Here is a 60,757-nt window from a genome sequence, read left to right as displayed (position 1 = left end):
AATGTTCTGTCAGCTGATTATGGCAGGGCTGATCCTACCTGGTCCACAACTTCTGGATAGGAAAAGAATTCCCAGAGGCCTGAGTTACAAACACCCCTTCAGCTGGACCCTGACAGATTACAACAGCTTCTGCCTGTCTGGCAGAGGAAAAGAGCCCAGATTGTACAGACAAGTCTTGAGTTTCACTTTTTCTGCCCTTCCAAACACGTGGGAATAGTTGCATTGGCTTGGAAAAGGTATTCAATACCTTTGGCTCCTTAAAAGAAGCTGTAAGAGTAATAAGAGTAATCAAAAGTATTTCCCACAAGGGCCTTCAGTTAAACTTCCTTTTTAGCCTAATTTACTGTGATCAGAACAATCTTTTGCCCCAGGTAACTACTTTAGGACTGCTTTTATCCTACTAACACTGAAGTGTGTTACCTGCAAGCAATGTCTGCCAACACTATCCACTTAAAAACCCAAAAGTGCCACTAGGGAACGTGAAATTCTCTCCTTCCATTTAGCTTTCAATGTGCTCCCAGGTGATCTTTGGAAAAGAACTGTAAGCACTGCATTTTTGAAGGAAACATTGCTGTATCACTGATTCAGGAACCCTTCAGTGGGTTCTTCCTTTTTGAAACTAGAGAATAACTCTCTACCAAAGCAATCTGGAATTGAAGAGAGTAGAAGAGGCAGCAACTTCTGTCTGGCCTGAGAGAGCACAGGATGTTTTGCATCATCAGGAGTGTATTAATCCTATTACTTCTACTGTAAAGTTTCAGAGATGGATAAGGATAATAACCCCTCATATTCTGCTCTTAGATAAACCTAACACTGGGGGCCAGAGTGAACACCAAACTTGGGAGAAATGGCAACCACTGCTGACAGCTGTTCAAGTGGAATGCACAGAGATAACAAAACTGAGTGTGGGGCAAAGAAAGGACAAAGGCAAGCTCGTTTGGCTGGAATGCTGCCATGTATTTAAGGAAACCAGAACTGCCAACACTTGGCAGCTTTGCTCCTTCACAGAAGAGATCTTAGCTCAGAGTTACTATTGACAACTCACCACAAACTTCAGCTGAAGGTCCAGTGTGGTCCCTTGTCCCTGTACCTTTCTGCAGCACACAACCACTGTAAGCTCTGAGCAGACAACTACCTAGAGTGACTACACAATTCACTACGATTTGGGCACAAACTGAAGTTCACTAGCAGCCGTGTCACCGCTCCTTCCTGTTCTCCTGGGATCAGCTCCTGCCTGGAGGCAGAACCTTGGAAACAGACCTGAATGCAGAGTTACATGTGCAACCTGGAGCTACAGCTGCACCCAGGCAGGACTGCCTGGCTTTTAACTCAGAGGGCATTTTATCTGTGCTATTTTGTTACCTTAACATGCCCTCTCTCTGGATCATAGCTGGCCAGGTTTTAGGAATGATGCATTTTAGGAACGGGCTGTTTCACCCAAAATGCTGAACACTGTTGGCCCTGTCCCACCTCCTGGATGCTGTGCTGGCAGTAAGGCTTGGACAGTCTGGGAAGCAACCTCCATGCCTCAGTGTGAAAAGGAGGTGAGCATAAAAGCAGGTAACTCCACAGCCTTCCCACAGTGCTGGTTCTGTGACCACAGCCGTGCTGGGATCAGGGCTAAGTTCTGTTACCTAAGTCTAAACTGTCCCTTCCAAGTACAACAGGCAGCTCAAAACGGTCAAAATCCAGCTTGGGAGGAAGGAGTGGTTTACTGGAACAGGGTGTGGTGGAAGTCTGTAACATCCTGATGAACAAACCCATCTGCATTATTCAGTAGCACAGTGAGTGGGGTAGGACTCCGTGACCACGGCGGCAGCAACCCCGGATTTATCATCTTCTGCTAACTCAGCCTCCTCCACCTTGATCACTGCAGCAGCTGGAACCTCTTCTCCCACCTGGATCTCTCCAGGGAGATGCACAGGGCCCTCTGCCTGTGCCCCCACGTAGGTTGGGGTGCTGTACTTCATGAGAACAGTCTTGAACTGTGCCAGGGGCGCGTTGGTGCGCACTCCCATGGGGTCAAAGTGGGTTCGGCTCACACGGTATCCGGCCTCTGACAGATAGTTCAGGAACTTATTTAACCTGGGAAGAAAGGCAGCAAAACCAAAGCCCTGCATTTAGAACAGATGTGGTGCTGCCAGGGCTGACTCAGAACAAGCTGTGTGTCAGCGTCAGACCGGGCTGAGGGTGAAGCCACACTTACTTTGGCATGTTCATGCCCTTGATGCTGTGCCGGTGGATGTTGTAGTAGAACGGGGGGTGCTCGGCGCTGTGCTCGGCCCGCTGCCGCTTTGCCGTGCCCCGCAGCACCTCCTCGCTTTTCCTCTTGCCTGCTCCACAACACGGCCACAGAAACCACTCAGCACTCATAAAAACACCTCAGACAAAAGCCTCAGACAGCACACACAAAAACAAAGTCACGCAGCAACTTCAGCTGTGTGGCTGCTTTTCTAAGCTGGTGTTTGCAGAGGTAAAATTTGGCCTGAATTTAATCAACAGGCCATTTTCAGGAGTAACAAGTAAATTAAAGTGGCCTTCATAGACTATTAGGCATTCTGCTTTTACCAATAAATATGATTCTAGATAAAATAAAATCAGTACTGGGTGGGAAAAAACTCCACAGAGTGCAATACTGTTAAATATAAAAAAAGCTACACCAAAATGCTCCACTTACCATGTACTAAGTAAGATTCTGCAGAAGTATTTGGTGTTCTAATATATACGCCACACTCTTCTAGAATACAATTAGAAGGCAAAATTAATTCTACTGTTAAGTGGCAAAATGCTTTAATTACACAGAATCAAATAATTCAATTATTCAATAATGCATTCAACTCTATGGATACACTGCTGTTAAGTAACTTATCAGAGATCAGCATCTCTAAAAATCACCACAAAGCCAGTCCTCTCTGTGAACAGGCTGCCCCTTTTCTTACCTTGTTTGTTCTCATCACCAGGACTGTGGGTAGAAAAATGTTTGGGAGTTGTGCACTCTGCTTCAGAAACTAATGTCTTCAGAAGTGGCTGAGCTTCATCCAAGCCATACTGCACAGCTTCCAGGAGCATCCTCCTGAGGAATCCAGTGTTAAAGAGAGCTCCTGACCTATGAGACGTGAGAGAAATCAAAAGTTAAGGCTTCTTAATGGAAGCCACTCCATTCTCTTGCCCAGATTGATCAGCAACTATGTAACACTGCATTACATTTTTTTGCAACAACAACAACACTGGTCTTGTTTAAAACAATAATTAAAAAAGATTTATTCTTGTTTCTACAAATATGAATTAACAAGCAATGTAGTATTTATTACCATCAGCACACGTAATGATTTATTTAATAAATTCTCCACAAGTTTTGAGTAACAGGAGTTAGGCAAATAGAGGAACACAGAGGCAGGTTCTCTTGTGCAGGACATATTCCTTAAGTGCACTGAATGTGAAATTTAAAATGTATTACTATTTATTAACTGGTTTAAACAAAAGGAAAAACTGAACACCCTGCTCAATTCAAATCTACACTCTGTTTCCTGAGCTCCTGCTGATTGCTGTACCTCCTTTTGTAGTGCTAAAATAAAAAATGTTATGGTATGAACAGCTGTGCTTCAGAGCTCCTGGGCCAGAGTGACTCTCCAAATGTGTCCTTAGATGTGAACTTACCAGAGAGGACCAAGAAGCACTGCTGTCTTCCCAGGCATGCTGCCATGGCAGTCACAGGGCAGCTGCTGGTAAGGGTTTTCTGCAGCACAAAAACAGCATGTAAATTGTTAGGCAATAGCCAGCCATGCCTGTGTTACTGCACAGACACAGAGATGCAGTGGGAGCTCATTTCAGTGAGGTATTTGGAAAAGCAACAGCACAAGTGTGACACTATTTTCACTTCTGCCAAGCAGCTCATGGTGGGATTTAGTGATTGATGACATGATAGGTAATCAGTGTTAAAACAGGAGTGCAATTTTTGTCCCCTGTCTTCGCTAACCTGTATGTGGGGACAGCCCATTAACAACAGCAGGGGAAAACTAGACTGCTCAGTCCACTGCATTTTAAGGAACTGAAATGCAGCAGAAAAGCAATCTGACACCAAAAGCTATCCAGTTGCTGCCATCTGAAGGAATCCAATAGTATCAAAGGCTATCCCTATCCTAGGGCTTTTCCTGAAGTGCAGATCCATAGATCCGTGAACATACCAGGCATCCTAGCAGCTCCAGCAGCAAGAGCAGGCTGGGAGGTTGTCCTGTGTAGAAACAAATCCCAGAATGGTTTGGGTTGGAAGGAACCTTACAGCCCATCCAGTGCCACCCCCTGCCAGGGCAGGGACACCTTCCACTAGCCCAGGCTGCTGAAAACCCTGTCCAACCTGGCCTTGGACACCTCCAGGGATGGGACAGTCACAACCTGAGCAATTTGTGCCACAAATCCAGTCCATTTACAGGAAAATCCATCCAGACAACTGATCCAGCCCATGGCCATGAAGCACAGCCCCCTCTCCATCTCACACATACCACTCACTGTTACATACAAGGGAATTGCTACTAATGGGATGTAAATATAAACAAGGCACAGAACAGAAAACAACAAAAGAAAAGCCATTTACCTTCCACCATATTGCCCTCTTTCTGGAAAACCCTCTCTTCACACCACTGGCAGTGAATGAGGTATCGGACCTTCTTTGCTGAATCATCCGCAGGGGTTGGGCCCCGTAACACTCTGACCACCACCAGAACAAAGTGTTCCAGAGATACTGCCAGCAGCACTTCAATGCCCTTGTTACAGCGAGCTGCAGCCCTGGGGGAACAAACACACACAAAGCCCAAATTGTGCTGAATTCAGCAGGCAAACACTGCCATGGACACCTGAACCTGCTGCACGCTTCTTGAGCTCGTTCCCTTCCTAGAGAGAGGTACTGAAGAGTTGAGAAAGAACACTTCCTCCTGCTCTCAAGTGCCTCATTTTGTGGCCTTCCTGGCAGGCCAAGCAAATCTAATTTTACTTCTTTTTATCACAGCTAGAAATAGTGGTCTGCCACCTGCATCATCACATGAGCAGGGAGAGGAGGACAAGGGAAATCTAAACATGTTCGGCTCAGCATTTGTGCTCTGGCATTCTCAAAGCCTCTAATGATTTAACTTCCTCCTCATCTTTCCTGAGAAGTTGTCCCTTCCTCTTGCCTGTACCTTTTTTCTCCATTAGGTTTTAGGTCTTAATTTAACAGACTGAGTTTAGTTAGGGCATCTATATGCAAATAACTGATTTCACAAGTTAGTAATCACATCCATCTTTTTAACCTCAAGTATGAGGGTCTGCAGTGAACATCAGGTTCCACTGAAGGAAGTCTAACTGAAAGGCTTAGCTAGAAGCCATTCAAGCAGTTTATTTTGTATTTAGGAAATCCTGTGGAGCTCTAAAATGGCAACACTGATAGAGAAATATAAAAGTTTGCAAGTCTGGATATTTTTTTTTTCACATTACCATCCCACCCCCCCCACCCTACTGATGCATTTTTGCCTCGCCCGGTCACAAATTATTTTGAATAATTACCCAATAATTTTTTTCCCTAACTGGAAACGGTTTAGCAGTACCTGGTGACAGCAGCAATCACAGCCCTGGCTGCCAGCTCCTTGTAGTACTCTGTTCTGACAATATTGCAGCCATAGTGGCGCAGGGCCACGTGCTGAGCCTTGGCATAGAGGGAGCTGATGTCTGTGGATGTCAGTGACACAATCCCAAGGTTCCTCACGTTTCTAAAGGCAGAGTCCAGATAATTCACAGAAGTTCCAAAGGGGTCCAAATGGCTGAAAAGAAAGGATGTACCACTGAGTGTCTATAAATGCTGCAGAGTCTGGCTTTACACTGAGGAAAACACTGTTTTAAACCCTTCACCTATGATCACATTTGAAACAGAAAGAAGGAACAGGACTAAAACTTCCAGCAATGCTCAGATCTGAATGTCAGTCATTATAACACAAAAAAATCCCACTACTTATTTTGATATCTGTTTGAATGCATGCATCTATACCCAACCTGGAAGAATGAGCCTGCTTTAATTCAAAGTTAATATGCTGTTAAATAGATAAAAACAGGAGATGCAACAAACAGCATTTTAAACTAAAAACAAGTTTAAAAAAAAGACCAAAACTAATTTGGCATTTCCCTTCAGCAAACAGACAATGAAGTTATTAAAAAAAAAAAAACCCAGCCTGGGTTAAAATTTTCATGTATATTTGTAACCCATTCTGAATGTCATAAAAACTAATATTTTTCCAGCACTTTCAAAAACATTTAAGATTAAAGTTCTGTCCCCACACCATTTCTGGGACAAAATTACATTTCAAGTGACTGCTGGTTGATTCTTTTATCATGCCAATTTCTCCAAATAATCACATACTGGCAAGTGGGGTAGGGTGTGTCATTACCAAACCAGAAAATTGACAGAAACATTCAACACTTACATAAAATCAAATGATCTCAAATGCATGACAACATTGGCATCCATTTTTGTCACCTCAATGGTGTCACTATTTTCTTCTCCATTTCCCACAGTTTCACCATTGTCTTCTTCCCTACTGTTCAGTTTCACCTTCATTTTGTTTAAATGACAATTTTCCTTAATCATTGTCACAGAATTTTCATTACAATCATTAATTGTAACTTTCACAGAACTTCTGAGGTGCTTTGCCCACTGCAACCCCATGATTCCTGTGGAAAAACAGAATTTAGGGGCAATAAGACAACTGATTTTAAGACCACTGAACTTTAATATTATTTACAGCCTTTTTAAAAGCCTTAATACAGCTTTTGACAGCTGTCTTTTTGTATGGAAGCTCAGGACTCTCTGCCTGAGGAAGAGAATTATTGCATATCTCACATTATTTTTGGGTATGTGATGTCAGTTATGAATTTCTGCTGCTTCCTCCTATTGGATATTAACCAAAATATTAAAGAAATGGACTTTACCAGTGGCACCAAAAGCATCCAAACATTCAATGGGTTTGCGCTCCCCAGCAAGCACGGCCAGAGCACAGAATATCAACTGCCTGGAAGACAAAAATGGCCACAGTCTATAAGTTGAGAGAACAGTTTTATTTCCTTCTTCTTATTTATCTCCCTTTAACCTAACAGTGGGATATTGAAGCTAAACTCCACTTTTTACAGGGAAGAACTGTAAATAAAAACCTCAGCTATGCTGAAAAGTTGAATTCTACAGCACAGTATTATTAAAGTAAGATCTACTAATTACAGGAAAATACTTAACTCCAAAAATGACACTATTTCACATATAGTGATTTTGGGTATAAATATTATTTGTCAAGAAGTGTTTTCTGATGAGAAATTCCTTTCTCCTTCCCTCTGAACAGAAGTTTTGCAAGGATGCTTTTCAAAACACAGATTTTTCACTACAAGCTCCCCATCCCTCTGATGCATCCTCCCACTCCCTGCTCTCTCACCTGTTGAGTTTCATTTTAGGATTAAAATAGGAATCTGTTTTCTGGGGTGTGGAGTGGTTGGGAAGAACCTGCACATCTGTGGCTGACTCCTTCACCACGTTGTAAGATGACTTGGGAGCACGAACTGGAACAAGGAATTGAGGCAGAAAGAAAGAACTGGTGAGAATTGAAATTAATATTAACACAGTTGGTAAATTACACTAAAAAACTGCTCCCATAAAGCAAGAAGTCTGGGTTATGCTGCAATCCAACCAGCACATGAACCAATTTACAAGGATGAGGGGAGAAGCAGGAAACAATTGATCTTCTAATCTTAAAAGTGGCAAATAAAGATCATGCTCTACCACAATTTTCTTCTCATAAAACATCAGATTTGTTTCTCAGTTGGGCTCTTATGTATCCACTCCAGTTTAAGAAAGCCAGCCCCTGAGCCTGAGACTTAGCACATTTGTTTTGCATGTTTAAACATAATACATTGCTAATTAATTAAAACCCTGCTAACAAAGTCCTGAATGTGTCTTAATGAACTGCAAAAATCCTTGATCTGTTTTAAATTATTGAACAGCCACACAAAATGTGCATAAACTGTAAGGCACATGGACAGTTCCAGCACCAGAGCTCTGTGCAGACAGCCTGTGGCAAAACAAGCTTTCAGATCTGACAACTGTAAACACAGGCTGCCACTCCTCTGAGCAATTCATCCACAGTCTAAAATGTACGTAGGAACAGCCAGGAAAAATTTGTACCAACTGGATATGACCCTGCCTCTCTCAGGGCTTGCAAACACACTCATGGTGTATCTGCTCCACCTTCAGGGGCCCCAAGAGCTGCCCAGTGCGTACAGATCACAAAACCTCTGGATTTCTCCTCCCTCTGTGAGGAAAAACTCCCTCATGCATTTTGTTAAAAACGCTAAATGGGCCATTCTTTACTCAGCTCTGAAGGGAAGCACACAGAGATCAATGTATTTCACAGCACAAAATCTATAAAGATATGGACTGTGGTACTACTATCGCTTTTCAGACATCCCAACTGATGCCCAGGCATCAAACTACTGGCACTCCAATTATTTAAAATGTTTTTAACCTAGTTTATGCAAGTTTAGAAACCAAAGTCTCATTATGGACCAAGTCAGGTAGGATTGCAATTTACCAAAGAACTACTGACACCTCTATCATGTCTTTGTGAGACTGGAAAAAACTTGTTTTGGGAACCCAGGCTGGTTCAGTCTGGAAAAAAAGCTAAGAATTTCTCATTGCAGAAAGATTTACTCCAGACTTTTTTTTCCTGTAGATTCCATGTCCCTCACTCTTTTGGAGACACAGAAGCTGGTCCTTACAACATTAAGGGTGAGGGGAGTACTATTATCTCAATAAGAACACAGGAACTGGTGAATGCAAAACTAAATCACAACTCTGATGAAACAAAAGTTCTGAAATATCAAGGGCAGATTTTTCATTAGAAAGGCTAACTCTGTTTCTGAATTTTTCCTGTGTAACTGCAGGTGGTATATGACAGAAGAAGACTGAATGTTTCCTGTCAGAGCTCACTTGTGCTAAACCTGGACTCAGTCTCTCCTTTATTCACGTGCCGATTGATGTGACCGATCATGTCAGTTCTCCGGACTATTGTTGCTGAGCAGATGATGCAGTGGTAATGAGCTCCCATCTTGGACAATGTCTGTAAAATAGATCCTTTCTTATAGTTCCAGAATACATAAAACATGCTTGAAGTAGAACTGAACACAGGCATATGAGAAGTCATCTGTTACCTCTAGGGCACACAAAATATCTGGAATGTACAGCCAGAGCTGAGCTAGGCAGCTGCCCCCCACAGTGAGAGAGGTACAGCCCCATGCAGCTACCCAAGGGCTCCATCACACACCCTGGACCAACAAGCTTTTGGCATCACACAGGGGAGCAAGATGTATTTGGAGACTAAGGAGATCTCAAAAGTTCCCCTCAGTCACCCAATTTCCCCATTTGTACAGTAACAGGAATTTCTGGGATTCAGCAGTTTTACCTGGTCTCCAGCAAGGTTGGGTTTTACTGGCCGACAGGATAAGTGACAGATGCACATTCTGTACCCTGGAAAACAAATGCCATCCCAGAAGAGTAAATGAACAGCATGTCTGTGGCCTGCAACACATGCTCTCCCTTCAGACTTCACCAGACAGCAACAATAGAACATCACCAATTATCTGGGACATCCCCCCTCTGCACAGGGAAATTTATCAGCTAATTATACATTTTAAACTTTAGAATGCAAAGAATTTAGTTTATTAAAATAAGTCTCTGAGCATCTTATAAAGCTACACCAAATCTCCAGTTCAAAAGTACCAGTAAGTCTTTCACAAAAATCTTGTTACCTGGCTTAAAGACTTGTGTGAAGACTCAATCTCTAAACATATGTTGCACAGTTAAAGACCAAAATGAGATACCTGATACTCCAGCTGGAAAATTTATAGTTCAACTTTATCTTGCCCATCCTCTAAACAGTCACTTGATTTGCCACAAACCCATACACCTGGATTTTTAAAAAACACACACTGCTCACTTTATTTTCCTTCCTAAACTTCTTGCAGGGATTTTAATGCATGTCACAAGCAGATCACAGAGTTAATTCAAAAACAATTAAAGCTACTAAATACTGATACTACACAAAGACTCCAAGTGTTTATCAGAACCCATGGAATCTTTATGATGCACCAAAACTGATCACCCATGTGTGTCTGATTATTATTAATATATAACTAAAACTTTTATTGAAGTAGTTTTCATTACACAGATATTTTAAATTTTATGGTAATTTTCAAAATATGGCTCCAATTCAGAGCTGCTAAGAAAATGCTTAAGTCAAGAGGAATTTTGAAAGATGAAACACAGAACATATGCACAATTTCTTCTAGTATTTACCATTCAAACCCAATTGCCATTACCTTCAAATTCAACAGAAACCTTCCAGTGCAAATTCTGCAAGTGACGATGGAGTTTGTGGCTATAGCAAGCTTTGAATTTCTCCTCAGGACACAATGGACAAGGCTTCCTTTCATCTGAAAATACAATTAAAAACGATGAGAAACATGAAATGCAGTTACCAATAGTGTTACCTGAGAAGCAGGCCAAGAGAAAAAAGGCTGAAAGTAAAATCAACATGAGTTAAAGATGAAATCCTCAGGGAACATTCTACTTCATGCACAATCTTCAAATTTATGGGTTGCCTCTTTCTCCTCCATAGAATATAGACCAAAATCACTATAAACTTTTAAAATCTTTAACTTCTACAACCTTTGGGTTTTGGGTTCTAGTATATTTTCCTCCAGCAACATGAAGCTATAATGAAACTTCTGAAAAGTACTGAGAAACAACAGAACTTTACAGATGACATGCAAGACTTGAAATGTTGAAAAAAACCCACCAAACCAAAATCCCAAACAAGTCAGGAGGTTAAAACAAAATTTTGTTGTTCCAGCTCCTGGATCTTTTGGATAAAACAAGAAGATATCTATTTAAGCTGCAAAATAAGGCAATGTACCCTATATAAAAGAACTTTAGAAAATATAAAATAATTCTTGAAAATCCTGCATGTGAGACACAAAAAGCAAAGGCAAGGCTGTGCAATGAATGTGTTGAAGCCCTTGAAGTACTAACCTAAATAAAAACTAGCTGAATGACAAACAACCTCTCAGGCAGAATTTAGGAGAAGAACAAGAGAATAAACCATAAAGCCTTTTTTCACAAAACTCCTCATCTTTAAATATCATAAATATATGTAGTGTGAAAAAATCTGAAGGAAACTGTAAATACCTGTAACACGAAGTTCTGTGTTCTGGGACACTGCTGTGGACAACTCACCTTCTCTCAGGTCAGCCAGTTTCTCTAGATCAGCAAGGTGTCTCTGAATTGAAATATGTTTGTCTAAAAAAAAACACCCCAGAAATATTTAGAAATTAAGCATTCTTAGTTTAAAAATTGCTTTTAGTTTACTGGTACTTTTCTATGCAGCACATCAAATCCAGCACTGTTAAAGAATGACTGCAGGACAGACTAAAATACTTGTTTTTTGTCCTTTTACTTCCATGGCAGCACAAATGCCTGCAAAAATTATCTCCAGAATAGCTCTTTAATAGGATCCATATATTTTCATATATTTCTACTTCTTTTTAATACTGACACACAAACTTTCTAAGACTGAAAAATCCTAATTTGAAAAAAAAAAAAAAAAACCAGCTGAAAAGATCAAGTCACATTCCCTTTACACCTGGTTTTACTGCTCAGCATTGTTAGTGAATGCAAATCATGCATAAAAGCAGTACAAAAACATCACATGAAGTCATTGGCAAAACTAAATATCAACTATAAGTGGACCAAACTTAAGAACAATTATTCACTGTGGAGCCAGGATATATTAAATTCTACCATTTTTTTCTTTCATTTAGTAAACAATTTAACCTCTAGATCTACCACCTGATTTTTCAACTTATCAGTCAGCATTTGCCAATCCCAAGAAAATTAGGTTGAAATCTGCTTTATTGATTCCAGCACACACAACTTCCCAGTCCACTGTAACAGAGATTCTGTAACAACTTTAAGCTTTACAATGTTTTTACAGGATAAATTTTCAGGTTTTCTTATGCCAGACAAAGCAACTGATGCATGTGGTCAGAATAGAGAGGTGAGTTTTAAAATGAGATTTCACACACTCCCTTTACCTTTCCTCCCGAGTATTTCTACCTTTCCTCCAGCACATGGCACAAATATTAAGAGTTTATTAACAAACCTCGTGGGTAATCAGATGATAGATCCAAAATGTTGCTATCAGATTCCCTTGGGCGTTCTTCCTCTGCTCCTCTGTCTTCAGCTTCCAATTCTGACTCAGGAATTTTCACATCAACGTTTTTGCTTTTCATGTTTTCAGAGACCAAACCATCTTAAACACACAAAACAAAAACACAATAAAAGTGTCATTGATGTAACTGAACTATACAAACACTCTCATTTGTTTTCAATAATCTGGTGCTGACTAAAAGCATGAAAGGAAAAAAATTATGTAGGAGAATAGTATGAGATGAACTTTCACTCCAATTATCCTTGGAAACCACTGTGGAATAATGTAACCCTTGACAGCTGAAATGACTATTCACACATCAGTATCAGATGTTTAAGGTGAACAAAATAACATTTACACTGGCAGGTAGCAGTGAAGCAAGGCAAGCAGGCAAGGAGGAGCTGCAAATTCCCCAGACCATTTGCTATCAAAGAAGGTTGATAACAGTTTAGTTCATGAATCAAGCAGTATGAAAGAAGGGACTAAAGGAGGAATTTGCTATCAGCAGCGGCAGTGATGAGGTAAGTACTGGTGCCATCAGCATTTGCAACTGAATTACTTCCTGGGGCAGTACAGATGGACCTGGTGAAGAATTTCAAGCATTTCAAGAGCCTGAGAGATGGGGAGATAAACTGCCGAGAATAGTCAAACCCAGGGAAAATAACTGAAGGAAGAGGTAGAAATCCCCAGAAGGCATGGTCTGACCCCGTCCAAGAGATATAAGGAAGCACTAGAAAAGGATTCAGAAAGCCACATAAATCTATAAATATTGTCCTGCTCCCAGCTAGTGAAGTTTCTACCATGGGTAACAAGAAACAAAGCTCAGGCATTGCTTTGCAACTACTGAGATGCAACAGAGCAGGCCAAGGCTTTGCAGCCTGGATGGGACAGACAGGAGGTGCAGAGAGGGCACAAAAGGCAACCACGGGCTGTCTGTCCCTACAGAGAAACTGGGATGCACCTCATGGAGAAAACAAGGACCTACAAACTGGTTTGTGTTGGAAGTTACTTCCTGAGGATGCAGGAATGGATGGTTGTTCTCTGGATGTGGAGGGAACAACCTGGGATAGTGGGAGGTGTCCCTGCCCAGAGCAGGGGCTGCAACAGGATGGGCTTTAAGGTTCCTTCCAACCCAAACCATTCCATGATTCTCTGATTTCTCTGGTCTTCCCTATCCACCTAGTCCTGATCACAGCCTAAGACAGGCTGGAAGGATCTTACAGCAGTTCTTCAGATTCCTCTGAGCTACTTTTGTTTGTTTTCTTTTAAACATTGCTGTTGGGTAAAAATGCCTGTTATTATGAAAACTGGCAGAAAAAGAAAATGGCAGGAATACCTCAAGACAGGGGCTCAAAAACCTGAAAAAACAGAAGCACAGAGTAAAATTATTCTACCTATCTTAAAGATCTATCAGGAGGTGAATTGCTACAAAGAGACTGTTGTTGTGCTCCTCACAGACCTGTTTTAAGATAGCAACTCACCTAAGAAATATTTGCATAGAGCATAATGCTCTATTAAAAAGTTGCAGGTAATAGTTTCTACTATCTAAATGCTTTATTAAAATAAAGACAGAAAGGAAACGAGTAAGTAAAAGCATGTTTGGTAAGAAATCCCTAACAACTATTGATTAGTTGGGGAAAAGTGGAAACAGTTACAAAAATGTATAGTGAGAGCACAGCAGTGACAAAAAACCAGCAGATTTGGACTTTCTGCATCTTCAGAGCACGTGGAGAGGTTAAAATGATTGAAAAGGATAATACGAATATATGAAAAAATCAGCTAGTTAATATGTAAATGTACAAGGAGAGAGGTAAACTTTCACACTGAATGATGAAGAAAGGCAGGCTCAGGATTTTTTAAATGCCCACCAGGAATCACTGATCACACACAAACAGAATAAGGCTTCTTCAGAGAACCTAAGGTACACTGACACGAGTAAAAGAATTAGAAGAGTCAGTTCACTCCAACCGTAAGGCTGCAGCAGCAAAGGGCTGGCAGCAAGGGCTCACTTGGGGAACTGGAAGTCCAGCAAAACCAATTTACAGAATCCCAGAGAGGGTCAGGTCGGAAGGACCACGGTGGTCCAACCTCCCTGCTCCAGCAGGCCCCCCCTGGAGCACATAGCGCAAACACCTTTCGGTTTAAAAAGCCGCGAGGAAAGATGCGCGCCTGAGCCCGCGCGGCCCACGCCGCACTTCGGGCTCCCCAAGGGACCTCATGGAACAATAAATGATCCCCAAAGGCAAAGTATCGGTAGGTTTGGGGAAGAAAGAAGCGACAGGAGCGCGGGTTCAAGCGTAGCGAGGCCCGGCGGGAACACGTGTGGCCCGGCACTGCGCTGGGAAAACGGGAGAAGCGGGAGCCTGCGCCTCCCAGGGCTCCCCGGCGCGGGCGGATGGGGACGGCGAGCGGCCGCGGGGCGTAAATTCAAACCGGCTCGGGCTCTAAATTCAAACCAGCTCGGGGTGTAAATTCAAACCGGCCCGGGTTGTAAATTCAAACCCGCCCGGGCTCCGCATGGCGCCCGCCCGCGCTCAGCCCCGGCACGGAGGGCCCGGCTTCCCCCACCCGCCCGATCCCTGCCCGCTCTCACTGAGCGCCGCCGCCTCGCCGCCGCCTTCACGGTCATGGTTGTGGTTTTCCTCCTCTTCCTCCTCCTGCTGCTCCTGCCGCCGCCCCAGCTCGGCCTCCGCCGCCTCTAGGGCTGCCTCTGCCGCCTCCAGCGCTGCCATGTTCCCGGCGCGGCCTCCGCCGCGGAGCTCTCACGCCGAGGGCGGCCCGCTCCGCCTACACTTCCCAGCCGCGCCCGGGCCGGCCCGGCGCGCACCGCGGCGGAGGCGGAGCCGCGGCGGGCACGGCCCGAGCCGCCCGAACGGCCCCGACAGCTGCCGCGGGGCCCGCCGGGGAGCGGCCGAGCGGGGTGAGGCGGCGCCGCACGGCGTCCTGTGAGGAGGGAGGAAGAGAAGGGAAATAGACGGAAGGGAAGGGGAGCTGTGTTTGTTGGCAGCGCCCCGGGTGCCTTGCGGGCCCCCGGGCTGTCCCCTCGGAGGGAGGGAGCGAGGCAGGAGCTGTCGCCCCTCAGTCCCCCGTGAGAGGCTCCTTCAGAGCCCGGTGCTGCCCGCGCCTCAGGGCGGAGCGGGTCCCGGGGTGCCCTGCTCGGGTCTGGGATCTGGGATCGCCTCGCTGGGAGCTCCGGGTGAATCCACAGCTGCCCTGAACTTCCTGGTGGTGCGCGCTGTTTGTGTGGAGGGGCTGCTGCGGGATGTCACTGTAATTCCTCCATCCTCGGAGGGGCCGGAGGCGGCTGTCACACAGCCGGGACTGCCTTAGACAGTCACAGCTTCGGCTGGCTTGGAAAAGCCCAACGAGCCCAAGCTGTGCCCGATCCCCACCGGGCTCCCCAGCCCAGAGCTCTGAGTGCCACGTCCCGGCCTTGCTGGGACACCACCTGCAGGGATGGGGACTCCAACACCTCCCTGGGCAGCCCCTGCCAGTGTCCGATGGTCTTAAAACTTGTAATGCGGCTCAGTGTTGAAGTATGCTAGTTTTTGTTTGTTTGCTGGTACAAAATAGCTGTCTCCGGGAGGTGTAATTGCTGTCCTTTCTGCTCTGGCGTCCCCTCAGATTTGAATAATTAATTAACCCTGTTCAGGTCTACTGTGGATCTGTAATGAGGAAACAAAAGAAGACTATTATAAAGTGTTTTTCTCTGTGCAGTTAAAACTTATTTTTAGCTCATTTGGATCTAAAAACTTAAAACAAGCAATAAAGACAGCACGCTTTTTTCGCAGGATTTGAAGATGTCTAAAAAGAAGCTGAAGAAACTGTCTGGAAAGGAAGTCTCTTTGGATGGCCAGGATGACAAAGTAGGAGCAGAAATATTATTACTTTTATATCTTAATTCAACCTCCTACATTCAAGAGAACATTGTTTAGCAGCCTTGTGGTAGAAGGATGAATTCAGTTTAAAGACAGAGTCATAAAGAACAGCAGGAGGGTTGAGTTGGGCAGATAAATGTGTTTTTCTTCAGAAGCTGTGAGTAGTATGGGTATCAGAAAATAAGAAAATTTTTCATTTTAGTGTATCTTTCTGTTTGAGGAAAGTTGGGTTTAATGCTGGTGCTGAAACCAGTGCTGTTTTCTTGCACTGCTCTGTAACTTGGATAATATATCCTAATTTTCTGATTAACCACAAGTTGCACTTCACAGCATTTTGGTGAGTGACTCTCAAATATTTCCTTCTAGCCACTGAGACATAAATTAATGACCAAAATTCTCAGCATATTCTAGTACATACTTGTACTAGCTGACTCTAGTGAGTCAGCTTTCACTGAATCACTTGTAAAATGCAGGTGCTACAGGAGTTGTCACCTTTGGGTCATACTTGTGTGTAGTTTCCTATTGTTTTTTATTGTTTGTGTCCAACTCCTGACAAGTTATTTACTCTTAGAAGTACAGTACATAGTTGATAAATCAGTAGTTTATTAAATCCACACTTAAATTTGCTAGATTTTTTTCCTGTTGGATTTTGCAAGGAATATGTATAAAGTAAGAGAGCTTTTACTTGTCTTCTCAAAAATTTTTTGCAGCTGTTAATAAATGAGCATGATTATGGCCTTACAAACTGAATTATTCATGTTAGAAGCTTTCTGATCATAGAGAAAACGTTGTTCAAAGTCAAATGTTTGTAACTATTATTTCTTGCCCTGGTTTCCTTACTATTATTCAATTTGTCTTAAAAATAACTTGTCCTAAGATGCCTTAGTGTTTTGGGTTTTTTACTTCTGTAATACAAAGGGTAAACACTTGGCTGAAAACCTCATACTGCAGTTTATTGCCCTTTCTAATGCCTCACCAGTTTGCAGAATACACCTTTAAGAGCAAAAAGATGAGGAAATCTCTAACAGGAACAAGTGTCCTGGTGTGATCCCAGCATGGGTGGGAGGTGTCTTATACCCCAAACTGGTTGTGCTGGGAGGAGAGGAACAGTAAGAAAATTTGCTTATGAGGATTAAATTAAATGAAAACGTTTGAGAAAAGGAGGAGGTAGGTTGAAAAGAAATAATAAAAATGTCATGAAAACTCATGGCTGTCAGGGAATAGGCCTTGAGGAGAGAAATGAGCAGCTGGAAATGGGTTTGTTATCACCAGAAGTTGTCCCAGGAGCATCATGAGCTCTGCCTACCCCAGGGGAGCTCCTTCAGTGCTTTCCAGCTGCTGGGACAGCAGGGGGTGCATGTGGCCCCGGGGGGAGCCTTTGGAATTGTCTGTCATTCTGTTTGTTCTTTGTATTGCTGGTATTGGTCCTGCAGCTCCAGAACCAGCCACAGGCAGAAGTTCTTAGAACTGCCTTAGTTTAGGACTCCCCTGGTTTCTGCAAGCCTTTGATTTTTGCATAAAGTGCTCTCTAGTGTGGGAATAAACCAGCTAAGGCTTCTCTAGGTAGGAAAAATCACTGCAGAGTGACCTGATGGCCTCACTGAGTCAGCAGGCCCCAGTTATTGAAAGAGTGAATTATTTGTGAAAGGATGAACTGTCTGGAACTTCCTTATCCAAAATAATCCATGTGTTACCATTATCTGTTGTAACTTCCTGCACCCTGCTGTGGTTTGGGGAATCCTCAGTCCTATAACCCAGAGGTGTGTAAAAACTACATGTGGACATGGTTTTACCTGAGTGAGTGCCTGTGGGTTGATCATGGTAGGAGTGTTACTATCTCAGGTCTGTAGTTGCCACTGCTGTAGTGGACCCTGTTGAATCACTTTGTAAGCATTAAAGTGCTCCATGATTAAATCATGAAGTGCTGTTAAACCCTTTGCACCCTTATCTTTGCATGCACATCCTTGGCACCCTTTGACCTTAGTGTTTCTCTAAGCAGCCAAACCACCCAGTTTTGACATTGTCTTATGAAGGCTTTTTTTTCAACTGCAGTTTCATCTGTAAGGTCCTGATTTTTTTTTTTCAGAACTCTGAAGACACAAGATCTTACAAGCACACTGCAAAAGAAGAAACAGAACATCAGAGGTAAATTCTCAATCTGTCATTAAATAGAACTATTTTAAAATATAACAATGCTGAGGACTTAATGCTGAAGACTTTTTTCAGCCTGTTCACTAAATATGGTGTTTTAACCAGTCTTTCTTTGGATATTTTAAACCTAGTGTACAGTAAATATAATTACTGAGTATTTTCTCTGCTCTTATTAGGAAGTTTCCTAATAATTTTCCATAGAATTAATGATTTCTCTAGAAAGGTATTATATTCCCCTCTGTTGTTCCCTTTCCAAGTTCCTCAGCCAGTGCAGGATAAACAGTTTGAAAGCTGTGTGTGTTTTGGCACTGTGTGACCAAACTGACCTTTTAGGTAACACACCTCCTTTATCACTGAACTGCTGTTAAAACTTATCTGTGTGATAAGAAGAAACTCGACTGTGTAGGGTGTCTCTCAAACCAGCAGTGAATGCAGAAGAAGCTTTTTCTCCATTTTCTGGAAGCTAAAATGGCTGTACAGTGGAGAAAGGTAAATCCAAAAAATGCCGTATCGAACTATTGAAGGATAACTGTTGCTTCAAGTTCATATTTAGGAATATGGTGCTCATAAATTAGCTTAGCTCTGTCTCAATGAAATGCAGATGCCTTTTTTGTTGCTCTTTTCCATTAACTGAGCTAAATTACATTACTTTGTTGATCATGTTTCTGTAGGTCCAAACCAGAGAAAGATGGGCACGAGAAGAAGCGACACCGAAGTTCTCGTGCTTTTGATGATGCAGATGGAAGATCCCAGGAAAAATCTCCAAAGAGAAGCAAAACCCCAGATAGTTCTTCAATTCATACAGAAACGCAGAAGAAAATAGTGATCCAGTTTAAAGCCAAAGAAATCAAACATGGCAAAACCACCCGCATTCCTGATGTGGTGACTGCCAGCAAGGAAAGAAGTCGCTCTGATGGAAGAGAAGGAAAAAGGCTCTGGCACAGCTTTGAGCTTCAGAGGGACAAGGCACTGAAGAAAAAGAGAGAGAAAGCTGAACTCTGTAAGCTCAAGCTAAAAACAGAACAAGCTATGATAGAAAAGTTTAAGTCCTCTGTGTATGAGGTACCACATAAAAAGGCAGAGAGCTCAAAAAAACGAAGTGAGGATGTCAGAATTCCCAAAAAGCCACCTGACAGCTCTGCAGGGATTGGGCATGGTGACAGACCTGCCAGTAAGGAGCCAAGTGTATTATCTAGCTTCTGGGAAGAAGAGGAGGAGGAGGAGGAGGAGGAAGAAGAATACAAGGACTTTGCTGAGAAAAAGAGGCACACAAGTAAACACAGATCATCACACTCCCCATGTGAAACTCCACCACGACTGGACTCTCGAAAACGCAAGAAACACAGCCCTGGTTCTCCTAAAGCTCCTGAGCACCCAGGAACTAAAGAAGGAGACTTGGAAGCCACAGCATTGTGTTTTAAGCAGGTAATTAGAACCCGTTCTTTGTATTATGTAGATGTTTCAGGATGGCTTCTTAATGGCAGATTTATATGAGCAGACTGTCTTCTTACAGAATCCAGCCAGGTTTCATAGCTAACTAGGTGGATTTTTCTGATCCTAATGTAAACCTTGTTTCCATGTTCCTCAGCTAAATGTTAAACAGATCAGAAGAGTAAAGGTCTTGGGACTGTGTCTGCTCAGATGCTTCCATGGCTTTGCTTTGCTGCTGGGGGTGTGGAATACTTTAGTTTAGGTACAAATCAGCTGAATTTTGTTTTGAGCTCATAAGGTTATTTCATTTTTTGAATGAATAAACTGAAGCAATGAAAACTTGCTGCCAGACAGCATTGCTAGCAGAGTGATGCCTGGAGAGCTTGGGGTGGATGTGGGACTAAATTGGTATGTGTGCTGCAGAACTTCCCTTTTATCTGTGATGGGTTTGTTTCTAAGCTCAGGTTGTGGTGCAGAGCCAAACACAAGCTGGATCTTGATCCATGGGGGTTTTTTGCTGTTGTTCTGGTGAAGATGCCCAGCAAGTTTGGAGATTCCAGTTTGTGTTACAGTAGTGTGAACATTTTATGTGTATGCTAAGAGTTATTACATGCAAAGCTGGGGAGTCATTGAGGTTGGAAGGCACCTCTGGAAATCATCCAGTCCAGCCCCCTTGCTCAAGCAGGGTCAGCCAGAGCTCACTGCTCAGGACAAAGGATGGAGACCCCAAAACCTCTCTGGGCAGCCTGGTCAAGCACTTTCATTGTAAAAAAAGATGGGGGTTAATGTTCAGATGGAATTTGCTGTGTAGTCCAGTCATTTATTTAAAAGAAAGCCATGCATCTAAGCCATATTAAAATGATACTGTAGATGCTAATAATTGTAGTTTGTGTTCCCTATTCACTTGGGAGTACCCAGTGTTCTCTAAAAAGCCCTCTAAGACTGGTGTTGTTCTTCTGTTCCTGCTTGTTTCTAGAATGTTGAGGGCCCCTGCACATCTGACTCCTACCAGGGAGGTGAGGTCAGGAAGCCTGTGCCTGTCCCAAAGGTGAGTGAGGGACTTGTTTAACACTGCAGGGCTGTATTCCAAAACTCCTGACATGGGGATCCCTTTTACCTCAGTATTCCTTGATATTTTGTAATGTTGGCTGGGTGTGTGTTTGTGGTGTTTTTAATTCTCCCTACAGAGCTCTGAAGACTTTCCACCCCTTCAAGACAGTCAGAACACAGAAACAGACCAAGAGGTTGGTAATGCTTTCATTTAACACTTCTGTATTGTCTTAAAGACCAAGGGCACTGAGGTTGTGTAACTGGACAATTCCATGACCTTCCCAAGTATTTGACATTGTTGACTCATGGTCTACACTCAAATGTAGAGCATTTATTTAAAAAACTAAGCAAACTTGCTGAAGTGTTGCTAATCAGGAACTTTCTGAGATAAAGTGTGTCTTTCTGTTACCATGTGCAACAAAAGGGCCTTCAGAGTTGTTCACATGCTCCAGCTATCTCATGTTTCATCCTTTAACTTTTTAGTTGGAAGAGAGACATCTTTTTTAAGAAGTGCCTGTTAGGAAACTTGCAGTTTGTGTAGCAAAAAATGCAGCAAAGTTTTTGAATACCATGTAGAAAGGTCATAAATCTTTCTAGGCCATATTTTGAATGTAGAAGTTCTTGTGGATTTGTATTTCCTGTACTGACTTAAAATTTTTCAGACATCATTTTGAGCCAACTTTAACAGTTTTAATGCAAAAGTGTCTTTTTGGGGAATAATTATGAAGTGATTCCTTCCAGTGGATTACACACATGCTCATTTTCTCCCTGTAGATGCAGATAGTGGAAGACTTGCATGTTGCTCGTGTGGAGAAGAGGATGGCCCTGTCTGTAGTGCAGACCTGTGGAGAACTTACAAGCATGGAGATAGATCTTCCAGAACAGGATTTAAATACTTCTGCTGGTATGGCATGATTGGATCTGCTTTGCTCTCTAGTGGCAACAAGTAATTACAGTTATTGATGGTATGAGTAAGGAGCACACAGCTGTGTATTTCTGCTGTTTTCTCTTCTTCTTTTCCCCTAGGGGCTTTTAGTTCTGGTCTGAACATCCTAGTGGTGATTGACACAAATATAATGATTAGTCACCTTGAGTTTGTGAGATCCCTGAAATCTGAGGATATACCAGGTATGTAAATATGTTCTGATGAGTAAGACATTGTAAGAAAAACAGATGCTGTGAGAGCTTCAGGATACCTGAAGTAAACCAAGCCCTGGGCTCCTTTAAAAGGCAGCAGGTTTCATGCAGATGCAGAAGGCACACAGAGAGCCTGGTTCTGTGAACCCAAACAAGGTGCATCCTAGGGAAACCTCAGGTGTGGAAGCAGAACCTACTGTGCTCACGGCCCATGTACCTGCAGAAAATCATGGCAGATGCTCCCATGATTATGCTTGAATTCTTAGCAGTAAATAAGTCTTAGCCCTTTCTGAAAACACAATGTAAGCATTTAACCCCTTACTAGTGAGAACTCTATTTTCTCATCTCCTTTTAGGATTTCTTTTTCTAGAAATATAAAACTATCTAAAAAGTGTTAGGCTGTCAGTGCTTCGTTTCTGTCTTGGTAAAGGTGGCAGAACTGAGCAGTTTCTCAGGAATTCAGAATGCAGACCCTGGCTTTAATATTTGCCTCTAATATTCTGGGAAGCTGTGGGTTATTTAATGTTTGCAGGATTGGGATTGTCCATGTCAGTTCTTGGTAGGCACATCTGGAATCTGTCAGAATGCCTAGGGTGCTTTGATGCTTTCAGCTAATGAATACACTTATTCCAGCCACCTGGAAAATGCCTTTCCTTAGGGCCTAAGTGATTATCAGGAGTGTGTCAGGCTGTATTTCTTCTCTCAGGTTAGGAATGCTGCTGTCTTATGTACACTGAAATGCCTTTTTAGAATACCAACACTCCCAATGTCTGGTCCTGCACCAGACCCACTATGTTGAGAAGGCTGCTGATTCCCAGCCTAATTTATTATAAAGCACATAGTTATTAATGCCTTTTTCTAAAATTCTGTTCTCATAATATGAAGGAGAAAGAAAACAGTTGAAGTATTTGTCATGGGGAGACCAACAGAACAGTCATTAAACTTCTAATTTACCCCTGTATTTCATATAAAAGCTTTAAAGTTCAGCCCATACTTACCTACAAATAAAACCATGGTCCAATACCCACACTTTCTGTTCCTGGTTTAGGAGTGCTGGTTGGCAATGAACACCAGCCCATGCTGCTTTTTTTGCTGCTTGTTTTGGCGCAGTGGCTGCTGTGGTCACTGGGGTGTGTGTAGCCTGATGTTCCAGCTGCTGTTTCTCCTTGCTGCAACATCTCACAGCAAGTGTGTGCCAAGACAATTGGTGCAAATATGTGTTATTAATGCTGTCAAAGTATTCTGCTGATTAAAATTGTGTCTCCTTTATGTTTGCCCGCTACTGTCACTTTTCTATGTAATCAGTGTAGAGGGAAGTCAGCCTTTTTCAGCTTCTTTTCAAATGCTAGTTTCTTTCGAGCAAGGACTATGAAAACTACTGGCAGAAAGGTGTGAACTCGCATAAAGATGATGCTTGAATTGAAAGTTCTCTGTAGCCGTTTGTGTTGCTCCTGCAAATACCTGTTTATTGGTGATGGTTTTCTTCCTTCCAGGAGTTGACAGACTTGCATTAATCATTCCCTGGGTCGTCCTACAAGAGCTGGACAACTTGAAGAAGGGGAAAATGTTGCAGCATGTTCGGGACAAAGCTATCCCTGCAGTGCAGTTCATCTACAAGTGTCTCAAGAACCAGGATTCCAAACTGTGGGGGCAATCCATGCAGCTGGCTTCTCAAAAAATGTGTAATACATGTGCAATCCATTTGTGCTGGGTACTTCATCCTTGCACTTCACCTAGTGGCAGCCTTAGAATTCTGAGTTTAATGGAGACTTCTTCACTCTGCTGTTTGCTAATTAGCATGAGCTAATTTCTTACAGCAGCCTTCAGAGTGTATCCAAGGCTGTGGCATGTGAATGTCTCCACTACCTATTGTTTTACCAGTTGTTTCTCACTTTCACCTTACACTTGTGTCCTGGTGTGGGGAGTGTTAAATATACAGAGAGCACCATGAGTGCACTGAGGTGTTTGTGAGGCTGAGCTGTGCCCACATCCCTCAGCTGTGCCTGCCCTGCCTTTGCAGATGGGCTGAGTGACGAGAACAACGACGACCGTGTCCTGCAGTGCTGCCTGCAGTACCAGAAGCTCTTCCCACAAGCTCTTGTTGTCCTCTGCACGTGAGTTCCTGGCTGCATTTAGCTCTCCTCCCACACTGCTTTCAAAGCAGGGCTTAAAGAAAGAGCACTTTCTGATGTGAGCTCTTGGAAGGGCAATCACCCTATTAAAAGCTAGAGTAAAAGGATGTAATAAACCACTACAACTGGAAATGGAATCACCTTCATGAGCTTGAGTCCTGAAATAGAATTCAGCTTACCCAATATTCAATTTTAAAACTTGTTAAAGCATAGCTTTCTCAGATTTTATTCTAGTTTCTCATTAAAAAATATTTCTGAAGTTACAAAATAGAAAAAAATATGTGAATTAAGGATTGAGATGCAGTTAGAGACTTCATCCCTGTTCCCAGCCAGGTGAGCAGAAGCAAGGAAGGCATTAATCTTAGAAAGAGAAGCTGGGGATGGATTTGCTGCTGTTCCTGTTTGTAAGGATAACAGCTGACCTCTGGGTATTGATTCTGAATTTGATAGGAGCAGGTAAAGCCAGCTCAAAGCACTAATACTCCTTGGCTCTACTTGCTCTGGTCTTGGCCAGAACCAGTTCCTGAATGGTTCAGTGAGTGAGATTAAAAGTCTGGGCACCATTTGGGTTATTCAAGTTGACACAGGTGGCTGTTAAAAATGCCATTTCAGTCACAGTGTTCATGGGGTCATGGTGGTGATTTTAGGTTTCACTGATCAAAAAACAGGAGGTGACTTCAGAACGGTTTTCATCCAAAAATCTGTTTATCCTCCAGCAATATAAGTGGGAATTTTTGAGAAAGTACTGGGATGCAACTTTGTCCTGGGTTTTTAAAGTAGTTCTGCTGGAGCAGAACCTCAGAGTGGCATCTGGGATAAAGATTTGGCCAGCAGAATGTTTCGAAAGGGTCTCAACAAGGAGAATTAACTGCAGCCATCAAATAAGATAGTGCTGTCTTAGAATTATTGCCTGCTTTGCTTTCTGAGATCATAGTAAGTAAGCATCACTGCTGTAGCAATTATAGTACTGTTTTCTTAAACCAAGACCCTGAAACACTTCTCAGTCTGTTTCTCATTTTTACCTAATTTTCTGGTTTAAATTTTTGAACTGCTTCTAATTGCTTAAAAAAAGAGAACTTCATCTATATAATCAAGTTCACAAAAAAAGTTTTCCAAATACAGTGTGCTGCTTTTATTCCTTTGTTGACAGCAATTACTTATTTTCTAGGGATGATAAAAATCTGTGTAATAAAGCCATTGTGAGTGAGGTCAAGGCATTTTGCAAAGCTGATCTGGTCACTGCTCTGCAGAATGTGAATGTAAACAGGCCCCAGAACTCTGAGGAGCTGCAGCAGCCAAAGCAGGGTGAGTCTGGGGAATATGGTGGTTTGTAAAAATCAGTGGGGTAGAGGAAGAACAGTTGCTACTATACCTTCACTTTTCCTATGCTTTGAATCTTTATTAATGGTTTTTTTTGTTTGGGGAAGGTTTTTTCAAAGGTTTTCTGAAAGTTGGAGATGTTAATTAAACCATCTCAGAGTTCTAGGAAATTAAAATATGACATATTTTTATTTTATAGAAAAAACCACTGCATTAATTTCCTGTGTTTAGAGTAATTTAAAAGAACTTTTTGGGACTGAAGGAGGTTTTTTTTTCATTTTTCCAAAGATACAGGCACAGCTTACAGAGATCCTCTTGTGCTTGCTGATAACCCTGCTGGCTGTATATGATCTAAGTTATTTAAGGAAAAAAGAAATGTGGAGTAAGATCACTAATGAATAATACTCTGGGGACATTAACCTTCTTGGTTAGTAGCTCTTAATTAAAAGACACACAGTACAAGTGGGTACAACTAGAAATAATTGAAACTTAATTAGGTGAAGCACACCTGCTTTACAAACCAAAGTGCAGTGTGTCTTTATTTATGGGGACAAGTTCTTCATGTGCCATCAACATGAATTAGATATAAACCCAGTTTCAATAACTGCCTTTTGTGTCATTGATTTGACAGATACAGAATTTGGGAAGACAAGAGCTGATGCTGGTTTTACTGCACAATTCCCAAATGTGCTTCCAGACCTTGAAAAGAACTTAGGAGAAGCTTTGTCTTGTATTTTGGAGACTGAAATGAAACTTGCATTTGGAAACCTATGGATGGAGGTGGTTTCTTACATCATTTTACTTGATATTTTGATTATTGAAAGGTTTGAATGTCCTTGATATTTTATTGTTGTTAATACCTGTGCCAAACCAAAGCCAAGTCATCCAGGTCCCTGATCATTGTCAGGGAACAGCTCAGTGCTCACTTCTAATATTTCATTTTATAGCAAGATTATCCTGTTTGATCATTAGTGTGCAACACGTGCAGTATTTTAATAGAATTTTAATGACACAGTAACAGGGCTGCTGCTTTCTCAGTGTGAAGTTTCAGAGTTCTTTTTATTAGTGGCATTAAAATTCTATTTCAGTTTTGCTACTCAAGTAAAACCCTGCACTGTAAATACATCTTGCAAGAAATCATTCCATCATGTTCTATATAGTATCAGGGTATTTGTTGCAGGCATTTCTTCCCCACCAGAACAGATGTGGATAAAACTGTTCCCACCTAAACTGATTCCAGTGCAGATGCAGAATGACAAGGGTACTAATGAGGACCTCTAAACGTGCTTGCAGAAGTATGGTTTGCAGAAGATACATACCCATGTACAAGACACTTTCAAATCATCCATGCTTTACTTTAGATTCCATTTTGTAGCTGGAATGGGGTTGTTAAAAGTTTAAATTTATTGCATATAAGCCTCTGTGGCTTTAAAAATCCCCCAAAATCATGGGGTGACTGTTGTTTCCCAAGCTGCCCTGATTAGCTGCTTTCAATCACTTCTCTATTCACTTAATTAATTTCTTTAAACATATCTTCAAGCACTGGTTTCACTCGATAGTAATGAATTCTCAAGTTTTTTGCAACACACGTATTTTACTTCATGTGTAAGTAGTCAGAGTGTTTATTTTTACTTTGTAACAGTACTGGAAAATCAAAGGCAAATTTACTGTTGTTCTTTTTATTCTTGTTACTGTTGGCTTTTGTGCACAAGTAACTCATTGGATCAGTTTTGACAAAAATCAAAAGTCCTAAGATTTTTTGAGGAATGAGAAACCACAAATCATCTGACTGATTGATTGTGCATTTCTTCTGAATGAGCATCACTGTTTAACCCATGGTGCTGCTGAATCAAATGTTTATTAATAGATAAACTTTTTTAAATCTGGTCTTATTTCTGAGGAATCACTGCATTTCTCCTTCAGCAGTCACGAATCATCACATTCTTGAAGAACAGAGCAGTTGTGAGATTTATAGGAACATGTCTAAATGAAAACCAGCCTTTGAATTTATGACATACTCTCTTCCAGATCCTGTATCTGAAGCCACCATGGACCTTAGCAAACCTGCTGAAATGTTATAAAAAACACTGGATGGCTGTTTTTGGTTATGTAGTGCCAAGGAGTTTACTTTCAAGCATTGAATGTCTTTCTAAACACCTTTATGCAGGTAACAGTCCCTGAGAAAGTTAATTGTAAACTTGTAAAAAGCCTCCATGTTCTGGTTTGAGTTATGGAACTGGCTGTGTGTATTAATGGTCACCTGGGTCTGAATTATTTTTAAAAAGCAAATAATCCTTTTCCCTCCTTTGCCTCCATGTTATATGTGACCAAATGATCTGCATTTACCAAAAAAATTATGGAGGAGCAAAGGATATTTAATGTGGTATGTGAGGACAGGGAGGTTTGTTTTAAAAAGAAGCAAACTAAAATAAAACCTCCACAAACCTTCCATTTGTTTAAAGATGTCTTTGAACATTTGATTTTGACAGACCTGGTGAACTCCCCCAGAGGGTGCTGGGCAAGGCTGCCAGAGCCCCAGGAGGGTTTGGACAATGCTCTCAAGGATGCACAGGGTGGGATTGTTGGGGTGTCTGTGCAGGGTCAGGGTTGGACTCTGATCCCTGTGGGGTCCTTCCCACTCAGGATATCCTGGGATTTCTTGGTTCTGCCTCTTTGGGATATTGCTGTTCTGCAGAATTATTTTGGATATGCCAGTTGATCCTTGTGTAAGATCCCAGGATAAATTTGGAAGACTTGGTTAAAGAGTGAGCAATCTCGTGCATGTTTCTCTGAGATTGTTGTACCTGATGCTTCTGAACCATTTCCCTAGGCTTTTCAAGTGCTTCTGTTAATCTAGGTATTTCAGTATTAAATTTGCCTGCCAAGACTGTTAAATCCTAACTTGTTTTTTTCCTCCCTCTTACATGAATGTCTAAACATCAGATAAACCATTTGACTCCTCAACAGTGCGTGTCCTACTCCAGGAATCCAAAAACTTGCTCCATGCTTTCAGCTGCAGGTCAGACTACAACGGTGTCCTGCCCCAGGCTTATGCTGAAGTGGCAAAACTCTGTGAGACCCTCGGGGGGGTAAGGGCAGTTTTGGTGTTTGTCCACCTCACCCCATCCTCAAATTGTTCGTGTTCCAAACGTGGCTTAGATTTCCTAATTATTCCCATCATTTCCACTGATTACTCCAGGAAATGTTGCTGGGGTGTTTTTGAAATGAAGAGACCCTGACTTTAACTTTTGTTTTCATGCAGTGAATATCTGCTAATACATTTTTTCTCTAATATAAATGTGTTAGTATCAGAAGGGTGACTGAAACCCATTATTTTGTCTTAGTTTTCTATTACATTTGTATCTGATGGGCCTTAGAGGTTAAACTTGCTGTTTCTGACATGGGTCCCATACTGCTGTTCTTAAGTGTGTTACTTCAGCTTTCATTGTCTGTGTAGCTGAAGAAGGGATTCCCTTTTTGGGAATGTTTGTGGTGGTTCTGCTGGCCCCTTTTGCGTTCTCAGAAGTTGGTCTTCATTTCCAGCTCAGCTCTGAGGAGGAAATTCCAACTATCTTGGTTTATGGCTACTGTCACTTCTGAATGTAATGATGTAAAAACTGGAGTCATGAGCATGGATGAAATATTTGGATTTATAGGAAAGAAGATAGGTCAGAACAGCTGTCAAGAGTTCTTGGTGTCTTTGGAGAAGGATGAAAGGGAAAGAAAGGTCAGGAGTCACCTGTGCTGGGACCTCTGTGCAATGCAGTCAGCCCTGAAGCTGATGTTCTGTGTCATGAGAATCAGGCTCTGTCGGAAAACTTTGTCAGGAAGGAAATTCCTCCCTGCCAGGGTGGGCAGGCCCTGGCACAGGGTGCCCAGAGAAGCTGTGGCTGCCCCTGGATCCCTGGCAGTGTCCAAGGCCAAGTTGGACAGGGCTTGGAGCAAGCTGGGCTGGTGGAAGGTGTCCCTGCCCATGGCAGAGGTGGCACTGGATGGACTTTAAGGTCCCTTCCAGCCCAAACTATCAAGAGAGGCTTTGGAAGCAGAGACTGTAACCAAGGTGACTCAAAGAGTTCAGCCTTGATTTTTTGAGCATTGCTAAAAAAAGATGTGTAGAAGTGTGTAGATTCTGGTTTTCTGAAGTTAGGAACCAAGTACATTGATTATTTGTTTGCTGAACTGTTTTATAAGGTGAGGGCAGACAGTGAGCAGGATTTATCAGAAGACATCATGGTTCTTTCAGAAAATGCTGCGTGTGAAAAAATGGAAGCCACGATGCCCAATCTGCAAAGCACTGAGGAAAAAGAGCCACAACCCAGCTTTCATGTGGCTCAGGAAAACAGGCACCAGGAAATCTGGTCAGTCCTGGAAGGTGTTTGGAACACCATGAACTTGTACAGGTACAGCTTGCTAAAAGGACTCAGAGCTAACACATTACCTTAGATAACTTTCAAAAAAGCACACTTTAGAAACCATGCTTTTTTTACCCTGTAATTAATCAATTTAGTTTAATTGATAATGCCCCCCCAAAAAAAAAAATCACACAGAAGTTGGGAGCATGCAAATTGTTATGTGAGTCAGAGCTTTTTTATTAACTGCTTTTCTATCTCTTCTTTATTTCTTTTGAATTTCAGTATTGAGCTGTTCCAGAAGCTGGACCCCAGTGCAGCGACCATGGCTGGCAAGGCCTCGTTTGAGGAGGCTTTTCTGGGCCTGCAGAAGCTGCTGGTGGCAGTGAAGGACATCCGTGAGAGCATTGGCAGGTGAGCGCTGCAGCTGGCCACAAATGTGTCACAGGCACCTGAAGTCACAAAAGTCTGAAGTATTTCAGCACCAAACCACTCTTTATTCTGTGTGCTTGGTGACATGATTTGCAGTAAAAATCCTGCTGCCGAGGTCAAGGCTGCCTTAAACCATTGGTAGCAAAAGATCAACATGGAAGTGTTGCAGATGTGGAGATCTCTGGCAGGGAATTGCCTTTGATGCCTGGGATTTGTTTTCCAGTGTTTGACCAGCAAGTTGCCTCTGCTCAGGTGTAACTGGAGCTATTAATGATTAATCATTATGATTAATACATCAGTTTTGATGGCAGGAACTTTGAATAATTCAGGGCATTTGTGTTTCAAATGTGAGGCCTGCTCAGATGGGGACAAAGTTCCAGTAGAGTGAAGGTTGTAAAGTTTTGGGGTTTTGCTGTTCCCAGTTCTTCATGATAGCCATAACAACAATCAGCTGCATTTTTTCTTTAGGCAGGATAATATTCCCTCTGTCTTCACAGAATCACAGAATCCCAGAGTGGTTTGAGTTGGGAGGGACCTCAAAGCCCATCCAGTGCCACCCCTGCCATGGGCAGGGACACATTCCACTGTCCCAGGTTGCTCCAAGCCCCATCCAGCCTGGCCTTGGGCACTGCCAGGGATCCAGGGGCAGCCACAGCTTCTCTGGGCACCCTGTGCCAGGGCCTGGCTCCCATCACAGGGAGGAATTCTTCCCCAGTATCCCATCTAACCCTGCCCTCTGGCAGGGGGAGCCCCATCCCTCCACTGTTTTTTAACAGCACAAAAAATTGAAAGTTTCAGGAAGAATAAGGAGTCTCCTGTGTTGTCTTGGCTTACTCCTTTTTACATGGCACTGAAATATAGATCCATTCAAAGAATTACAGTCTCTCTTTCAAATATAAATTATCAAAATATTATAAAAATTAGAAGCAGAAAAATATGGGTAGGAATGTGAACTTGAGCAGCTGAGTGCTGATGGATTAAATTTATTGCTGGTGGGTTTTTTCCCCTCTAAGGAAATTGTTTCAATCAAGTAGGTTACTGCTAAACTTTGCTCTCTTCATTCTGATACTAAAGTTTTTGCAAGACATCCTGTGGTACCAGTTTATAAATGTGGTGGATGAGATTAAATGGGAATATGGACTATTCAGAATGGTTATTTTTGTGTTGCTGAGGTATTTAATTTAAAACTGTTGGTTTTCTTTGTGGGAGAGCTCTGTAAAAATAAAACCTCCTAGTAATAAATAAAAATAGACAGGCTGATTGTTGGAATGGAGTAGTTTTGCTGGACACTTTGGAAATGCCTGCTCTGATGTGCAGGTTTGCAGTAGGTGGCATTGTGGAGCAAGTAACGGGGAGAATTTGTTCCAAGCATTTTCTGCATTGGCCTTGAGTGGAGGGATTTAGGGAGTTTGAGAGCTCTGAGGAGCTTTTCCAAAGAGCCAGGAGCCAGGTTAATGTCTCATTGCAGTTTTATGAATATTACAGAGTATTAAAGCAAAAATTCAGAAGCTTTCATAGAACCAGAATGGGTGGGGTTGGAAGGGACCTTAAAGCTCATCTGTTTCCACTCCCTGCCATGGGCAGAGACACCTCACTTTCATTTTGCTCTAAAACTGACCTTCCAACATATTTATATTTCTTGATTTTTGAAAAAAATGCCTCTCAGTGACTTAATCTAATGGCATGATTGCAGAAAAGGAGGCACTGGAGAAAAAACAGTGAGAATGTTCTGTCTTGAATATTTGGAGGTAGCACAGCTTTTAGTGATCGAATACAGCTGATTCTGTGGTACATTCTGATCCCTGCTGTCCAGAACAAAGAAGAGAAAAAGTGTCTTGTGGAAGTTTGAAGCTTTACCAGTAAATGATGTTGAAAGTTCAACTGCATTAAAAGTTTAGATTTTCAGATTGTTAAAAACAATTACAAAAACACGATAATGCTTTTTGAGATAAATGTAATGATACCCTTAATCATAAAAAAACCACCAAACTACCCAGTGGCACTACCCCAGCTATTCAGGCTTGATGGCCAGAACATGTTAATGACAAGTACAGATACAGAAAAGGAAAAAAAAAATCTGTTTCATTGAAGATGTGTGACAGCTTTTGGCATATTACCCTGTTCTGGTAATTTCTGTAACACCGTGCAGGTTTTTTTATTTTGTCTTGATTTCTTCCACTAATAGCACTGGTAGCAGAGTGTGTTTGTATTGCACAATTCTGCATGCCAGCAATGACAGCCTTCAGGTCTGAAATTAAGAATAATCAGTACAGTGAGCATGTTCTAACTATATACATTTGCTGTTGGTAATGGGCAAATGGTATGAAACCTCTGAAATTTAACTATCCAGTAAAATTGTGAAACCATTACCTGATTTTAAATAATTTTGGATTGAGGTTTTGTGAGTGTTCTCAGTGATGGTTTATATTTGTATTTTGTTGGGTATTATTTGGAACCAGTTAATTGGGACACCTTATTTAAAGTCTCTTAAATTAACCCTTTAAAATGAAATAATGGTTTAGATTAGCTGATGTTTGCCCTCAGCTGAATAGAACTTGTGATTCCAAGTTTCTATATGCAGCCCTAGGGAACTGGACATTATCTTCATGTTTCCTGCCAGGTTTCTTTTAGATAAGAAATCCTTGTTCATAGGAAAGAAAGAAAATTCAGTCTTGGGTGAATTGATGCACTTATTTCAAGTTGGATTTTTTTCCTTTCATGTCTTGGCTAAAAAAGAATTTTTTTGTTCATATGCCAACTTGAAAATCAGTCACATCTTATAGCATATGCACTTAGATACCGGCCTCCTAAATATTTATACTAATATGCTGTCACCTGTAAAATATTTGTCTGTTACTGACTGCATAAGGAGCCTGAGTTCTGCTTTTCTAATATATTATCTAAATTGAATTTCTCTCACACTCCCAGTGGTTTGGAAAAATGTGGTTTAGTCCAGGACTCTAGAAATGTTTGTAAATTAAAAGTGTAATTTCTTAAGATTTCAGTAGTGCAGGAGAGTGTTACTATATCGGCACTGATCAATGAACTGAAATAATTTAAAACAATTCTGCAGTGTTAGTAGTTTTAGTACAGAATTCCTCAGATGCAGAGAAACGGTGTCCTCTATTTTTTCAGCTGGTCAGTGGAGGAATTGAGGTCTCTCCTCTTTGGTGTCTCAATAGAGAATTGTCTTCATTCCCTTAGGCTCTGGTGTCAGTTAATAATTTCTGCCATAAAGTCCCAATAAAGTCTCTAGAGGAAGAGCTCTGCCTTCAATCTTCTCTGCACACAGTCTGTTTTTGGTAGTAAAATGCACATTAGCTCCCTGTTCAAAAAATATCAGACATTCCAATCACTACTTGTTTGATCTTCATGATTTTATGCATTTAGGTGAAACCTGAAACAGAACTTAACTGCAGCCTTCTCTGCTGCCAGCCCCAAACTGAAATGCTGTGTTGTGCCAATTTTAATGACAGCTGTAAGAAACAAAGCTCGAACAGAGCTGGAGGTGGGCAGTGCTCCCCAGGGGACAGGGCAGAGGTGGTGCTGTGCAGCTGCTCACACCCTGGTGCCTTTAGAGCAGTCTGGAAAGCAGAAAGGTTGCAAACATGGGGCTCTAAAGCTACAGTGCTTGGAGCCTGTAGAGCCAGGGATGCCAGCAGGGGCTGACAGCTGAGACAGTTTGATCTATTTCTTATCCATTTCTATTTATTACTGTATCTTACACCTTGTGCTTGGCATCAGATGATTGACAGGACAGGAGATAAACATTGGGAGTGGTTTGGGAAACACTTGAGATGAAATCATCAAGTCTGACTGTATCCTTTCTCCCTCCTGCCCCCAAGACAGCATTTAACCTCCAATTGGTGGCAGATATCCATAGTCTTTTCTTGGGTCTTTCTTTGACATTCCCTTCTTTACCTCACATGCTCAATATTTCCAGAAAACTGTGTAGAACCCCTCTGGAGTTCTTAGGCTGAAGCTGAAGTACAGAATGGGGGGTGTTGTGGTGTGGCTCTGCAAGGCTGTGCTGATGCAAAGGCCAAGTGATTCCATGGATTTCCACCCTCTGCTTCTGAAGCAGTGTGGAGAGAGGAGCAGCAGCAGTGGTTGGTGTTGTAGTGCTGAGGTTCACATGGCTGCTTAGAACAGTTGGATGTAAAAGCCCTTTGCTTCATGGATTACTGATTTACAGGCAGTTCTCCAGACATAGTTCTACAGTTGAGGCAGATGTTTTATCACTGAGACACTTCCATTGAAATGAGGGCAACTTGATTTAATGAATTAATGGAGGCAGAGTCAATGCTCCTACAGACAGATCCAAATTTCCCAGTGTTTCCCATTCCCTTAAAATGTCCATCTTCCATAGCACAGGGGGGTGGCTACAGGTGATGAAAGGAACATGAAGTGACTGAAAGCAGTAGGGAGCAGTGGTGCTGAGAAATCATTGCTCTGCAGACAGGAATGTGTCCGTTTTGTACAGAAGAATATATTCCCAGACTGGAACTGGTGTTTAACCCCTGTTTAGCTGCAGACAGCACCAGGCTGTTTTGTGAGTGCTGACCTGTTGGGAATCTGTGGGGGAGTTATGGTGCAGCTCAGCAGCTTCCCGGGGTTCTGTGTGGAGTGAGGGCTCCCCCCTCAAAACAACAAATCTCTTACATTGGGAGCTGCTATAAAACTTGGAGCCAAATGTCAGACTTCTCATTCCACAGTGCAAACCCAGAAACCATTGGCTTCATCCAGGCAAAGGCATAAAATGAGGTACAGGGTTTAACATGAGGTTACTTGGATGATTAATTACACAATTTGTTTTTTTTCCCCAAAGAGCTGGAAGCACAATGAGTTTGTCCACACACCTGAGGTCTTGCAGGGATACACTTGAGAGTGTTCCCTCCATCCTTCCTCTGGAGAGCTCCCATGGCCAGGTTTTCCAATGGCAGCTCAGTCCTTGGCACAGCAGGAAGAACAGGGATGGACAAATTTTGCCCCAGGATTTTGTGATGGCCTTGGGGTGAGATGATTCATAACACCTTAGCTTTTATGTTGTGTCCACTTGTGCATCCAGGCTGATGGCAGCAGCCAGGCAGGTTCTGCTTGGACTGGAGGGAATGATTCCATGAGGAGTCTGCCTGGACTGAAGGGAATGAGTCCATGAGGAGTCTGCCTGGACTGAAGGGAATTATTCCATGAGGAATAATTCATATAATTCAGCCTCTCCCAGGTTCAGGATGCTCTGCTCCTGCTGCTGCAGGTGCTGGGTGTGATAGGCAGGGCTGGATAGCCTGGAGCTGCTGGGGTGGGCAGTGGGAGCTGCTGGGTGTGGGAGTGCGAGAATCCCACTTTGTTGGGTGGGAGTGGGAGCTGTTGGGTGGGGATAGGAGCTGCTGGGGCAGTGGGAGCTGCTGTGCAGTTGCAGCTGCCAGGATTCCCAGCGTTTCCATGGAGGGTTGCTGGCAGCTTCTCCCTGCCGGCGTTTTCCGCTGTCAAAGCCGATTGTCGCTGAGGTGCCCGGGGAAGGCTCTGAGGTGTTTTTAGGCAGAGCAGCCACTTGGTTCCCTTTCTGACTCCTATTAAGGCAAACATTTTGGGTACTGCTTCTTAGGAAGCGGAGGGAAGAATGCATGACTAATTTTTGGTGATAATTCCTATGAAAAATGATGAGAAAAAGCAGTGGACGCTCTGCTTTTAGAGGGGACTCAACAATAAATCCTGTGCTGTGTCATGATCTTCTAGCCTGCTTCAAACACAGGCTCCTTTAACTGGTGTTTTTAAACTTACTCTGTTACTTTCCTGTGCTTTTTCAATTCCTAATTAATTCATTTATAAATGAAGCTTACAGCTTGCAAGAGGAGGGAGAGAATTTGGGCACTTTCCCATGGGAAAGTAAATAGCGCTTTCCCCAAAAGATTTTCTTTTTCCAAGTCCAGTCATTATCTTAATCATGATTTAACTATGTAAGACTTAAAAATTCAGAATTTTCTCAGTATTTCTTAATATATATAAGGTGTTACTTGTGTTTCAATTTTGTGTTGATTTTAAGGTACATTTTTCAGCATTTAGGAGGGTTCTGCTTTTCCTGGTGAATGCAAATGAAGTTACACTGAGGTGGAACTGAATTGCATCTGCCTGAATAGATGAGGATAATTAATTTTGTTAAAAACCAAGTTCTTTACTGGATTGGCTTTGGAGCCTTGTGGAAAAGGATGTCCATCAAGAAGCTTCATTAAAGCCACCTCTCTTCAGCTGTTACATCCCACTGGCCCTTGGCTGTATTGAGTGGAATTGGTGCTTATTAGAAGTAACAAAAATGGAAAGTGAGTTGCAGCATTTGGGCTGCACGTGGGAATCTGGAGGGAATGAGTTAAAGCTGGGGTGGGAATGTTGTGTGTGAGCCCAGGGGCCTCACTGGTGGGCACCAAGGGGCTTTCAGTTAATGCTGGGTTTCCTCCCTCATTCAGAAATGGCTCACAAAAACATGGAGGGAATTGTTAATTAGAAAAAGCCTCCAGAAAAGTCCTCACAGAAATAATAAGCTCTTTAATTCTATTAGAGTAGTGGAAGGGAGAATTCTTCAAAGTTCATAATTTCCTTTTTGTTCAAGTAATTTTTTTTTCCCTTGAAGATTTCTGACTTATTTTTTTAACTCTTTCATAGACTCCTTTTCTGCTTGCTTTAAATCATCTTCAAACTTTTCTTTTTCAGAATTTTAACCCCAACCAGCAGTTTCCAAGATATTTGGACCCTCTATAACTTCCTCAGAAGACATGAGGTATGACGTTTTCTTTGGGATTTGATCACTTCACTTTCAGCTTTTATTTCAAGAAGCTCTGAGGTCATGTCTCATCACTGTATTTCCATTAAGAATTTTGATTCTTTGCTCTTATTTATTAGTTGTTGAACATAAAGATAGATTTTGGTTGGATTTCAACAGGTATTTGAGTTGTTCCTATGATTTGCTGAGTGCTCACTTGGTGTGAATGACTTGCTGTTGAGAATAAAAAGCCTTGTAATGAATGTTTTTAGTAGAATATTTCTGTTTAATATGTTACATATTTCAGGCTTGCAGTGCTCTGCTGTGCAGGGAAATATATTTGGGGTTTGGGCCTTCAGATATATTTTTGGAATTGATGCAAGTCAGAGCTTATTTTATTTGAGATACACACATATATCCAAAAATATGTATATGTAAATAAAACTATAGGGTAACTTGAGAGGGGAGGAAAAATTCTTGAAGGTCTTTTAGATTTTTGCTGAAGTGGTTAGAAAATGGAGCTGGAATTAGTAACATTAGATTTAATTGCAAGATACAGGATGACATTTTTAATGTACTGTCTCAACTTGAGAACCTGTTATGGAATACATGAGTTCTATCTGCTACTCCTACTGTATAATTGTAGAAAACATGTGATACTTGATAAATTACTGTATTAATTCTTTCTTTGTTTTAGATCAATAACAGTCTGAAGTTCACTGCTGAGGAGCTGTATGAATGTGTTTCACAGGAGCTCTACAGGTGAGCCAGTTACTCACCCCACTGGGGGAGCAGAGGCAGCTTTTTCACCTGTACTACCAAGGTACCATCAGAGGAATCATCTGGGTCAATAAAAATCCCCCTTTGTAGGAGTAGTGTAGGGAAAATAAATGTTTTTTTTTTTTTTTAATTCCCTTTTTAATTTTAATGCCCAATTAGCACAGAGCAGGAGAGGACAGAAATTAAATTTGACCTGAGGCATCAGTGCCTGCTTGGAGATTTTCAGCTGTTGAAGGGAGGTGTTGAGCCCTCTCTCCTCTGCCAGTGGTTTCTGGCTCATTTCTTTATGAATTTGTGGCACTGAAGGTTTGTGAATCCAGGCTCTGGGAGGTTTCTAAAATGCCATCATGGATTTTTGATAATTCTGAGCTGGGTAATAAAGGGCAGGTAACTGGATTTTGCTGTTGTGTGGGTATGAATGAGCTGTCACTGGCCAGGATCAGCTGAGTGAAAGGCTGGAGGGTGAATTACTCTAAAAAGCTTCCATTTGCCTGGATTAATTCTGGGTCCATGAATCTTCTGTTAAGTTTCATGTGCAGTTTGCAAGCAAGGAGACAAAGTTATTCAGGGAGGGAGACATTCAATATTTATATCAGTAATAAAAAACAGTTTAAAAGCTTCACTCCCCCAGGTTGATGACCTGTACTGATACAGGCATAAAGAAAAGAGTGTGTGGAAATTCTGCACTCCCACAAGGTGATGGCTCTAGACCTCTATAGATACAGGCGTAAAGAAAACAGTGTGTGGAAATCTGTGCTCAGCAGAGTAGAGCAGGTGCTTTGGAGACTTCCCTGGCAGCCCTCAGGCTGTGCTTGGGGAACTAACTCAGTGACTGGGGTTTTCTTCCTTTTTTGAGGAGCAGCTTTGAAATGGTCTTTTGAGAAAGGTTTGCAAAAGATTCTAAGTTAGGCATGTTTATATGTGATCAGGTTGACATTACTCTTTTGAAAGGGTCTAAGTTGTAAGGGGGTGTATCCAGATCCTTATTTTGAGTGTGAGTACAGGCTATGTCAGTGTGTGAAGGAAGGATGGTTGAACTGAACCTTCCAGAATCCCAGATCTCTGCAGAAGGTTGATGTCAGTGACCTCTCCTGACAACTTTACCTGCCCTGGAAGGGACCAGGGGCTCTGCCTGTGGCAGCTGTGCATCAGCTGTTGCAAGGAGCTCATGTGAAATCCTCTGATGTAGCAGCTGTAGTGCAAAAGTCACTGCTGCTGCTTGAGTTTGATGGAAACGTCCTTGAAAATGTAAGGAGTATTTGTAAAGATTGCTGTTGTGCCGTGTCCTGCTAACCTTTCTCTCCTGTCTCCCAGGGAGAGGCTGGAAGTGGGCTGCTGCCAGCTGGCCCAGCTGGAGCAGACGCTGGAGCAGTGCCAGGCGTCCGTGCACAGGGAGGCCGAGAGCCGGGGCTGGCTCTGACCCGGGCTCAGCTCCGCCTCCTCGGGGGAGGAGAGGAAAAGGGAGGCGCTGGAGGAGCCTGGACCGTGCCGCCTTTTCTTCTCGAAGGTGCTGGTTCGGCTTGGAGTTGAAGGGAAAACACAGTTTCACGTGGATATTAAATGTTGGGATTTCTGCTGAGAATTCTATTCAGTACTAGAATGTTCTGTCTTGAGTGAGGATGCTGCTGGATAGGCATGGATAGCCAGGAGCAGCAGGGCTGCCTTGGTTGCAGCAGCTGTGCTGTGCTGCTTTGAGCACCCAGCGTTCCTGAGGAGCTGAGCTGTTAATGGTTGGATAGGAAACCCCTCTGTTTGTTTTGCTGGTAGTTTACAAGTCACAAGTAAGAAAAAGGAATCTGTTGTGTGACCCGAGGGTAGGAAGTAGCTGAGTGCAAGGCCAGGAATGGAGGACTGACCCACACCTGTGTGTGTCCTGTGCAGTGAAGGCTTCAGAGAGGATGTAGAATGGGCAAAGGAGCAGATTGATGCCTGTTTTTCCTTAAGGACAGCACAGACCCCCCACCCACACACAAGTGTTTGTCCCATACCCCTTTTGAGAGGAAAAGGGCTTTTCTCCTTTGTTTGAGCAGGCATTTTATATTCATACAGTGGAAAGCTGCTAGCAGTGCTCTTGGGGAAACTCCTCCTCCAGCTCCTGCCACATCCTTCTGGAAGGTGGGCCTGGGTCCTCCCTGGATATCCCTCTGTGGCTGCACTGCTGGCTGCTTTCCAGAACTGCTTTAAGTCCATGAAACTTCCCAAAAGCCATTTTCTAAGGCCTTTAATGCTACCTCTTCTTGTATGTATTTGTACAGAGATGAGCTGACTAGCAAAGTTCTGAAGTGTCTATTTTGATACTAACTTTTGGATGTATTTGTAAATTCTTGATTGTAAAAATGTAATTTATTGTTACATAAACATTGTGAGTTTATTCAGAGTGGCTCTGCCCAGTCCCTGTGGATTCAAGTGCAGCACAGTCCTGCCAGGGAGTGGGGTGGAATTCCTGTTGGAGCACAGTGACTGTGCAGGGCTGTTCCCACAGGGGTTCTCCAGCCCTGGGAGTGGGGTGGGGATGTTGGCTCAAAGGTGCTGATGGGGGCAGCTGCAGCACATGCTGGCTGGGAAGGGCTGTTGTGGAAGATGAGTCTTCTGTTCCCCTCTCTCTTTGTAGCTCTCCCTGCCTACACCCATCAGAAATGTCACTTTTTGTATCCCTCTGGACACCGCCTCCTTGAAGAAAAGGACACACAGCCAGGTCAGGGCACGCCTGTGGTGCAAGGGTTTCCCAAAAGGTACCTTTAATGTGTTTGCAGCAGCAGCAAGCAGTCAGTGCTAGTTTTGGCACCCAGAGTTAGATGTGCAGCACTACACATTAGACACCAAGTCATCCCACCCCCATGTTTGATCCATAGGAACAGAGAAAGTGAACTAAAACAGGACTATGAGCACATACAAAATCAAGTTATTTGTGTTCTATCACACTTCCAGCTGGTAATATTAGAAAAATAAACTTAAGACAGATACTACAACACATTTTCTTTGCCAGCTGGCAAGAGTTTAAAACCCATGAGAACCCCCCTCCCCAAATTATTGTAGTTGTACAAAGATCAGCTCACCCAGAGTAACAAAACTGCTGTACAGAAAGCATGCTCTGCATTCTCCTCAAAACACTTGGAGCCAGAATCCTTTTCCCAGCCTAGAAAGTCTAGATGTGTCATGTCCAGAAACCCTATGCAGCTCTAAGGAAGGTGGTGGAGATTAACTCACACTATTGCAGCAGAGGCAGCAGCTCACCTGTGGGGGCAATCCACTGTCCCACCTGGGCTCTAGAAACTCCAAGGCTCTCTCTGTTTCAATAACCATTTATCTGCCATTTGCAGTTCAACAGACAAAATACTCTGCTGAGTATATAAAAACTGTTATAAAAAGGCAATTGTAAAAGATAAGGTACTAGCAGAGGCATGTCAGCTTTTTTTAATAAAAAAAATAGCCATTATATCTATTTAAATAAGGCTTCTTGTTACAGATTGTTCCAGTTACTGAAGGAAACCAAGGCCTGATGAAAGAAAAAAACGTTATCCCCTACAAATTTTACCCTTCTTGCCCCAAGAACACACCTCCAAGAACTCATCCAATGTGCAAAGTGACAAATACTGGGGGAAGCTCCTGAAATGATATGCCCAGTCTAGTTTCTCCTGCATTATCATCAAAATCTTAAAACAAAACCAAAACCTTTAAAGTCCTAAAATACACAAAAAACCCCTTCATCTCAATATTTTTTCCAAAACAAATATATACAGCATGTTAATATGCAATATGCAAAAGCTCTGTGTTGCTGTTGGCAACATCTATGCCCTCCCCACCCCTATTCACAGGTGTACCTCTAACTGAAACACAATTACATCACTAAGCCTGTTAGTTTGAAAAGGGAATTTAATTCACTTAAAACTTGTAAATTTTGGTGTAGGGGCTCCACTCATTTGACTCTGGATTGTAGACCTCAAGTGTGTTCAAGAACTCATTGCCATCAAAGCCCCCCACTGCATAAATGGTGTTGGCCACGGTGGTGATGCCAGCGTTGCTCCTGGGCGTGGTCATGCTGCCCATCATCTTCCACTCGTTCCTGGCAGGGTCGTACATCTCCACACAGCTCACCGCGTGCGTGCCGTCAAATCCTCCAGCCACAAAGAGCTTCCCTGTGTGAGGAAAGGGAGCCACGCTCACTGCTCAGCACCAGCTGGCCCTGTGCTCCCACCAGCAGGCTCAACACAGCCCAAGGGAGCCAGGTGCTGTCATAGACCTTGGCCTGGTCAAGGTCTGCACTTATAGGAGCGATCTGCTTTGGGTCTCCTGCCCATGACAGCTAAAGGGAATTTGAAGACCAAAGTCCAAATTCAAAGAGGTGCAGCTCTTGAAGTTGCACAGTGACACTTTCAGAAGAAAGAGGTGCAGTGAATGGCCCACAACCAAGAGGTTTTTCTTTTTAATTAAAACTGGGCATTTAACCAGGTTCCTACTGTATTGTTCCCTGCCCAGAAAGAAGCACAGCTTTGTATTCTACTCGCATGAGAGCAGACATGAAAGGCCCCGAGGCAGCAGCCCCAGCCCTACCATCTCTGACAGCCGCGCCGGCGCCGCGCCGTGCCACGTTCATGGGCGCCATCAGGGTCCAGGTGTTGTTCTCGGGGTTGTAGCGCTCCACGCTGTTGAGGCAGTTCCACGACTCAGCCCCGCCGATGATGTACAGGTACCCCCCCAGCTCACACACGGCCGACTGGTGCCTCCCTGCAAGCAAAGCCAGCACAGTCAGCCACCAGCACCTCAAAGGGGCAGTTTTGGTTTTTCTAGTTTTTGGTTTGGTGCAGTTCTGCAGTTGCCCTTTTCTCCCCATCCCTGCCCAGCTCCCCAACGAACTTACGGATGTTAAGGGGAGCACAGCTCGTCCAAGCCTTTGTTACGGGATCAAACACATCACAGTTCTTCAGTCCTTTCTGGCCATAGGGATCAGAACCACCCACAATGTACAGCTTTCCATTCAGGGCACACACTCCTGTTGATACAGGACAGAATGGCAAGTGAGTAAGAAGTGGCTGAGTCTCCACCCCCTAGCTGGGCGCCGCAGAGGCCTCACCTGCGTTGCAGCGGTTGGTCCGCAGCTCGGGGACAGGGGTCCAGTCATCAATCTCGGGCTCGTACATCTCTCCACAGCTCAAGTCATCCGAGTGGCCGTTTGACCCACCCACGACGTACAGCTGCCCCTGAGAGGAACAAACCAACACCCGTCACCTCTGAGCACACCAGTCAGCTCATGAGCACTTGGATAACCATGAACTACAGAGAAACAACTTTAGAGCCACCCTGTTCAGTGTGCCCTGTTCAGCTCAGCCCCGTGTGGGCTGGCTCCCCACCCCACACACCATCAGCACCGCCATCTGGAACCGGGCCCTCGGCGTCCTCATGGGTGCGATGAACGTCCAGGTGTCCTTCTCGGGGTCGTAGCACTCCACGGTGCGCAGGCACTCCTCCCTGTTGTAGCCCCCTGCAAGCAAGAGGTTACTGGCCCCGCATCCAGAGGCACCAGCCCAGCCCTGCCTGGCTCCCCTGCCCCGGCTCACCCGCAGCGATGAGCTTGCCGTTGAGCTCGGCCGTGCCCAGCCCCGAGCGCGCGTACTGCATGGGGGACATGGGCTTCTCGATGAGGTCGCTGGGCTGCAGCTCGAAGCTCAGGCTCTTCAGCAGCCGCGGGGTGCTCGAGGGGGAGCTCTGGGGGCTGTTGCGGCCGTGCAGGAAGATGACACACAGCACCCCGTCCAGCACAGCCAGGCACAGGTATGTGTTACCTGCGGGGACAGCACACCCTCAGCACGGTGCCACGGGAAGGGGCACTGAGCTGGGTGCCACATGGGCTCTGCAGCTTGTGCCACTCCCCTCGGCAGCACAGAAACTTCATTTTTTCAGATTACTGGTTTCAAAAGTGTTAGTTATTGACAACTATGCTTTAGATACTGAAAGAGCACTTGAACGACATACAACAGCAACTTAAACATGTGCTGGGAGTCTCCTTGCACACACAGAGCAAACAGCTCTGTTAATTAACTATGGACTGCCTGTCTCCTTAGGATTTTCTGGGAAAATGATGACACACTATGGATTTAGTTCATAAGGAACTGAAATGTATGTCATCCCAGTTTGGCCCAGGTACATCAGAAGCACCCTACAAATTACTTGACTTGTATCATCAGTAAGAAGAAACACCTCAGCATTCCTCAGAGATGTGAAGGAAATCCCCAGGGAGCAGAAGGTGGCAGGTACCCAAGAAGAGACACATCTGTTAGACAACCCCTGCCCCTGTTACTCACTCGAAGTCTTCTCTGAAGCAATGATTTTCCACTCGTGTTTAGGACTCTGAACAGTAGCATTTGGAGAAAGACTTCCAGAGGAGCTGCTACTGATCTGCTTGTGATCATTCTCACGTGGTGGCCTCTTCTGCAAAATCAAAAGGCAGCTACAGAAACCTAGCCAGAGACTACAGCTCCTTCTACCTCTGCTTCTCTGAGACACTGTGTAGCTACTCCAGAGCACACTTGTCTACACCTCCGCAGAGCAGCATTTATAGCACACCTGTATTTTCAGCAGAACATCTTGCCTGCCCAGCAACAGTGGCCAAAAGCCACCCTACACTTTTCTCCTGGAACTCACTTTATCCTGTAACTGCAGCTTTATACTGCTGGTGCTGGACTGCAAATCCCTAAAGTAAGTGTGCATTTCTAGCAGGATTTACAAATATAAGGGAATAGTTACATGCAGCTGGAGAGAACTGAGCTACCACACAGGAGCCTCACTCCCAAGCTCTGCTTCTGGAACTTGAGGTAATTATATAATGCTGTTTGGAAGTGAATAAACTATTCTCTTCATTCCCTGAAGACAAACTAATTTCACCTCAGTTCCCCTCTGTGCTCAGATTAGCTGTTTCTTGGATTTTACTCCCTTGATACTTCCACTAACAAGAAATTTCTGCTTTCTTTTTATCTCCAATTAAATTTCTACTGTAGCTTACATTATTTTACTCTACTAAGAAAAAACTCAAAATTCCCACTTTCAGCACAGTTGGTTGGGTTGTTGAGGCTTTTCCTGAAGCACAGAAAGTTACTGTGCTGTCTATACTGTTCAGTAGCAGAGTTTATGACCACAGTCCCAAGTCTGCGATGCCTGCACAGTTCCCTGGAGCCTGATCTCCATGGAAACTGTCACAAGACTTCAGAAACACATCACCTAACTCAGATAACCTCACACAGAGGAGCTGGATTGCTAAGCTCAGCTCACCGTGACAAGCAGTGTACTTGTAGAGAGCTTTATTTTATTTCCGAACCTTCATCCAATTAACCACTTAAGCTCTTATCTTTAAATTGCCACAACAGCAATAGAAAATACAAAGTTTTGTAATTTAAAAATGTAAAATTTTTCCAGGACTAGCATCTAGGGGATTTTTAGTGTTAGTTCCCTCAACAGTTAAGGATGTCTGAAGTTGGTGATTTTTCTGATTAGGAAGGATTTGCAGAAAAACATTGAGAAGTCCTGGTCTTAGTTCTAAAAATGAACTGTTCTAACATTCACCTCTCTGCTTCTAAGCATTACAAATTGTATCCAGAGGTAGAGAACCCTGTGAAGGCTTTCTAAAAACAATTAACAAACTGGAAAATTAGCTGGCTTTTCCATTTCCTCTCATTTTACTTCTAAAATCCACATTCTGGGATGGACAGTGTTTTCCACATTAGCTAAGAAATTAATGAAAGAAACTTTTTGTTTGAACATGTATCACTGTTATAAAATATTACAATGCATTTGCTTCAAATTCTTAAATTTAAACCAAGTTCACTTGTATAAAGCAACTGATAATTTAGAACAGTTAGTCCTTTTTGATTGTTTCTATCTTAGCCTGCGTTTTTACTAAGCCATGTGGTTTTCTGGAGCTCACAAGGATTACACCTGGTAAGAAATAAAAAATAAAACTATAACAAAAGACCTCTCCAAAAGCACAGGAGTGATTTGCACTCAGTCAAAGCATCAGAGAGATTTGGCAGCTACACCACCAGTGCAGCTGAACAAAAGAAGCGGACGCTGGCAGCTGAAGGATTAGAACTTGGATCTGGAATCTTTTTCTGGGCCCAAATTTACCAGACACATTCCCCACTGCAAGCCAAGCAGTCCGTGTTTCTCTACAGTCTCTGGGAACTCTACAAGGTCTCAGCTGACTTCCTACAGCTGAGTGCTTGTCTGCCTCTTCTTTCTTCTAACAGCCAGGATTGATTTTGAAGTCAGAATTAGAGCACTCTGTTGTGCAAAGGCCGAGAGTCAGCCCAGCCTGCCAGAGAGACAGAAGCTGAGAGCACATCACGGCCTGCAGCAGCTCCCAGCCAGACACCTTCTCCTGCTGCATTTCTCCACTACAGCACCTGCTGCCTTCTCTGCCAGCAGAACACAGGACTTCAGGTGTGCTGTAAACTGCTCCAGTCTACCTGGGGTTACCTGAGACTGTCTGCAATTGGTACCTGCACAAACTGAATGTGGTCATCATCACTGCCATACACCTCAGCCTGTCCATCTAGCAGATTTCCATCAAGCAGCTTGTGATCAGCTGAGTAGTACAGCGTTTGCACCTGCAAAAACAACAACAGAACACCCATGTGGCTGCCGTCTCTGTGCTCCTCAGCTACAGGCACATTACCCCAGGCACCACACTGCTCGTCAGCTCATCTCAAGCTCGCACAGTAGCAAAACTAAAAGGAAGCAGATGTCATGGTGGCAATCTTCAAATAGGGAGTGATGGTTCCTTACTTTCTCAGCTTGAGAGAAATCTTCATTTTCCATGGGCTTCTGCTGTTTTCCCAGCACAGAAACATTAGACAAGCAAAAGGCACATTAATTTGCAGAGTTACACAAATTCACAGTCTCATGCAAGCATTTCCTTATCCCTGCACACAAGTTTTCTGCTATGAAAAATACACATATTTATCTCCATCAAAAAAGGCCAAGAGAAACCAACAGACTCTAAAAGAAAGGTATGGGAATGAGGGAAGACAACACAAATTTAAGTTCTGGAAGAAACTGTTGTCCACCACTGAAACCAGATGCAGCTGTTTCAACGAAACGCATCTTAATTTCAACATGATGTTTTAAATTAGTTTCTCCAAGAGGAAATATACACTTGAGATTATACGACAGCATCAACATGTACTTTTGCCTAGACAAGTGTTTCTGGGGATCTTTTGTCCTTGTAATAGCAGATTTTGAAAATTTTGAAGAATTTCACAAGATTTGGTAAAGTCCGTTTGCTGGAGCCAATTAAAAATTTTATCTCCCCGCTAATTTTGCCATTAAACACTGCCCAGGCTACATCTACCATTAGTATTCATGAGAAAAGCCATTTAACAACACACAAGTTTGAAAATAATGCATCCTGTAAAGGAGTAAGTAAACACCATTAAATCATCATGATCGTTCTCTGCCCACAGCGGATTTTCTTAGGAGCACTGGGGCAGGACTGCTGCTTCTGTACGTGTCAATACACTTGAGGCTCTTCTTGGTTCTTCAGCCTTGGTATCCTAGTTTTGTTAATAAACCTATGGGGAGATAAACCAATGGGGAGGAACAACCATTAGAAGCTTTTACCTACTGTGCATTTACAAGCAAAACCTGCAAAGGAAAACATCACCAATCTATGGCAAGTCTCAGTACCACCTCCCCAAACTAAAGCAGATACAGGCCACTCTCAGGCTACTATACAGCAACGGGGAGCAAAAAGGAAAGTGAAGACCAGACTGAACAGTGTATTCAGCTCACCTGAACACCCCCCCAGTTTCTCAGCTTAGGGGTACCTACAGCAAAATTTAAATTCTTTAGGGTCAGTTAAAAAAGTGAAGGGGGAAAAAAAAAAGAAAAAAAAGGGATCATCCTTCATATTGGCTTTTTTGGGTTTTTTTTTAATGATTAATCCCAAGATCCCATTTTCTTAAAGACTAACCTCTTCCATGAGATCTTCCAGGTTGCCTCCGTTTTCCCAGATGCTGCGCTGTACCCAGTTGATTACCTTTGTGTACAATTTGCCGTTGCTGGGTAGGCCAACATTGTCTTCCAGCATTATTTCAAGCTTGAGGGAGAAGAGAAAATATTATTTAGTCTCTAGGAATTTACTCTCTCTGTTCTCTCTTTACTACAGAGCCAGAAAACACCACAAGGAGCTTTCAGCCTATGAAACTAAGAAGCACATTTAAATACAATCACCTTTTACACCTGGAAAGGGTGACAGTGCATGTTCTCTACAGTTAAGGTTCACAGCACTAAGAATAGGACACAGATCCAAAATTGTCACATTACTGGCAGCAGTCAGTACACCAAGTTTTCCTGCCCTCCAAAGAGAAGGAAATCCTAGTTGCTCCTCAGGTTGCTTTTGGGAGATCCTGTACCAGAAGGAATTCTACAAACTTAGGCTAACCTTTAACCGTGGCAGCTTGAGAAACTCCTCCTGTTCTGAAATCTCTACAAGGTGTTCCTGAATGTAGCCATCGATCTTGTGCAACAGCCGGGAGTCTCCCATGCAGCTGGCGAAGTTCCGGTACGAGATGCAGCTCTGCACGTCCATCTTGGACAGCAAATAGTCACCACAAACCTGGCAATGCAAGCAGACAGTTTTTATACATTTAAATTATCTATCCCAACACACAGCAGCTGTTTTCTAACTGCAGAGCAGTGACTCTGCTGTCATCCCCATGTCAGTGCTGTACAGGGAGGGAATGTTGCCTTCCACAGTAGTATGCACATCTTAAATTAACAACTCAAACACATTTGGAAGCTACTGACATCTGCATTGACCCCATGCTTTTCTACTGAACACCTATTCAAAACTGCTTCTCAGTCAGGCGAGCTAATGATCCCAATTCCCTTTTTAAGGGTACCCTTATCTGCAGCTAATGGTATTTCCAAAGTCAAGCACTACCAAATTATGTTCAGGAGTGTGTGAATTGCTCTTTTTCTGATAGATTTACAGGTTTGTTCATGCTCCCAACACAACCAAGCACAGCACTGCTGCCACAGAAGGTAAGGAATCAGCCAAGATTTAAAGCTGTTTTTCTTACATAGGTGCACAAATACAAAACATAACTTCAGGGAACACCCTGGCACCTAGACAGTGCAAGTGGAAGCAACACATCCAGCTGGCACCAAATCAGTACAGTGCAAAGGAACATCTACAGCAGCTTTGTGCTGAGCACTTCTTCCACAGAAGCATCAGGTTTAGGCTCACTAACACCAAAAGGTGCAATGCTGTCAGCCTGGGAAGGCAGAACGGACTTCCAGAAGAGCTGAGAACCATACCTGCTTAACCCTCTCCATCTTCAACTTCTTTGCTGCAGAGTATACATCTTTCACCAGCTCTTTATCAGCTTTTAACCTATTAAATAGAGAAATTTTCCTCTTATTATTCTGATTTTTCAAATCAAAGTCTATCCTCTCTCTAGTTACCATGAGAACTACTTACTGAGCAGTATAGGCATAATTCAACAGAACTTCAACAGCTTCTGGGTTGAGATCATCAAATTTCACATGGGAAACTCCATGGCAGTCGCTGTCAGTGTTGAAGATTTCGAACAGGTAGGGACTGCAGCATGCCAGCACGGCTCGGTGCGCCAGCATCTCATGTCCACACACCTTATGTCAAACACAAACAAGAAGCCCATGTGCTGGTGAGGATTTTTTGTAATTACCTTTGCATTTTCACAACATGAAGGCCTACTCAGGTGAGTCCCACAGTTCAAATCAATTTTTCAAATCAACAGTCTCCAGCTGTAAGTTAGCATCACTTCTCTCCAAGTGTATCCCATTTGGATTTTTTTTAGTATGCATTTTTCAGAAAAATGGGTTTCTAAAATCTCCCATCTCCCAGTCTGTGAAGCAACAGCTCCACGTGGTGTAAGCCCACATCCCCCCAGGCTCCCCGGGGTGGCAGGGCACAGGTACCTGGAGGCGGACGTCGCAGAACTGACCGCTCTTCCGTAAGGCGTTGAGTTTGGCAACAGACGACTCGATGAAGTTCTCATCCTCAAACATCAAATACCCGTTGGGAATCATTTTGGTGTTGGCCTGGCTGCACATGCAATGGGCAAAGGTTACACACACAGCATCTGGCTTCAGTGCAGCAGTACTAGCAACACTGTTTGCAAACAAACACGCAGGGGGCATTAATGGATTAATGATTTTCAGAGATTGAGGCCACATCCCTTCTGCAGGTACTGGGTTCAAACCACAGGCTGAATCTGTGCCAGCTCTGTGGGAGCAAGCTGGGAACCACTGGATTACATGGATTCCCTTCCCTAAAGATCTTTTTTCGTATATCCATCCCCAGCTATCATTATTCATCACCACTTTCTGCTCCCTACCACTCTGGTCCAGCTGCATTTTTGTACACACAACACCCAGCTACACTGCAAAATAAGAACTGAGAATTTAAAGTAGCTTGTGAAGTAGAATAGATAGATAAACATTTTCTGTTAAATTTTATGAGTAATGACTCAGTATTTTAGAGCAGCTGGAAGTCATGAAAACATTATGACCAACAAAACAGACAATTTAATAAATTCTGAACAGCAATAATATATTTTAAATCATCTCAAAGATAGAACAACTTCCTTTGAAGACCTCAGCCATACACAAAGATACCACCTCAGGGACATCAGTCAAAGACTGGGAAAGTAACTTCAGGAAACTTTAATTTTTTTTTATCTGGAAGCTATTTCTTAGCTCCTTTAATTGATTCTTATTTAGTTAAGCACTTTCCAAATAAGAAGCTAATTAAGAACAGTTAACTATTACCCTTACATGACCTAGCAAATTTGAAATAGTAATTTAAAACAAAAAGCAGATTTCTAAGTTTGAGCTGCTAACATACACAGAAGTAGTTACCTTGAAAATCTTAGAGTATATGTAATATTCTATTAATGTCACCAGCAAAAATTTTTATTTCCACCTCAAGTTTAAGAAAATTCTGAAGATCACACTAAATAAGAAAACTCCAAACCAGAAGTAGTGGATTGCAAAAATCAGTAATGAAAACACCGAAGCTCCCACAAATACTTCTACTGTTAATCCATCTATTTTAAATTCACTTACTACTGCGAGTATTCAACCCTAAACTGGAAACAATAATCTCACTTACAAACATCCATCTGTTGTGTTTTATTGAAGAAAAGACACCAAGATTTTAAATTTACATAATTTCAGCAGAAGTATTAACTACTGTATACACAATTACTGGTATGACTTACCAAGCAAAGATGACTGTAAATTTAAAATAGCCCAATGGTGTCACTGTGTTAGAACAGAGCACTTGAGTTTCAGGATCTCCTGAGAGGGAAGATGTTTGTGGAAATGCAAAAGCAGACGTGTGTTTGCAGCTGCAATATGGATTCCAAAACTATCAGGCTTGAAGATGATGTAATATAGTCCTTAGGAGCTATAGACATGAATTTCTTCTGTGATAATCATGCATCATAACCTGCAATAAAGGAGAAGGTATCAAGTAAGGACAACAAATAGCACTGCCATGCATTTCACATAAAACTCGATTCATGGTCCTGACCCAAACAAACAAGTTTTTCTTCACAAACAAGTTGGGGTTGTTTTATTGTTGCAGTTGTTTTTGGGGGGTTTTTGGGTTTTTTCCCCCACAAAAAGCAAGCAGCCTGAAAAATTCCATATTGACACCAATATGTCCTCGTGCCTAATAAGAAATCAACCACATCATCATTCTACCCCTGGAGACAAGAAAAGGGCTAAATTAGTGCTTAGGAAAAAAGGTAGAACAGCTGAATCCCATTTTTAACCAATCTCTTACCAACTCAGCCTATCAGCACATCCTGTTATCATTATTGCTTCCACAAGTAGGTAACTCACATGTAACACAACAGAAATGCCTCCATTTTATAAAAGAACACAATCCACAAGCCTCCTACCTTCAGCTTTTGTGCTCATCTACTTATAGCCTTCTTCTACTGAATGCCTAAAATTGTCAGAAGATGGATTAAGGACATGTCTGAAATGACTGGGCATGTCTCCAGTCTCCGCTACTCCCAGAAATTATAAAGTCAGGAATCTGTAGGACAGCTTTCTTTGGTAAAAGGTCTCTCTGCTGGGAACAGACCCTGCTGGGGTCTGGCTGAGCTCGGCACTGGCAGTGCAGACTGGGGTGGCTTTGCTGGGAATTCACATGCTGGTGGGCTCTTTATGCCAGGATTTTTTGGGGAGGGGAGAAGAGGAGGGGGAGGAGCAGCAGGGAGGGAACAGGCAACAAACACTCACTCTGGAACTTTCCATGACCCTGGTGCCACCTCAGGAAAACATCAATCACTTCAGTTCCAACGCTATATTTGTATCCACAGAATAAATGCCACATTCGGAACTGGGTTTCCTAAAAATAGGTGCAGCTCATTTCTCCTTGTCAAAAACTAAAAGTGCCCTGCAAGAGAACCTTGTGACCGTGGTGCATGGCCAGTGCTCAGCCCAGGGTGACTTTGGCAGGAGCAGTACCTGCCTGGTGCCTGGTGCAGCCCAGTAGCTCCAGCAGAGGCTGATTTCCTGGGAGCAGCAGAGGGCATTGTCCCACCACGTACAGCTCCAGGGACACTGCCTCCACTCCCACAGCCCCAGCCAGCACAGAACCGTGCAGGCAGAGCAAACACTCGCTTGCTTGGCTCTGGAGCAGGCACAGACCCGCAGCCTGGAGAAGGGAACAGCTGCTCCCAAGCACTGCAGTGTCCCACATCAGGGGAACACAGCATTTGGAATGCTGGGCACTGCAGGAGCAGCGCCCCTGCACACAACTTCCATCAGCTACGCCAGCGTGCTTCACTGGGAAAAGAAATCTCACATAAAGGTGAGATTAAATGATAATAAATTAAGGTATTCTTCTTGTAATCCTACAGGCAAGTTAAGAAGGTGACACCAAGCTCTATTTAACAAATATTGTTTAATTAGGCATTTGGCAGTCAACACTTCCCCATCAGTGTATAACTGGCATAATCACTGCAATTTTTAAAGCAAGCAAACTTCTCAAAACAGAACCCAAGAGCCTGATGTCCACACCTTCCCCAAAAATTCACCTCAAGCAAAACATTTCAAGTCACAGGACAGCTAGTCAAACTATTCTAACTAAATCCCACAATCAGCCCTGCTCAGTTTACATCTCTGGGTGTGTATTGTCACATTCTGCCATAACACATCAGTTTTATTTGCAATGTTCTAACTCTGCCACATGTACTTGCTTGGGACCTTGAAGACCTAAGAAGGTCATCCAAAATAGTTCTGGGTTGAAATGGAAGATTTGTCTGTTAAAACCCTCCTTTGTGTGAGACACCAATCCCATGCAGATGCATTTATGTCCCCAATGGTATTGTCCAATCTGAATATCTAGGAATATGAACATTTTGGAATTTGAACATCTTAATTACTGCCACAGAGTTTCAATGTTGTTGTGTGTGTTATGGCTAATATTATTACTCAAAACAGCATCAAATAGCACAAGCAAATTCACAGCTTTCCTCATTTTAGTAGGGAGTACTGCTGCTAGAACAAAACCCAAACTATCAGCCAAAATTCATTGCAAAGTCAAGAATGCTGCCTATTCTGCATTAAAGGTCATAAACAGATACTGAAAACAAACTCCTTTATTTTTTTAAATCAAAATCACTTTGTCATTACCTCCCCCTCCTTGCTTATACTCCCTTTTAGGTCAGCACATGAAGAACTACTGTGGCATTTTTTATAATTATCCAGGATTTTACATTTTTTTAAGCCAAGTGAGATGTTCCCAGATGATTGTCAGCCAGGTAAAGCCTGGTGCCTCTGACACCAAGACTGCATCCAAATGCACTTCTATAAACACATTAAAGCTACAGAATTATCATCCCAGAATGGGAACAACACATTCCACTGGAGAACACTCCTACTTGAGAGCAGCTGTTCTCATACTTTTAATATTATGCAAAAACTACAGAGTAATGCATAAACTCTGGATTTTTTGTTGTAATTTTAACAGTAAGGACTGGTACAGGGGCTGGGGCTGGAGACTCCCTTGGATCAAGCGCCAATCGCCGGGCTCAGGCAGGCCTGAAGTCACGGAACACGCACATGGTGTGTTCTGGCACCCCAGCTGTTCCCAGGCACAGGAATGCAAGGACTCCAATGTCTGCCCAGCTGCTGGATTTTAAACACAGCCTTGTTGTAGTAACTGTGTTTCCTGAATGCCTCATGTCGTGCACAGACTGAGATTTTCCTTTGCCGTGGATGTGAACCACTGGGCCGTGAGTGAGTCACAGCTCACCATGCACTCAGAGATGAACTGGCTGCTCATTCCAGAAGGGAGATTCCCTCCTTTCAAACTCCTCTATTTCACTGCTGCATTTAAAAGTACATTTAAGAAAGCCCACCTAAATAGCAATGATACTGAGACACAGTGATGCTCAGTGCTGCCCTAGGTGTCTCCCCTGCAGAGCCTCCTGCAGGAGCTGTGCTCTCAGGTGACCACCAAGCCAACAAGCCCCAGGGGCAGAGTCACCTTGCCCATGACCTAGCAACACAGGGAACATCTATTTTGCCTCTCATATTTAATACAGCCCACTTTCCATGTGCAGTATTTGCTGTGCCAATTCTGCACAAATCTTTTAGTCAAACTAATGTACTACTTCTTCAACTCACAGGCAAAGCACTTCTTTGGGGGAGATAGTTGATAATCTTTTGATTTAACATCAATACTTGCTGATGTAATGACAGATATTTGATTGACACTTGTGAAACAAAAATGGAATTTAACACCCAGCTGGAGCATTCTGGCTTGTGACAGCCCAGCTCAGAAGAAATGTAGGTCACACCTACGACTGCTCACAGTCCATTATCTGTCTCAGAATATAAAACCAAACGTCCTCAAAACATTTATTTCATACATTGGCATTTATTTATGGTAAAAACGCATCAACTTTTCATGTCTGAGTCTGCATTTGGGCAGAACATCGAAGACAAGACATTTATTAACATACTTTACACCACTAAAGAGGCCCAACCTCTTTATACCAGTAACCTACAGTAAGACTCAGAATTTAGAGCAATTTTGTTTTGCTTATTCACTTTTCAGTTGCTTTCCACTAAATATTTAGTCTCACTGACAACTACGACTTGTAGACAACATTTTTCTATTTAACTGCACGTTGACGTTAGTCATGCTCCCATGCCAACAGTGAGGACAGGGAGAGGGAAGATGGAATATTTGCTATCACTGGTTAGGAATTGAAGAGGAATGACAGAGTACTGTGGACATTTTCCAAAATCTCTCACATGCACCCCGGGAAGGTGCAATGCTTGGACTGCCCTCTATAGAAAGCAAGCCCAGAGAGCTCTTCCAAGCACATTTATGTATGCAGACTTTAAAAATTTATAAGCAGCAGGCTTCATGCTTGAATGTTGCTGCTGTTCCAGCGACAACCCTCAGCTGCAGCACTCCGGCTGCTCATCCAGCACTGGCTCCCAGGACTGGCCTCCCACGCTTCTAAGCCCCAGCTCTGGTCATTAGTTCCCTTTTCACACTGGTTCTGCCCTTCCTCTCCCTTCCCATTTCGTACTTTTGTTGTTGTTCTCACAGTGCTTATCTACATCTCTTTTTCAACCTGCCTCACATTCGCTCTACTAAAATCTGAGTTCTTTCCTGCCCTTTGCCCACCCCCTAGGTCTATTTTTTTACTAACACAGACTTCCCACAGTTCTCCAAACATCTGTCACACAACCAAATCACTGAGTTTTGTTTATATGTCCTCTTTGTCTTCCACCCCCATTCCAGGCAATTTTTGCCTTTCTTACCATCTCCTGCTCCTTAAGAATTCAAGCTGATGAAAATAAAATCAGGCTTAATTACAGCAGCTAACACACAGCTTCCTAACTGGAAAGTACTCCCTGACTGTTGCATGCTACACTCCAGGAGTCAAGCTTGTGGCTACAAAAATCTGCTTTTGAAAAGTAAACCAATCTCACCATCAAAGCACCACATCCTGCTTGCTTTCTTATTTTCTAGCTCTCTGACAGAAGAGAATAAATGTGGTGTCTACACACCCATCACTGCAAACAAGAAAAAAAAAAGTTTTCTCGTCACAAACCACACAACCAAGGAGTGACATGAGACTGTATTTCCATTAGTCTATCACCACACATCTCCTTAGGAAATAACTCGGATGTTTCACCTCTCACTGCCAGTATTTTTCTACCCTGCATGAAATTACAGCCAATTCATATTTATTATCTGTGGGAATGCTGGGTGAAGGAACGGCAAAAGTGACAATGCAAAGGCATTTTCTACCTTGAAGCGCCTCTAAAAATTCTAAACTCTGGAAATTGGTGCATGCAGGCAGAAAATACTGTACCCCTCCCAAAAAACCCTAAAAAATCCAAAACCAAACCGCTCTGCTCATTCACCCTCATCAGCTTTCCCCAGAAGCACTAACGTGAGCTGACAACCACTGGTTTTGCTTTATTATCTCCCACTTCCTAGAACTGGTAGAGATAACAGGGAAGGTCATGGCATTGGCAAACAGCAATCAGCACACGCTGCTCATCCTGGAGCGGCAATTTCCTCCAAAGTCCAGGATTCCCGCGATTCTCTTTTCCCCCCCGCCATTCACGGTATAGGTTTAGGGAGATGCCTCTCCGCGGCTGCAGCGTGGCGCTGGGAGAGGCAGCGCCTGACCTTGGCCTCGCACCCGCAGGCGTGGGGAACCCGGGAACTCCCGGCCGGGGGCTACACCGCGTTCCCCGGCCGCCGGGGCCCGCCCGTTCCCCCGGCACGGAGGGAGCGGCCTCACGCCCTTCAGGCCATGTGGGCAACTCCGCGGCCCAAGAAAACGGGCCCCGAACAAGCAACAAAAGCGCCGCGGGGCCGCAGGGACTGCGGTTCCCCGAGCGCGATGCGCCCGTCCGGGCCGCCGCCTCCGCCCGCTGCCCAGCGCCGAACAAAGCGCGGCCGCACGGTCCGTGCCCGGCCCCCGCCCGCCGTACCTGGTGCCTCTGGGCGCGGACGGCGCTGAACATATTGGGAGCCTCCAGAATGCGGGGGAAGTAGACTCGCAGGCGCAACCCCGGCTGGCCGGGAAGGAGCAGCGGAGGAACAGAGGGAGCGGAGGGCGCGGAGCTGCCGATGGAAGGCGGGAGCGCAGTGGGTAAGCGAGGCCACGCGAGCTACGGACACACGCAGAGAGCTGCACCCGGGACCCTCCTCCTCCGGGAGGCGGGAGGAGAGCGGGGAGGGGAGGAGGCGGTGCTGGGGCGGCCACGGTCGGCTCCGCTCGACCGCGAAACGAGTCCGGCCGCCCCGCCCCGCTCCGCCTCGCCCTGCCCCTCCGCGGCCCCTCCGCCTCCCCTCCGCCTCCGGGCCGGCGGGAAGAGGCGCCGTGCCCGGCGGGGCTGAGGCGGAGGAAACGGTGGGGCCTGAGCGCTGTGTCCGTTTCTGCCCGTACCGGCTGCGGCCGTGAGTGTTGGTCGCAGCCACGAGCACAACTGGTTCAGTAGGCTTTCTCTTTCGGACCTGGCCCTGTCTGTTCTCCTCAGCCATGAGATCCTGCCTGCCGTGACACTCCCTCAGCCGTGACTCTCCCATAGCCATGTCAGCGCCTCAGCTACAGGTCTCCCTCGGTCATTACTCTTCCTCAGCCACGACTCTCCTTCACCCGTTTGACCTCCTCAGCCATGGCTCCCCCTCAGCCATGCTGCCCCTCAGCCATTGCTCCTCCTCAGCCATGCTGCCCCTCAGCCATTGCTCCTCCTCAGCCCTGCTGCCCCTTCAGCCATGGCTCCTCCTCAGCCACGCCACTCTGTCGTCATCTGGACTGTAGTTCAAGGCATTATATTTGTTTGACCAAAAAAATTCCGTGTTTAATATCGGGAGCTCGCCTTGGGAGCTTGCTCTCTGTGTGAGGCCATGACAGCCCCATTCCACCTCACCCCATCACCCTGGAGTCCCTCTGGGAACAGCATTTTCCAGATGAACAGCATTTTCAGCAGCTGGATGAGAAATTCATCCACACACTCTTCAGGATAAATTCTATCTTTCCAGGGAAATTAATTTTTAAACATTCCTGCTGATAAACGAGGGGTATTTGAAGCCCTGTCTGTTTGTTACGTGTTTGCATGCAAGCTCCTGATTCACGGCTGGGCCTGAGAGCTGCTGCAAGATCATCATAAATAATCCATGGGCTGGGTAAAGTCTGAGGATCCATGTTTGCTTCCTGATTTAAAGTGCCAAGGTCACCTGGAAGGCAGTGTACACTTCCCTGTGCAACTTCCCTGAGTGCTTCCTCCGGATTCAGAGGCTGCCTTGGTCAGGAAATAGGAAACCTGCAGATTACGTTAGATACACCTTCAGTGTCTCAGCTGTGCAATGTATGTGATATTTTGTCATATATTATAAAATGTATCCATTTCTCTAACATTTTTCAAGAATCTCAGTGGAGAAGCGTGTTTCAAAACACTGAAGTTGAGCCATTTGGCGGTTTCATGCATAAAGTGCTTTAAAATACTGAAAATAATGATCTTGTCTCATCAGAAGCAGGCAGAAGCATTAAGCTGTAGGTATATTCCTCACCAGCACAGATATCTCAGCTGCAGCTGAGCCCACCCCAGTTTCTCACCTTGCCTGCAGCAAACGGCAATCCCAATTTCCCACCTCTCTGAGACATTCTTACTGCCTCTTTTCAGCTTTTAAATCACCAGCCACACCTCAGGGCTGCCTTCCCACTCTGCTTTCTTTTTGAATGAAGTTTCTTATCAGGGCTGTGTTAATCAAAGGCAAAGCTGGGAGGGAGCAGGAGGTAAAGGAATGATGATCAAATAGACCGGTGCTGGGATGTTACTTAATTAAGTAAATCTCGAGATTACGCAAGCTGCTCTTCCAGTTTTCTTGGGGATGGAGGTGCCTTTATGAATCACCATCAATTTTCATGTCAGCCACCACATGTGATGTCAGAGAGCAGGAGCTGCAGCTTCCCCACAGCACAGTTAGCAGATGAGTGTTCCCTGTTATTTTCCCATGGATGCCATGCAGAGCAGGGCTAGGCCAGGAGCCCAGTTCTCCTTTGGCCCAGCTGTGTTCTGGTCACCCAAACTCACTCCCACTGAAAAAGGTTTTTTTTTCCTCTGCTCCTTGCTGTGCAATGAACAGGAAATTATTTTAAATCATTAAAACACCTTTACTCTGGATGAAATCCTATGCTGATGGAAGGTACTTCTGTGACATGCAAATACCTTCATTTCAAATGGCAAGAAACTTTGCAAAGCTTCCCAATGCAACTTGTGCTAAATCTTAATTGATTTGTAAAGAACACATTAATGGAAGGGACTAATGGGTTGAGTTGATACCAAGTGATTGAGTTACTGGGAGCTGAATCAGAACTAATTGTTATGTGTGTGGAGGTTCTGGGTGTTCTGCATACCTGTTGTCTCCTGCCATGGAAAATACAGTCTAATCCCTGGAAAGCCCTCTTGCTTGACATCCAAATGGTGTGTTCCCCCTAAGCCAGGTGTTTGTAGGTGTCCCTGATGTGGCTCTTCTGCTGGTCTCCACCATGTCTCATCCAAAGGTCTGATGTCTCTGGGTATTGCAAAGACTTAATGTATAACATCAAAGTCTGCTTCCTATAGAGCTTTGTCATTAAAACCACCGAGAGAGGAAAATACTGAATTTAGTTAGAGCAAAATATGTGACTTGGATTGCTACAATAAAAATGGAGGAAGTATAGAAAAAGTATGTCACTCTTAGAAGTGAGAATAAGGCCTTTTTTCTCTCTTCATAAGCTGCTCTACAAAATGTCTTTAAATTCAGAGTCACGTAGTGTTTCTCTGAACAAACCAGCACAGCTCAGTGCAGTGCAGCACCACCAGCCAGAGAATCCAGTCTCTACTCTTATTTTAAATTGAAAATTGGTTTTATGAATGAACAGAATGCTTTGTGAAACCAAAGACTATTTAATTCCTTTATCATGTATATATTTAAAAAATATATATAGAGAGATATGTATTGCAGCTGCAGTTTGTTTGTGTTCTGTGTAATTATAACTTCCATCAATATACTCATTCCATAACTTTTCCCTCCTGCACTTTGTAAGGGTTTTTGGTAATTCATTCTGGTTGCAGAAGTACTTGTGTAGAACACGTTTTGTCAGTGCCTTGGCTCTCAGAGTTCTTAGCAGTGACATTTTAATGGTGTTTGGAATGGGTTGGGATTAATGGTCCATGTTGGACTCCTCCCTGTACATTCTGGCACATCATTTGCCATCTGGCTGGCTGATAAGAACTACTCTGAGCAGGGCAGTTCATCTCCTTTCCTTCACTGTGGCAAAGCAGTGATAGTCTTGGATAAATTCTTTACATAGGAGCAAAGAATGTTGGACATTTATAAGCACTATGAAGGACTATTAAAAGACACAGGTTTAATAGCCACGGCCTTAGATTTTAATAAGAGGTTCTCTGTCAAATCCCTGCTCATCTTTCTTGAACAATGCAAACAACTTCCCTCCTTCATTTCAGGAGACACCATTCTTCCACCACAGTCACCTTCCTTGATTTGTGTTGGACAGAAAGCCAGGGACTGTCTGCCACACCAAGGCTATAAATTATGTCTTATTTCCATTAAGCAAACAGAAGTCTCCTTAATTAATTCCATTGGATGAAGTCCATAGGAAATGTTCAGAGGATTCTGATAGAGCCACTAGTTAAGGTCATAAAAAACCTATTCTTCTGACTACCTGTCCTTGAAGGATCAATTTTTCCATCTCAAAGACACAGCTTTTGGGATGAAGCCCATGTGAACTCCCAGATATATCTTGCACAGAGAAAACAGTTACAATTTTAGAAAAACTACAGCTTTTATAACTCTTTCAGGACAATTCTCCCCAGGCAAATGTCAGCAGATCCATTTTGGGCATGGAAATACTACCATGATTTTTAATAGAAGTTATTTTTCCTTGGCCTGGGACGGTATTTAACCCTGATGTAACATCAGTTCACAAAGCAGTACCTGTCGTGTCATGATTCTGGAAGCAAACAAATCCAAAGT

General features: G+C 43.5%; 3 protein-coding genes across 7 annotated transcripts; 1 reads left to right on the top strand and 2 right to left on the bottom strand.

Annotated features, from left to right (window-relative positions):
• Positions 1-932: 932 nt before the first annotated feature.
• TRMT1L (tRNA methyltransferase 1 like) lies at positions 933-15,018 on the bottom strand. 2 transcript variants are annotated; one of them, XM_059478057.1, is made up of 16 exons: positions 14,863-15,018; positions 12,222-12,371; positions 11,249-11,359; positions 10,381-10,494; positions 9,465-9,529; positions 8,993-9,122; positions 7,443-7,566; positions 6,952-7,031; positions 6,447-6,693; positions 5,577-5,789; positions 4,592-4,782; positions 3,658-3,736; positions 2,940-3,106; positions 2,678-2,737; positions 2,207-2,333; positions 933-2,085 (listed from the first exon to the last, which is right to left on the bottom strand). In XM_059478057.1, exons 1-16 carry the CDS (start codon positions 14,999-15,001, stop codon positions 1,770-1,772), a joined length of 2,313 nt encoding a protein of 770 aa, XP_059334040.1. In that variant the 5' UTR covers positions 15,002-15,018; the 3' UTR covers positions 933-1,769. The 2 variants fall into 2 exon arrangements, with proteins under 2 accessions (XP_059334040.1, XP_059334041.1); XM_059478058.1 differs by having other exon boundaries at positions 11,297-11,359.
• Positions 15,019-15,106: 88 nt separating this feature from the next.
• SWT1 (SWT1 RNA endoribonuclease homolog) lies at positions 15,107-40,054 on the top strand. Of its 3 annotated transcripts, none has more exons than XM_059478184.1 (19): positions 15,107-15,189; positions 16,061-16,135; positions 18,234-18,292; positions 18,970-19,723; positions 20,706-20,777; positions 20,917-20,973; positions 21,554-21,683; positions 21,806-21,907; positions 23,410-23,598; positions 23,937-24,030; positions 25,217-25,353; positions 26,000-26,148; positions 27,397-27,535; positions 28,312-28,457; positions 29,560-29,768; positions 30,003-30,131; positions 36,855-36,921; positions 37,601-37,665; positions 38,998-40,054. In XM_059478184.1, exons 2-19 carry the CDS (start codon positions 16,070-16,072, stop codon positions 39,101-39,103), a joined length of 2,670 nt encoding a protein of 889 aa, XP_059334167.1. In that variant the 5' UTR covers positions 15,107-15,189; positions 16,061-16,069; the 3' UTR covers positions 39,104-40,054. The 3 variants fall into 3 exon arrangements, 2 of the variants coding, with proteins under 2 accessions (XP_059334167.1, XP_059334166.1); XM_059478183.1 differs by lacking the exon at positions 15,107-15,189 and adding an exon at positions 15,705-15,805; XR_009418975.1 differs by lacking the exons at positions 15,107-15,189; positions 37,601-37,665; positions 38,998-40,054 and adding an exon at positions 15,705-15,805 and having other exon boundaries at positions 29,612-29,768.
• A 337-nt stretch (positions 40,055-40,391) lies between these two features.
• On the bottom strand, positions 40,392-56,943 carry IVNS1ABP (influenza virus NS1A binding protein). Of its 2 annotated transcripts, none has more exons than XM_059477742.1 (15): positions 56,707-56,943; positions 50,940-51,169; positions 49,636-49,762; positions 49,157-49,326; positions 48,994-49,069; positions 48,116-48,289; positions 47,645-47,770; positions 46,173-46,280; positions 43,983-44,109; positions 43,239-43,463; positions 43,041-43,162; positions 42,755-42,881; positions 42,542-42,673; positions 42,235-42,408; positions 40,392-41,819 (listed from the first exon to the last, which is right to left on the bottom strand). In XM_059477742.1, the coding sequence occupies exons 3-15, from the start codon at positions 49,744-49,746 to the stop codon at positions 41,566-41,568; spliced, it is 1,926 nt and encodes a 641-aa protein (XP_059333725.1). In that variant the 5' UTR covers positions 49,747-49,762; positions 50,940-51,169; positions 56,707-56,943; the 3' UTR covers positions 40,392-41,565. The 2 variants fall into 2 exon arrangements, with proteins under 2 accessions (XP_059333725.1, XP_059333726.1); XM_059477743.1 differs by lacking the exon at positions 56,707-56,943 and adding an exon at positions 51,627-51,860.
• Between the last annotated feature and the right edge of the window lie 3,814 nt (positions 56,944-60,757).

This window comes from Ammospiza nelsoni, chromosome 9 (genome assembly GCF_027579445.1).
Source record: "Ammospiza nelsoni isolate bAmmNel1 chromosome 9, bAmmNel1.pri, whole genome shotgun sequence".
Classification (NCBI taxonomy): Eukaryota; Metazoa; Chordata; class Aves; order Passeriformes; family Passerellidae; genus Ammospiza; species Ammospiza nelsoni.
This window is presented reverse-complemented; position numbering and strand designations above follow the sequence as displayed.

Coding starts and splice junctions, on each gene's coding strand:
- IVNS1ABP (XM_059477742.1), bottom strand. CDS start 49,746: ATGATTCCCAACGGGTATTTGATGTTTGAGGATGAGAACTTCATCGAG. Junction 49,327..49,635: donor TCTGCGACGTCCGCCTCCAG/GTACCTGTGCCC, acceptor GTTTGACATAAG/GTGTGTGGACATGAGATGCT. Junction 41,820..42,234: donor CGGCGCGGCTGTCAGAGATG/GTAGGGCTGGGG, acceptor TTCCTCACACAG/GGAAGCTCTTTGTGGCTGGA.
- TRMT1L (XM_059478057.1), bottom strand. CDS start 15,001: ATGGCAGCGCTGGAGGCGGCAGAGGCAGCCCTAGAGGCGGCGGAGGCC. Junction 12,372..14,862: donor CGGCGAGGCGGCGGCGCTCA/GTGAGAGCGGGC, acceptor TGTGTGTTTAAG/ATGGTTTGGTCTCTGAAAAC. Junction 4,783..5,576: donor GTGATTGCTGCTGTCACCAG/GTACTGCTAAAC, acceptor TTGTTCCCCCAG/GGCTGCAGCTCGCTGTAACA.
- SWT1 (XM_059478183.1), top strand. CDS start 15,770: ATGGTCTTAAAACTTGTAATGCGGCTCAGTGTTGAA. Junction 19,724..20,705: donor CAGCATTGTGTTTTAAGCAG/GTAATTAGAACC, acceptor GCTTGTTTCTAG/AATGTTGAGGGCCCCTGCAC. Junction 26,149..27,396: donor TTGGAAACCTATGGATGGAG/GTGGTTTCTTAC, acceptor ACTCTCTTCCAG/ATCCTGTATCTGAAGCCACC.